Source organism: Nicotiana sylvestris, chromosome 11, assembly GCF_000393655.2.
Source record: "Nicotiana sylvestris chromosome 11, ASM39365v2, whole genome shotgun sequence".
NCBI classification, from domain to species: Eukaryota; Viridiplantae; Streptophyta; class Magnoliopsida; order Solanales; family Solanaceae; genus Nicotiana; species Nicotiana sylvestris.
This window is the reverse complement of record NC_091067.1, coordinates 49413808-49485896: the sequence shown is the minus strand read 5'-3', so window position 1 is coordinate 49485896 and position 72089 is coordinate 49413808. Positions and strand designations below refer to the sequence as shown.

The 72089-nt window shown below is 37.3% G+C and overlaps 2 protein-coding genes across 2 annotated transcripts; one reads left to right on the top strand and one right to left on the bottom strand.

The window, feature by feature from the left end:
- Positions 1-13185: 13185 nt before the first annotated feature.
- Positions 13186-58605, bottom strand: LOC104229591 (protein TRANSPARENT TESTA 9). Its single transcript, XM_009782246.2, has 21 exons — positions 58140-58605; positions 53435-53486; positions 53232-53308; positions 52978-53111; positions 52793-52889; positions 52627-52684; positions 46602-46710; positions 46381-46504; positions 46100-46292; positions 44367-44695; positions 43339-43427; positions 43194-43264; positions 40993-41100; positions 35744-35809; positions 30397-30534; positions 29958-30063; positions 29804-29875; positions 29595-29653; positions 29251-29410; positions 28870-29036; positions 13186-13825 (listed from the first exon to the last, which is right to left on the bottom strand). Exons 1-21 carry the CDS (start codon positions 58190-58192, stop codon positions 13550-13552), a joined length of 2538 nt encoding a protein of 845 aa, XP_009780548.1. The 5' UTR covers positions 58193-58605; the 3' UTR covers positions 13186-13549.
- A 4420-nt stretch (positions 58606-63025) lies between these two features.
- LOC138881016 (uncharacterized) lies at positions 63026-63367 on the top strand. The gene has a single exon (XM_070161207.1). The coding sequence runs from the start codon at positions 63026-63028 to the stop codon at positions 63365-63367; it is 342 nt and encodes a 113-aa protein (XP_070017308.1).
- Positions 63368-72089: the final 8722 nt, after the last annotated feature.

The window sequence follows — 72089 nt, the reverse complement described above, 5'->3', positions numbered from 1 at the left end:
TATAAATACTTGTTTTCCTTGTTTTGAAGGCTTTGTCGCTTCGTGCAACTACCTTTCTCTATAGAGTCCTTTTCTTGCGCTAGTTCTAGTACCGCATCAGATCAAAGCTTTCGCTTGAGTTTTCATCTTTCCTTTCTTGTGTTGAAGGAGCTATGGCTACCATGCCCAAATCCACTCACCAGGAAGAGGGAAATCCCACCTCTTCTTCCCACCCGGCTGGTGGTACACCACCGGTGTTTGGTGAGCTAACTTCGAACTACTTTGTTTCTAAGAGAGATTTTACGATAGAGAAACCTCTCGATGTTCTGGGCCATCGATAACATGCATCGAGGTTCATTTTATCAATAGAAGAGAGACACATCGAGGTTGTGAGGAGAGACTGCAGATGGGGCGAAAAGGTGAGGTTGCAGGTACCCTTTCGGGAAGAAGATATTATGGCCTACGTAGAGGGGTTTCTGAACGTGTACATATACCCTTTTACATTGAGTCCTCTCGACCGACTCGTGCTCGAATTATGTCAAAGATATTGAGTCACTTTGGCTCAGATCCATCCGTCTTTCTGGCGGATTGTGCTAATGATGAGATTTTTTGCTGAAAAGGTCGAGCTCGAGTTTACTCTTAGCCATCTCATCAGATTGTATCGGCCTTTACATCATCGGGGTCTAATTACACTGTGACACCGATATACCAAGCCCTTTATTTCCAGTGATGAGGAGGGCAAGGATCGGGGATGGATGAGTTAGTTTGTTCGAGTGAGGACTATTGATATTATTCCTGTAGAGTTCCTGCCATTTCCCAAGAAATAGAATTTCAAACGTAAGTGATACACTGTATTATATTATTTTGGTTCTCGATGGAGCCAGACAATGTAAGGGTATTTTCTTTCCCTTTTACTTAGAGATCCCGTGGATGCCAAATGAGGTCCCCTATCTTGCGGGCTGGGCCCGCAAACTGGCGACCTCTTCAACTTATGACGAGCGCAATTGGCGAGATTTGTCGAAAGGAAAATGGGAGGCTAAGCACCATGGTATGTGCTATGTGGTTTTTCTCTTGAGGAGTACTTTCCCTTTCGTACACTAATTTCTTTGTAGCAGGCATCAGTGAGTTCTCTGAGGTGAGACCGTCCCCTTTCGAGGAGAAGGAAGAACCTTCGATTTCTGAGACATGGAAGGATAACAAAAGGAAACGGTCCTCGAAGAACGAGGATTCCCATAGCCAAGCAGGATCCGCTCGGGGGTGGACGTTGCCGCTGACGAAGGCCTCATTTTTATCGGTCGCTCTATAGACATTAATGCACCCGGAGAGGATGACTCTATATTGATGGTTCGAACCAGGAGGCCTCCCGAGACTATTGAGCTTGCTGGACTCGAGGCCCCTAGTCTCGAGGGAGAGATTCCACAAGCGAGGAAAGGTGAAGGTCCTTCACTACCTGGTTTGGCAGTTGGTTCTCGTATGCCGAGAAGTACTCTGAGAGGAATGGGCTTCGACGCATCTCCGCCCAATTAGAGCACCTCGGGTTGTCCTACCAAGGCTGATAAGACTGAGCCGGGGGATGCGAAGTTGACCTTCGAGGAAGCTCAGCGGTTTTGCTCTATGGTGGGTTCTGAAGTTATTACAACTTTTCCAACTCCATGTTCTCTCCCTTTTAACTAAATTTTTCTTTCTTATAGGCCTTCGATAAGCTAAAGTCTGAGCTGCTTCGTTGTGAGTCTAAGTTGCGCAAAGCCTTGAATGGGGAGAAATCTCTCAAGCTTCTTTGTGATAAGAAGATAAGAGAGCTGACACATCTTCGATCGGAGTTAGACCAAAGTCGTGATTACAAAGGCATACTCGAGAAATAGGTAACTTCCATTTATAGGGAACACAAGCTTCTTCTCCCATCTTCGGAAACTAATGTTTCGGCATCCCAGTTGCAGAGAAAGACAGAGATGTTGGAGAGCGTTCACGGTGAAGCCAACCAGATCAATTCTGAGTGCAACGACTTGAAGGCATAGATAGATGCTCATGTTGTGGCCAAAAGGAATGCTTTGGCTAAGGCCTCCACCCTCTAGATATAGCTTCGTAATGCTCGAGAAGGCGACTCGGTCCAGGCGAGTAGGATTGCTAAGCTTGAAATAGATCTTTTGAAGATGAAGGCTGAAGTCGTGGATGCTCGACCCAAACCTGAAGAGGTTCGAGCAAAAGCTGATAAGAAGGTGGCCATCTATCTGAAAGATGCTGCTGAAGCTCATATGAAGTTGAGAGGGCTTCCGATCGAGAGAAGAGAGGTAATGAAATGCCCGATGCAAATCCCGGAGGGAAACTCTCGAGGAGATTCACGGCAAGGGCTTCGATCTCTCGGAGGAGATAGAGCAGGCCAAGGTAGATGAGTTCGACGCCAAGTTCCTCATTTCTGATGCTGAAGACAAAGAGGAGGGGGCCGGTGAGGGAGCTGGTTTCGAGGGAGAGAAGGCTAAGCTCCTGAAGGTAGACTAGGTTTTTTTTTCTTGCTATTTGCATTGGGCTCCCTGTGGGAATGTTGTAAATGTATCTTTGTACCATTATTTATAATTAAAAAGGAACCTTTCAGTTTTCCATTTATATGAATTTCCACTTGCTTGTGTCTTTGCTTATGTTTTGAGTTTAAGATAGGAACCCTTAGGTTGTGCTTGATGAGTAATTGATAATAGTTGACCGTTCAGGGCTCAGTCCTCGAATCAAGTTTTGACTCAGGCTCGTTGACCCTTAGGTTTTCAACATATTGGCCCTTAGGCTCTTACGTATTGGCCCTTAGGCTCTTTAGGCTGGCCCTTAGGCTCTTAGGCATTGGCCCTTAGGCACTTTTAGATTAGGTCAATACGACCTCTAATATGGCTATAGTTTTCCCTGTTTCGACTGAAGACTTTGAAGTTTTGATTATGCCTTGGCATGTTTTGTGTTCGTCCGACTCTTCAACGGCTCAAATAAGAACCTCGATTATGAGTCGATATGTGACAATAATTGAGTACCTTGGGAGGTTCTCTTGAAGGTTGATTTTTCGAAGCCTTTTGCTGAAGGTTGAATATCTCGAAGCCTTGTTATTGTTTGGAGCTGATATGATCGAAGCTCTTTTGCTTATGTCGGTGGTAGCCTGATTAACCAGTTCTTTTCAAAGTATTTTCGAAGTATTTGTAGGCCTTTAATTTTATGGCGGCGGTTGGACGTCTCCGAGCCGTGTTAATTTTGCCAAAGCCTTTTTATATGACCGTAGTCTTTATGTTCGGCCGTAGCATTTAGTCCCTAGGTGAGATGACCTCGGCGTCTATATCGAGGGTATGCATTTTTAGGGGTCTTACAAGTTCGATATACAACCTTGGTCTTAATATCGGGGTTATGCCTTTTTAAGGTCTTATAAGTTTAGGCATGCCTTGTTGAGGTCTTATAGATTTGGTGTTGCCTCACTGAGGTCTTACGAGCTCGGAATTGTCTAATCGAGGTTTTATGAATTCGAGTTTTTAATGGCTTAATGAGGTGACTATCGATGACAGTCCCCGAGTGTTCGAGAGTTTTTTGGACCTCGAGCCTTCTTATGAGAAAGTAGTGAACTTCTTCGAGACACAAAGTGTTTTGATAAGCAAAGAGGTTTCCTCAATCACCTGATATATGCGTGCATGTTTTTTTGCCTTTGGAGGCTCGATCATTCTACATGGACACAGTCCATTTGACCGTTTGGCCCAATACAACATTCTCCTATCAAGGTTCTTCTAGGCATAGTTCGATTTCTTCGAAGAGTTGACTCCTGGGGTGATGCCCCCAGTATTTGGGGTTGATCAAAGAGAAGCCTTGAATACTTGATGAGTTCTCCTTAGGTAGCATATGGATGTTTCCTCGTTAAAAACCTCTCTGGTAAAACCCATTTGGGATAAAACCCGGTCTAAGGGAAAAAGAGTGAAACGCATGCTTTAATACCCAAGGTCTTCGAGATGGAGGGTGCTTCGATTCCTCTTACTTGAATGCTTGCAATAAGTTAGTATAAAACATAAGTGAAAAGGGAGAAGGTTTTACCTTAGTATTGATAGCGTTAGAGCCTTGATCCGTTTTAATTGCTTGCTCCGAGGACGCGGAACGGTCCTTTATTCACTCTTGTCTTTTGGCTTTTTTGATATGGAGGGAATTGATGTCAGTGCTATGTCGTGCACCGTGAACATCTCTCCTACTGTGTGCTGCTTCTTGTACATTGCTTTTACTCCATCCTTGGTTAGGAACTTTATCATTTGATGAATGGTTGATGGTACAGCCCTCATACTATGTATCCACGGCCTTCCAAGTAAGGCATTGTATCTCGTGTCACCTTCGATGACATGAAACTTAGTATCTTGGATTATACCAGCCACGTTGACCAGGAGGGTGACCTCTCCTTTCGTTGTCTCGCTTTCCATGTTAAATCCATCGAGGACTTGAGAGGCGGGTATGATCTGGTCGAGTAGTCCGAGCTGCTCCACCACCCTCGACCTGATTATGTTGGCCGAGTTACATGGATTCACGAGTACACATCTAATTTGAGGCTTATTTAAAAAAAAAAAATCACCAGTGCGTCATTATGAGGCTGAGACAAGGTCTCGATGTCCTCTTCGTTGAATGTGAGAGTATCCTCTAGTATGTAACTCCGAGTTCGCTTTTCCCTGGTGATAGATATTTTCATTCGCTTGACGACGGGACCCTATGGAGCATCGACCCCTCCAATTATAATGTGGATGACGTGTTGTGGTTCTTCTAGTTCGTTCTTCATGTTCGCCTCTCTTTCCCGAAATTGATTTTTAGCTCGGTCGCTGAGGAACTCTTGAAGGTGCCTTTCACTGATCAGTCCGGCTACCTCCTCTCGAAGCTGCCAGTAAGTGCCGTGATATTTGCATACTAAGTTAGGGTTCCTTTGTGAAGTATCCGACAGTATGGGTTTTGGCCACCTGGTATCTTTGATTTTACCTATGGCCGATACAATGTCCGAGACATCGATGTTGAAGTTGTACTTAGATAACCAAGGTGCCTCTACCGGCCCAGCGTGCCTATCGAACCCGACTTTACTCATGAGTTCCCGAGAATTTTGCCCTCTACCTATATTTTGATCTCCTTGAGGTGTGTTACGCCTCGGGGTGTTTCTTCGATCTTCTACATACGGCTGATATCTTTCCTTGTTTGGCCTCGATTCTCTTTCTGTAAACCTTTGTTCCTTTGTTAAGAGCCTTCTAGGATATACTGAGCCAGAGGGGGCTCCTAGTTGGTCGTCCTCGACCCTTATCTTTGATTGATATCTATTGTGTACATCTGCCTAAGTCACGGCGGGATACTCAACCAAGTTCTGCTTCGAAGCTATCGAGCTTCGCTCATCCACACCCTGAGTGAAAGCCTGCACTTCCCAGTCATCAGAGGTGGCAATTCCATTCGTTCCATCTGGAAATGAGACACAAATTTCGTCAGCATCTCGTTCTCCCTTTGTTTTATCTTGAAGACGTCGGATTTCCTTGTAGCAACCTTGATTGCACCCGCATGCGCCTTCACAAAAGAATCTGCCAACATGGCAAACGAATCCATCGAGTTCAGGGGTAGGTTGTGATACCACATCATGGATCCCTTCAATAGTGTTTCTCCTAATTTCTTCAGCAAGACGGATTCAATCTCGTCATCTTTTAAGCCATTCTCTTTTGCAGCACAAGTATAAGCGGTAATGTACTCATTGGGGTTCATGGTCCCGTTATACTTCAAGACATCGTCCATTCTACATTTCTTCAAGATGGGCTTTGGAACCGCACTTGATGGTAATGGTCTCTGCACGAACTTCTTTGAAGTTACACCCTTAAGAATCGGGGGTGCGCCCCAAATCTGATCAACCCTCGAGTTATAAGTCTCCAATTTTTTATTGTTAGCCTCTATCTTCTTTTCCCCTGACTCGATTCTTTTTGTAAATTCCTCGAGCATTTTCTTGATTGAGGGGTCAGTCCCCGAGTCGCTTTCATTGGGTTTTTCCAGCACTGGTTCGTGTTGCATGTTTTTGGGTTCGACGGTGCTAGGGGTTCGACTTTGAAGTTGAGTGATGGCGACTTGCTAAGCTTGTAGCATCTCGAATATTACTTGGAGGCTGACTCCCCCTTCTTCCATTCCTCATGCTTCCTGGCCTCCAGCCTGGGCTTCCCTGCGTTCATTCCTTGCGGGGTCTGCGCCTGCTTCCGTATTTAGAGCGTTGTGGGAGCTGATATGAACTGGCTCCACATTTGGTACCCCCTTAGGGTTTACAGGTGGTATATTGAGCCCTATGCCGATGTTTTCTCCAAGTCCTTCACTGTCATGAGCAGGCACATTTTGTGTGCTAGACATGGTTGAGCCTGAAATCAAAGAATCTTTGGCAAGAAAAAGTGTAAAGAATAATGTGCGTTATTAGAAAACTAGAACCAAAACAATCACTATTATTTTTAGCCCCACTGTGGGCGCCAAACTGTTTACCTTGAAAATGGTATTAATAATTATATTTGATTTGTGGTTCTAAAAATAAGAGATTTATCTTAATACTAGTTATTATGTGAATAATGCTGAGTATAAATGAACAAGAAATGATAAGCAAATTGGCTTGGTCACAAGATCGAGGGCCTCGAGTTCGGCAGTATGGGATCTCGAGGGCAGCCTTTAAAAGCTGATGATGAGCAATAAATGAAGAACAATAAATGAACACAACAAATAAAAGGTGATAAATGAAGAACAATGCAATAAATTCGTAGAGTAATTGTTGAGAATGTTTAGGCAAGAAAAGCAGAATATGTTCTATTATATTCAATATCTTGTCCAGTGAAAAAAAGTCCTCCTACAAGAATGTTTGGGTCCCCTTTATATAGGAGGAGGAATTCCAACATAGTACATGTCTAATAACAGATAGGAAATTCTATTGGTACAGCTGTATAATTGCTTAGTACGGATTTGTACTATTCTAACAGACCTGGTCGGCTCTAACCATGTATGTTTGGGAATTTTCCTGCTTTTCCATGACGATCATCGATTGAAATGCTCTGAGGTTGACCATAATGGGCCTTTGAAGTGCTCCCTCGAGGGACACACCTCGGGGGTCGTACCTCACGCTCTGCTTCGGGCTTCTCGAGGTTGGACATGGAGCGGCATAATAACCCCAAAGTTGAACTCCTCAATTTTGGCCGTATACAATTTGAAACAACACTACTTGTGGAGAAGAATAAAGAAAGATATTTTGGAGTATGTGGCTCGGTGTTTGAACTGTCAGCAGTTTAAGTATGAGCATCAAAGATCAGGTGCTTTGCTTCAAATACTTGATATTCCGGAGTAGAATAGGAGCGTATCATTGTGGATTTTGTAGTTGGATTCCCATGGACCTTGAGGAGATTCGACGTTGTGTGGGTATTGTGGACAGACTGCACACTTCATTCTAGTCATGACTACCTACTCTTCTAAGAAGCTAGCTCAAATTTATATTCAGGAGATTGTTTTCTTTCATGGTGTGCTGATGTCTATTATCTTGGATCAAGGCACGCAATTCACATCACATTTTTGGAGAGCCGTGAAGCATGAGTTGGGCATATAGTTCGAGCTAAGTACGGAATTTCATCCTCAAAGAGACGGGCGGCCCAAGAGTACTATTCAAATCTTGGAGGACATGTTACATGCATGTGTTATTGATTTCGGCGATTCTTGGAATCAGTTTCTACCACTAGCAGAGTTCGCCTATAGCAACAGCTATCAGTCAATCATCAAGATGGCTCTTTATGAGGCCTTATAAGATGCAATGTCGTTCTCCTGTTGGTTAGTTTGATCCTAGGGAGGCTAGGTTGTTGGACACTGATTTGGTCGGTGATGCTTTGAAGAAGTTGAAGTTGATTCAGGAGCGACTTCGTATAGCATAGTCTAGGAAAAAAAGGCTGGTCGGAGGACTCGTGATGTGGCATTCATGGTGGGAAAGAGATTTTTACTCAAACTTTCACCCATGAAAAGTGTGATGAGCTTAGTGAAAAAGGGCAAGTTGAGCCCTCGGTATATTGTTCTTTTGAGATTATTGAGAGAGTGTGTGAGGTGGCCTACAAACTTGCAATGCCACCTAGCTTATCGAGAGTTCACCTGGTCTTTCATGCTCCCTGCTTTAGAAGTATCTTGGTGATTCGTCATATGTATTAGATTTTAGGTCAGTGCAACTGGATAAGGATTTGACTTATGTTGAGGAGTCGGTGGCTATTTTAGACAGGCAGGTCCGGAGGTTTAGGTCAAAGAGCATTACATCGGTGAAGGTTTAGTGGAGAGGTCAACCGTTCGAGAAGGTGACTTGCGAGATCGGGCATGATATGTGGAGCCGATATCCTTGCCTATTTGGAACTTCAAGTATATCTCTATACTCGTTCGAGGACAAACATTTATTTAAGAGGGGGAGAATGTAACAAATCGATCAATTATTTTGAGTATTTAGCCCCGTTTCCCCAATTTGTTTCTTTACATATGTGTAATTGTGGTTACGTGACTTGCAGAGTTGATTGGTTTGGTTTCAAGAGAGTTTTGGATTAATTTGGGGCACTTAGTCCCTTCGTTGGAGGCTTAAGTTGTAAGAGTTCATCGGAGTTCGACTTTTGTATAGACGACTCCAGAATAGTGTTTTGATGGATCCAATAGCTTCATATGGTGATTTTAGACTTAGGTGTATGTCCGAATTTGGATTCAGAGGTTCCTAGGTTGTTTTGGCTTGAATTGGAGAAAATTGAAAATTGAAGGTCTGGAAGGTTGATAATTTTAAACAAGGGTTGACTTTGTTGATATCGAGTTGAGATTGTGGTTCTAGAAGTTAGTATAGGTCCTTTGTGTCATTTAGGACTTGCATGCAAAACTTGAGGTCATTCCGAATTAATTTGATATGGTTCGACATGAGTTTTGGAAGTTAAAAGTTCATTAGTTCATTAGGCTTCAATTGAGGTGTGATTCGTAGTTTTGATATTGTTTGGTGTGATTTTAGGCCTCGAATAAATTCATATTATGTTTTGGAATTAGTTGGTGTGATTGGACGGAGTCCCGGGGGCCTCTGGTGAGTTTCGAATTGTTTATGACTGTTTGGGATGTTCAGATCTGGTGCTTTCACACATGCGACTTATTGATAGCAGGTTTGTGCACGCAAAAGCAGACATGGGTCTGCATATGCGATGCTAGTTGCAGTCTGGATCGTGTGCAGATGCGAGGTTATTTCCACATCTATGTGTCCGCAAATGCGGACAAGAGGGCACAGAAGCGGACTTTGGTTGGAGTTGGGTGTTTTGCATCTGCGAGGGGATTTACGTAGTGCGGCTCCACAGATGCGGGTAAGTGACTGCAGGTGCACGTGGTCGGTCTATTAGTGGTACCACAGGTGCGGATGATGGTCCGCAGAAGCAAAAAGGGTGGGCAAAATATATCTTGAGCGAGAGTTTAATTTCATATATCACATTTTGAGTTATAGCGCTCGAATTCGAGCGATTTTGGAGGGGATTTTCACGATTTGGATTGGGGTAATTCTTTTTTTACTTGAATTTTGTTTATAATTTATGATTCCAACCTCGATTTTAGTGTTTGATTGATGAATTGAATTGAAGAAACTGGGAATTTTAGTGAAACTTTTTCTAAAACATAAATTGATAATTTGAAGGCTGATTTGAGATCGGAATTGGATGAAATTGATATGGTTGGACTCGTATTAAAATGGGTATTCGAAATTTGTGAGTTTTTTCGGGTTTCTGGTGCGGGCCCGAGGTTGACATTTTGGGTTGACATTTTGATTTTTGTTATAGATCAAAGGTTTATTATTTGGAATCATTTCCTATGAATTTTATTTATGATATTAAGTTATTGTGGCTAGATTCGAGTCGTCCGAAGGTTGATTTGCACGAGAAGGGCCTATTAGCGGTTTGATTTAGAATTATTGAGGTAAGTATCTTGCCTAATTTTATGTGTGAAAAATATTTCTTAGGATTTGATCTAATTTACAACATTTGTGCTATGTGAAACGACGAGCACATAAGATGACGAGTGTGTACACGGGCATATGTGTTGGTTGTGACCGAATTTGACCGTAGGCTATTAATATGCCTTGATTTGGAGTTGTTTGTTATATGAAACATGCTATTTTTTTGTTGTCCACTCCCCGCACTCTTATATTATTATTATGATTCTTGTACGTATTGTTGTAGAGCCGTGGCTATATCTTGTTGTGGCATTAGTATGTATTCGTGGTGATGTTATGACATATGTGTATATGAAGTGCGGCTGATTATTATTGTTGTGTTGTGATTGAGATGTGCATGTGGCAGAATATATTGATGCGCATGCGACGAGATAAGGGAGCATATACACGTGTTGCTAGTAAGGAAAAATACTTCATTGTGAAGCACATATAGTGAGATAAGGGGACTTATGCACGTGAAGCTATATCAGAAAAAATATTTTTAAAATGTGAAGCTCATGCGGCGGTCATAAGGGAGACTTGTGATTCATGATTTTTGATTATGAGGTGTGGTACCTCAGGATGATTCTTGATGTTATTCTTGTATTGGAACTGCTTGAGGATCTAAACTTTCATTGTTTTCCTTATTTGATTCACTTGTATTTTAAGTGTGTTTGCGTTAATTCATTGTGTTATCACATGTTTACTCCTGGTTGTCTTTTTATAAATTTTTGCATTCTATTGTCAACTTTATATTGATATTATGCATAGGTTTTATGTCTAGTGAGTGTCTTGACTTGAACCTCCTCACGACTCCGTCGAGGTTAGTCTTCATACTTACTAGATGTAGTGTATGCATACTATGCTTCTGCATATATTTGTGCAGATTCATGTACCTATGAGCGTGCCGGTTGTTAGTGATCTGATTTGAGATTGTTGTGGAGACTTCAATGTATACCTGTCATTCCGCTCGCAGACCTCGGAGTCACTTTCTACTGATTTTCTTAGTATTATTTATTATATTTTCAAACAGTATTGTATTTATGAGATTTCACATGTACTCTCTGTAGAGCTTATGACTCAGTAGCACCAGTTTTGGGATTTATGTGACTTTGTATTTCAGCTTTTGGTTATGTTAAAGCAGTTTTCCGCTTTCATTGTTATTTAAGTTGGTGCTTGGTTCTATTGATCTTGCTATGTGGTAGGCTTACCTAATTCTAGGAACTAGGCACCATCACGGTCCTTAAGGTGTGATTTGGGTCATGACAGATTGTTCATGTTTTTAATCTACAAGACTTAAAGCAAAACGCATGCCATTTTATACGCATTGATTATAGACTCTCAATTTAGCCGCTTGTCAACCATTTGTCGAGTAGGCAAAAATATTTATGAGCAATGTTAAAATAACGAGTTTGAAACAAATAGGAGTTGTAATGATTATAGAATCTCAATTCAATCGATTGTCAACTATTTGTCGAGTGCACAAAAACTAATGAACAATGTTAAAATAACGAGTGTAAAACAAATGGGATGCAGATACATGAGATGGGGGAAAACGAACGCAAACTCCCAATTCAGTCAATTGTCAACTATTTGTCGAGTACGCAAAATTGTATGAGCAATGTGAAAATAACGAGCTTAAAACAAATAGTAATAGATACATGAAATGGGGCAATATGACGAATTTACAAGAGTCGATTACAAGATATACGAGTTTACAAAGCATACGAATTTGCAGAATATTCGCGTTTAGGGAAGATTAATCTTAAAATTATGTTTATTCTCTATCACTAGTCGCAATAAACTTCCTACGTTATATATAAACCCGAACTCTGAATCCTGAACCCTAATCAATAAACATCCTTGATAGCCGATCATAAAATGTCGGTATCGTACATAACCAAAGTTGGAGTCAAGCAGAAACTATTGCTCGTGTACTGATAAAATTAATGATTAACCTTAAATAATGGCGAAATTAATAAAATTATTATCTTGACCCACGTTATTAATCATTTTATAACGTCAATACTTATGGGAATGGACAAATTCATAATACCATTAAGGATCTAGTTATTGTAGATGTGCAATGACTTAACATTGTTTCATGAGAATAGAACAAATATCGAGGATATAATGAAAGTAGTGGCTAGTCATTTGATGTTGTACAATTTAGAGATGAAACGTTTCGTTATACCATTATATATTAAAGTCAATTTATAATATGCAATTATAGAACAATATGCTATCATGGAGGAAATTTTAGAGAAGGAATATCTCCATAGCACAATCAATGTCACGTTTTAGCTTATGTTCATACTTGTTTTGACTTGGCTTATGAACAACAAGCAATGAATGATCCAACCCCTTTAGAATATCACGGGAGTAGTTTTAATTTCTTAATTCACTAATTTTAAATAAATGTATTGAATCAAGTTCCTCTAACACTGCAACCATTGATAGAGAATAGACCTATATTGAAGTTGATTTTAGTTGAACCTCTCACATATTACACCTGCAATGGAGTTATAGGCGACGGATGGGGTAGAGTTTACACTATAAATTACTCTAATTTTAAATTATAGACCACATGTGGGATAGAATCCACACCATAGGTTACTCTAAATTGAAACACAAACTTCAGTCAAGGGCGAATATATATGGAGACATCTCTCTATTCAAACCATGAATCTTGTTAACTTTACCACTCTCTTCTTCTCCAACTAAACACAAAAGCATCACAAAAAATCCTTTGAAAGTATTACCTAAACTCCTCCAACTGACAATGCAGGGTAACTAAATGATTTCAACTAATATGCCTATGCAAACTTGTTTCGCTCCCCCCAGGTGTCAAACTTAGTTGCTTGCCAGATTAGTTTTATACACCACTGATCGCAACTACGCCTGACGTACTAGTAAACAGCCAAGGTCGTTATCCCATCTACCAGCACGTGTCATTTTGGTGTCTACTAGGACGTCAAGTCCGGTTAAACATCGCAATATTTTCCATTGGACTTGTTCTTCATCTTTTTTTTTCTCAATTCCTTTTCCAAACTCTTCTTCATAAAACAATAGAAAAGAAAATAGACATGCGAAGGGACGTGAAATATAGCACAAGTATCCATATCAGAAGGACCACTTGCTATGACAGAACGAAACACCGCTAGCAATGAAACTGCTAGCAGACAGTAATAAAAAAGTGCTCTTTAAACGTGCGCAACTCCAATCTGTAACATACTGTTTCTAAAAACTGAGCAAACTTGTGATAACAAAAGCGCGGTCACAACTTCATTTTGCACAAGTACAGAGTTGTTACATCTATACATATGTGAGGAACAAAAGGTTTGAAAGAACTAAAGAATTGACCATACATGATAGTGAGGTTAGCAAATCAGAAATGATAAAGGTGACCTAATATACAAGAATGGGCTCTATCACATTCTCTAATTTACAGACACCTGGGGCTTTCCTTTGAACATATACAAAAGGCTGGTAAAGCTTAATTATTATCTCCATCCCCTGCTGTAAAATGATATTGGGGGGGAGAGAATGAAATATCAAACTGGTGAAAATCTCAAAATCTCTATATGGTCATATTCTTGTAGGCGTACTCTCAGGAGACTTAAGAGTCTATGCCGTTTTAGTATTATTAGTTCTTTCAATGTCAAGCATAGGTTTTATTCTTCTCTCAACCTCATTGCTCAGTAACTTTAACTCTTCATAAATCATAGAAAAAGCAGCTTTGCAAGATTCCTCATCTCGAAAAGCCAGAGTCCACCTCCCATCGACCAAAGCTTTTGACTTAACTCTCGCATGGGCCACATGCTTTGCTACATCTATGCAAGGGAAAGATGATGGACGTATTCGAAGGTGTAACCATCTCAAGTGCTTCTCGTCAATTCGGGGCTGAAGTGGGAAAACAAAGAGAAACCTTTAGAAATAAGCCATAGACACTACTTACCAACAATTGGCCACTACCAAAACTAGCCAGAAAAAGCTACCAATGATATACAACATACAAAAAAAAAATAAGACAAAAAGAATCTTTTCTTCTCCCATTAGGTAAGGTTGAAATTCGTTGAAAACACATAGATGAGGCAATACATAATTTTTGAGGAAGACTGAAGATGATTTGGACTGGTTTGAAGTTAAAATTTGTTACCAATTATATGCAATACTCAACAATCCTAGGCAGAAAAGGTTTTTTTCCCAATGGGTAAGGGTGAAATTCTTGGAAATACATAGATGAGATAATATACAAAATTTGAGAAAGATTGGCGATTTACACTAGTTTGGAGTCAAAATTCGTCGTTAAAATTGAGTTTAAAAATTTCTCAACGACACATGTATATCTCACATACAGACACAGGTATACAAGCATATACAGGAATACATAGGGGATACACATCTATATAGGAAGGCCAATGAGTGTTGACATGGCACCTCTTAGAGATTAAGATTCTTATTTATCTTTTTTCTTAAATTTTTGCCTTTTTCTTTATTAAGTACTCTATTTAAATCTGAAAAGTCACTTCTAAAGGTCACTTAACAGTCATTTAAAAAACAATATAAGATAGGAGTAGTCACAATTGCAGATACACTCGTTCCTACAAGCCATTTCTTCGTTTGGCAGTCTTTTCCTTACACAAAGGTTTTTCTTTCCTTGCCTTTACAAATTCCAAGTAACTAAAGAAGATGGAAACTCTTTGCTTCCCTCATCATTATATTTTATTATTCTCATCTTTAGATGAAGAAAATTACGATAGATTGGCGAAAGTGAGGAAGATTTCAATCTTCCTTATCGTCTTTTGTCTCCCTCATTTGTCTTTCTCCTCCTCTTTCTTCTTCTTCTCTTTTCTTCATTTTCACCTTCTCTCGAGCCGAGGGTCTATCGGAAAACAGCCTCTCTACCTCCCCAGGTAGGGGTAAGGTCTGCGTACACATTACTTTCCCCAAATCCCACTTGTGGGATTATACTGGGCATGTTGTTGTTGTTGTTGGCGAAAATGACTTGCCGCTTGGGTAATCAACTATCCTTAGTCTCCTAACCAAGTTGCTCTAACCTCAAATTAGTACTTATCATTTAGTGTTAAATTTGTATTATTATTGTACTGCCATACAAAGATGTAAATCGGCTGAAACATTTACGAAATAAGAGCCTTAAATAGCCCATGTTTTTTTTTGTTTTTTTAATTTTAATCTTCGTACCTTTGTGAGACTAGTCTGGTAGGGTTTTTGTCTAAGATAGTTAGTGGCAATGTTGTGTCTTACTATTTCACTTTTCAGTGCAGGACCTATTTACTATCTATCACTATTGTTTTGCATCTTTCTTCTGGATTTCATGTTTCTATTTTTCCTATGATTTCTGTGGTGATACTAATATTGTCTCCTTTTGTCTTTTTATTTTCTTGAGCCGATGGTCTTTTTGGAAACAGCCTCTCTACTCCTTCGGGATAAGGGTAAGGTCTGCGTACACACTATCCCCACTAATGGGATTTTACAGGGTTGTTATTGTTAATCTATTAGATAACATTAACAAAAATAGGCTATGTTGGCTCTTTCAACTTTTTTTTCCTCGACTAAGCAGGTTATATTCGTTGAGAAACTAAAGTCTAAAACTACAAATGTAAATGGAAGTGTATTTACTTTAAAAAAAATTACAGTATTTTGTTAAAAACTGAAAAAATAGTTACTTTCAGTTTTGGATAAGAACAAGAGGGCTTTCTTTCTATTTCTGAAGAATCAAACTTGAGAATTAAACCTAGAGGGACAATAATGGTGGATTACTATTTGAGTAGACATATGGTAGTAGGGCTGCATTTGTTTGTGATACATGCTTATTCACTTATCCTTGATATCAAATTGTTTGTTTTTTGGTCACTTATTGCTTTTTACAAACTAACCGAACAATCATCGACCATATGTATTTGGTAGTTTATCTATATATTACTGGAAATAGTTCAAGTTACAACATTATGTAATTATACTTTTAATCTCCAACTGAAATTCATTTTCATAATTTTGGTGATAGTAATTCCAAAATTGTATGTAAGTTGAACATTAATACTACTATAACTTTTGGGGTATGATCTATTCTGAAATTCTTATTTCTAATGAGCCTAAGTCCCCGACCCCGAATATTCTCGTATATTAGGTTCTATAACTTCACTAGCATTATTTGGTATCATAGCGTTCTTACTTTGGTTAATTGTTTGTCGTGAATATAGTAAATTTATCAAGATCAATCTCATTCTCTCAATGTAAGTGTCATTGGTAATTACATAATAAGGTGTGCCATTGTGTTATGTTGTACGTGCTTAACTTGATAATTCAACTTTATTGAGACCATTCATATGCTTCAAGGTGGAATTTGAAAGGAATAGATTGATAGACTTTAATTATCTTTAAGAAAATTGAATATAATTTTAAAAATTATTATCTTAATATTTTATATTTAGATATTATTTTGGGAACTTTATAAGAAACGAGATGAAGATGATATTAATTCTGGTAGAAGAATTTATATGAGATCTTGGATTCAAGGATGAATGACAAATACGGTTGTAGTTTTTTTTCCCTTCATATCGTGATGTTATTAACGATTTATGTGAAAGTGGTGATACTATATAAAGTGATGTACAAAATCTTCAACTTGACATGGTAATCGTTTTTTTTCGTGATGTTTATATATTATGTGACTTTTTTTATCACTTCATTTTGGGTCACACTTATGATACGCGTAAACTCACATTAGAAAAGTCTAATTTGAATAGAATTATTTATATTTGTAATTTAATCTATTTATATAATTAATTTTTGTATGCATATACATGAAAAAATTTATCTCTACTAATTGAATTTCTAAAAATATGTTTTATCAATACATTTGACGATTTTTATGACCGCGTGAAGCGCGAAAAATTCACTAGTTTGATATATATGTGAGATACAAAAATGATACACGAGACATACACAAGGGGATATACATATCATTTTCTTTCAAGTTTCATGTTCATCTTCTATTTCGAATTTTCAATTAAAACCACCTCAAAACATCAATCATCCCAAAATTGAAATTCAAACTTCTTAAAATGTACCCAATCTATTCCACCAGAACCCACTTGAAACAAACTCCAACTTCAGAAATCCCAGTGTTGTAAATAGCGCTCGCCTCAGCGCTAATAGCGTGAGGCAAGGCGAGGCGAGCATGTGTCGCTACAGATGGGCTGTTGCATTGCAATTCAATATAGTGTTCGCTCTCTCTATGTAGCGTGAGGCGACTGTGTAGCGTGAGGCGACTGTTGCGTCACTATATTTTTATAAAAAAACAAAGAGAAAGGGCAAGACTTAAGTCGGGGACTCGCGATTAGGGCTTTTTGACAAAAGTCTTCGAGTTTTCTCACCTACGAACAAAACAACAGACCCTTCGTCTTCGCGAACAAAACAACAAAGTCTTCGCGATTAGGGCTCAATCTTCTTCTTCATCCTTCGTCTTCTTCAAGTTTCACAGGTATGCTTCTTCTCCTTTCTCCTTTCTCCTTTCTCCTCTCTCTCCTTTCTCCTTTCTCCTTTCTCCTTTTCTATTTTTTTCCTCTGTTTTTCGAAAAGAAACAGACCCTTCCTTATTCTCTTAATTTTTTTTTTGCTCTGTTTGTCTTCTTCTTTATTTGCTGTTTTTCCAAAGGCAATTTCTTCAGTTTTGTTCTTATTTTGCTGTTTCCAGAGGCAGTAGCCTTTTATTTTTTTGCTCTGTTTTTTTTTCCTTCTTTCTTGCTGTTTTTTCAGAGGCAGTAGCGTTTTATTTTTTTGCTATGTTTTTTCAAGTATAGAATTATAGTATTATATAGCATATTGACTTGATAATTTTTGTCTATAAAACAGCTTTGAAATGGCGTCATCCGATAATACTAAACGAGATATAGCTTGGAATTATGCTATACAAGGCTCGTCAAGATTCGCAATTAAATGTGTGTTTCATCAAAAAAACATATAATGGTGGGATAACTCGTCACAAGCAACATTTGATAGGTGGATTTAAAAATGTAATGCAATGTCCCCTTTGTCCGCCCGAGGTTAGGGAGGAAGTAAAAGCGTTTGTTGAAAAGAAAAATATAGTAAGAACTCAAATGAATTATGAAGCATCGATGAATCTAATTGATGAAGATGATGAGATGGATGAAGAAGGTGAAATGGGACCTCCCTAAAAGGCCCTCTCAATCTAGTGGGTCATCCACGGCACGTACGGTGGCAAAAGGCCCTCTCAATCTTTATTTCTCGGCAAAACAACAAGAAAGGTGAAGAAGGTTCAGGTTTAGAAGCCAAGAAGATTTTGAGGGATCGCGCCGTCAGTGCCTTTGCATCATGGATGTACGATGCAGGGCTTCCTTTCAACTGTGTCAACTACAAAACTTTTGATAAATTCAATGAGTCCGTAGGACAATATGGCCCAGGAATGAAGTCTCCTAGCTATCATGAAGTTAGAGTAACTCATCTTAAAAAGGAGGTGAAGAAGATAGACCAAATTATTGAGGAGCATAAAGTGGAATGGAACAAGTTTGGATGTTCCATAATGATGGATAAATGGACAGCACGGAATGGAAAAATGATCATAAATGTGTTGGTGAACTCTCCAAGAGGGAGTGTTTTTCTTGAATCTCACGATGCTAGCAACTCTTCTACGGATGGAAGCAAAATGTACAGCTTGTTTAGAAATAATATTGATAAAATTGGAAAGGAAAATGTTGTACTAGTTGTTACAGATAATGCTAGTGAGAATGTTAGTGCGGGGAAGATGATGGAAGCTATCTATTCAAACATTTATTGGACTCTATGTGCTGCCCATTGTATCAACTTGATGTTTGGTGACATATTCAAGGAAAACTCATATGCTTCAGGTAACTTTAATATAGTTATCTTTAAAGCCTTTAAATTTATTTATACTTATGTCCTATCCTATTAAGTATTAACTATAAAATTGTTATTGTTACTTTTACAGTTTTCACTAAGGCCGTCAAGGTATATGCTTACATCAGTCAGAGGCCGTTGTTGTTGAATTTGATAAGGAAATTCACAAAAGAAAGAAATTTGGTGAGATCGGCCAAGACTAGATTTGCAACGGCTTTCTTAACTTTGCATAGTTTTTACTTGCAAAAGGCAAATTTGAGAAAGCTAGTTCTTTCGACTGAATGGAAAGATAATAAATATGCAAAGGAAGCTGCGAGGAAAGAAGCTGCCAAAGTTCTTATTGCTCCATCATTCTGGAATGATGTCGTTCGGGCTCTTAAAGTTGGTGGTCCTTTGATTAGGGTGCTTCGTATGGTGGATGGGGAGAAAAAACCACCAATGGGCTATCTTTATGAAGTTATGGATAGAGCCAAAGAGAGTATTGCAGCGTCATTTGATAGAGATGTTAGGAAATATGAGAAAGTTTTTGAGATAATTGATACCAGGTGGAACAATCAACTCCATCGACCTTTGCATGCAGCAAGCCATCTTCTGAACCCGGGATTATTGTACAAGAACACTAGAGATGAAACTTTGGATTCAGAGGTGTGGATTGGATACCATGAATGTCTTGAGAAGTTGATCCCTAATTCAGCGACGATAGATCTAATAGGGGAGGAGTTTGGTAAGTACTCACAAGCAAAGGGCCTATTTGGTTTACCGGCTGCCATTAGAGCCAGAGACAAAAGGTCGTCAGGTAACTAACTTTAATATAGATATCCTTATAACTTTAATTAATTTATTTGATTTATACTTATTAACTTTTAAAATATTTTTCTATAGTTGAATGGTGGAAGCAATTTGGACATCAAACTCCAAACTTGCAAAAGTTTGCCATCAAAGTATTAAGCCTAACTTGTAGTGCATCTAGATGCGAGAGAAATCGGAGCGTATTTGAGCATGTAAGAAGTAGATTTATTATATTAATATATTCTATGTTGTATTATTATTAGTATTTATTAATTAATCTAAATAACTTATGCGCAGATTCACTCCAAGAAAAGGAATAGGCTTGAGCTATCGCGTCTCAATGATCTAGTGTATATTAAATACAATAGAGCATTGAGGCGACGTTATGAAGCTCGTGATACCATTGATCCAATTATGTTGGACAACATTGATGAGGCAAATGAATGGTTAACTAGAGCCCCCCAAAATCATGAAGATGAACAAGTGTATGAAGGAGATGATCTTGATTGGGGTACTGTTTCTATGGCCGTTGGAGTTGAGGAGAATATCTATGGACTTAGAGCGAGTTCTTCAAGTTACAAGGGAAAGGGGGTAGCAAGTTCAAGCCGGTCCCTAATTGATGAAGAGTCCGAGGATAAAGAAGATAGCCAATATAATGCTAACATTCATGAAGTTGTAGAATTTGAAAATCTTGAAGAAGAATAGATGTTGCTTGTTTTAGAGTTTAGACTATTAGTCTTTAATTTATGAATCTACTATGAGTCTATGACTATCTATTGAGACTTTAATTTTTGAATGATATATTTATTAATATATTATTATTATTGTTATTGAGTTTTTAGTTATATGTATATAATATTTTATATTTTCGTATAAATTGTCGCTTCACATCAAAAAGGCGAGCGCTTCGTTGCGCGCCTCTTGCCTCAGTGAAGCGGGCCCTCGTCGCTATTTGTCGTCGTGCGCTATCCAAAACACTGGGAAATCCGAATTTTTGAATTCAAGCATAAGCAAGCTCCAATTGCTTCCAATGGAATTTTAACTCACCTTCTCTCTTCAAATTAATTTGCTAAGCAACTGTATCAAATACTTGCATTTATCTTAAAACTAATATTTCCACTGCTAGCATCCCATGTGCAATATTTCTTTGGCCGCTAGAAATTAATTTTTGATATATAAAATTATTCAACGGATTATAGAAACAACTAGTCAAGTGAAAGGACATGTATATAGCCCTAGTTGTCGGTCCCAATTTTCAGACCAAGTTGTTAGATCCATATCAAAGTTGTATACGAAGCTAAGTTATTCGGACTCGGGTGCGGGTGTCGGATACAGGTGCGAATCTAAAGGTCGAATTCTTCATGACCTAAATTTTAAAATTCGGAGGTATTGATCCAAGTATGGATAAGGAAGCGAGGATTCGGTTAAAAATAATTCAAATACATAAACATAGAGTTATAAAAATATACCTAAATTGTAGTGGACTATTTGGAAGAAAATGAATGCACGAATCCTTGAGAACAAGTCTAAATCTGTAACTATTATTAAGTACAGATGCATCTCCTTATCGTTTTTTTTGGTGCAACTTAGCTATTGCAAACGATATAGAGGCCATGATAGACTTCTTGAGTTCATTGCACATTCAACAGTGATGTTGACCTGTAAATATTTTTAAAGCACCTTCCGGTTGCTAACTTTTTAACATAAATATCTTTAACGATTAAAAAAAACATATGCCTAAATTATGATCACCCTAGCTTTTGTTTAGATTTTAGAAATTATTGTATCTGTCTTGAATTTCTCTGTCAATTTTGGTCAAAGTACCCAAAATCGATTGACCAGTTTGGGTACGGATCTGAAACCCACAACCCCACTCATGACATGTCGATACGGGTGCGGCACCGAAAGTGAAGAGTCCGAGCAACTTAGATTGGAGGAGCTTTAATTTGGCACTTACGTCCATTATACTATGGAGACACAATTTTATGTGGATTTAAGAATTGTTTTTATTTCTGCTAATTGACTACTTGAGATAGAAAGAGGGAAGAGGGGAAAAGGTAGACTAAAGAAAGTGAGAAGCACAAAAATAACCAATTATGCAAACTGAAGCAAGGGGGAACAGGCATCTTATGCAGCAAACTGGACATAGAGAAAGCTTTTGACCAACTAAATTGGTCTTATCTCATCTCCATTCTTAGGCAGATGGGATTTGGAGAAAGGTGGATCAAATGGATTAAATTTAACATGTCCACTGTGAAATACTCTATCTTGATTAATAGAAGTCCAGTTGGTTTCTTTTCTCCACAAAGGGGCTTGAGGCAGGGAGACCCCTTATCTCCATTCTTATTCATCCTAGGAATGGAAGGATTAAGTAGAATATTGGATAAAGCTAAGCAGATGCAGTGGATTAGTGGTTTTGATGTGGGGAGAAGCAATTCAGTAAACATCTCACATTTGTTCTGTGCAGATGACACTGTGATTTTATTTTTATTTTTTTGAAAAAGGTAGCATAGTTGTATATTGATATAAGATTTCACTAAACTTGTGAAGTCACCCATAATTACAGAAAAGGGTGCCCTAGCAAAAAGTAGGCACTCCTAGTCCTTCTTCTTCTTATAAGGACTCTAATACATCTAAAATGGATTCATGATCCTCCAAAAGTTGACCTTTACACCAAAAATAAAAAAGAGCTAAATATTTCATCTTAATCTTTTGAATGTTGCTAGACTTATCTTCAAAACATTTCTGATTCCTCTCTTCCTAAATTGTCCACCATATGCATGTTGGGACAATCCTCCATCTCTCTTTCTCTAGAAAGTGTGCCCATTTTACTCCAGCTTGCCAAAATATCAAGGACTCTTCCTGGCATTGCCCATTGAATTCCCCTCAGACTGATGAAAATTCTCCATATCTGAGTGGTAAACTTGCAATGCAGAAAAATATGGTGAATTGTCTCTGCCTCCTCTTCACATAGATAACATTTGGAACACAATTGGAATCCTCTTCTAGTTAGATTGTCATGAGTTAGAACTGCTTCTCTTGCCGGTAACCATGTGAAGCATGCCACCTTGTATGGGATTTTTACTTTCCAGGTCATCTTCCATGGCCAGCATTCCACCTATCATCTTCCATGGCCAGCATTCCACCTGATTATTGGACTGGTTAAACTCCTTGTAAGCATCTTTAACCGAGAACTTCCCTTGACTATTGCCTTGCCAATTGATCATGTCTTGATCTTGGTTTGAGCTGATGCCACTGAACTGTTGCAAAGAGCTATAGAATTCCACAACTATGTCAATCTCCCAATCATTTACCAGTCTTCTAAATGTGAGGTTCCAACCTTGGTCTGATCATACCTCTTCTATAGTTGCATTCTGTTGTTGACACAAATTGAAAATGTCAGGGAAGAGCCCCTTCAGAGATCCTTGTCCTAGACAATTGTCCTCCCATAGTGAGATCTTCCTACCATTTCCAACTTTGAACTTTGCCTTGTTGATTAATTTTGTCCATAGGTTCCTAATTGATTTCATAGACTGACTCAATATGGCCTCCTTACTGTTTTGGTTGTCCAACTTCCTTCCTTTCCATATTTTTCCCTAATCATTTCTGTCCACAATTTTGTTCATCTGCTGCAAACTTCTACAACCACTTCATCATCAGGCTCTGATTCTGTATTTTCAGACTTTTGATCCCCAAACCCCCTAATATTTTGCTTGTAATTAGATCACCCCACTTAACCAGATGGAACTTCTTTTTCTCACAATCACCTTCCCATAGAAAGTTTCTTCTAAGGGCATCGATTATGTTCACTATACTAGCTGGCATTGGGAATAAAGACATCATGTATGTAGGCATGGCATCCAGAATAGAATTAATCAAGATCGACCTCCCTCCCATTGACAGATATTGGTTCTTCCTATTTGTCAATTTCTTTTCACATTTCTCCAATACATTATTCCATATTCCTTTTGATTTACTCTTGGAGGGATAGTTTTCAAACTTGAAGTATGATTTGACTGGTTCCCAGCTTCCACATTTGAGCATCAATGGAAAGTGATCTGATTCCTCCCTTTGCATCACTTGTTGTTTAATACTTCTAAACTCTTCATTCCAGTTAGTGGAAATCAAAAATCTATCCAGTCTAGCTGCAATAACATGTATGTCCCCTTTCTTCCAAGCGTACTCCCCCCGCTAACTGAATATCTACCACCTCCATATCTTCAATGAAATTTGAGAAATCCATCATTCCTCTTGAGATTCTGGTGCAATTCTTTTTTTCCGAAGGGTATCTCACAGTGTTAAAATCCCCACACACCACCCATGGACCAGAAAAGAGACCCCTTGCCCCTGCCAACTCCCACCACACTTCTTCCCTTTCCTTTATATCATTGGGAGCATATACAGCTGATAAATGCCATATATAATCTTGTGTCTTGCCTACAAATTTACATGTAAGAGTATGAGCACCCACCCCACATACTTCCCCCTCCCAAGCTCTACCATCCCACATTACTATAATTCCCCCTCTAATCCCACTAACCTCCAATTGAGTATATTTCACCCACCTGTGACCCCAAAGTTCTCTAACAATGATATCCCCTTGAATTTTAGATTCTTGAAGACAAACTATATCTGTTTTCCATTCTAGTAGCAGACTTTTAATAACTCTCCTTTTCCTTACCCTATTCAGCCCCCTCACATTCCATGATAAAATGTTTACTAACATTAATTATGACTGATAATGATTCCCCCCTACTTCTTGTCCCATTGCTCTTGAAATTACTTCCTAATTCTAGGCCTTTTAACTTTTTGATTACCTTTTTCTGTGGTGTCTGGTTCACTGGTGATACTTCTTTCCCTTTATTCACTTGTCGTTTGATGTCAATTTTCATGAACAATTCCAAAGTTTCTCTTTCGCATCCATTGAAGTCCAGCCCAAATTCTTTACTGAGTTTTATGATGTTCTGGTGCACCCAAATAGATGCTTCAAAATCTAGGTCTTCTTCAGGCTCTAGAGACTGTTGGTTTGGAGGCACTGCTTCTTCTATTGCCCATGCATCACACCTATTTGTATCTGCTTCTTGTATATGCATGTTGCTGGGCTGTTTCTTCATTCTCTGCCTCGGTTACTCGGTTACTGTTTCATTATCCTTAATCAACACCATTTGATTTCTTCCTTCTTCCTCGTCTTCCTTCCCCTTTTCTTGCTCTCCTTCTTCTGTTGTTTCATTGCTAATTTTGTCTCTTAAATTCTCCGTCAGCAGTAGAATGTGGTCTTCCTTAAGAGGCTCGAACTGGATGGCTTTTTATTCTTCATTAAAGGGGTCAGTTCTGGACCTTGTTGTGGGCTTATTAAAAGCCTTCTCTTCAGAAATTGTTTGGGCCAAAAAATCAGGGGCCAATTTCTTTAAAGCAGCAGTCTATTTGGCCTTGTTATAAGAGTTTAAAAAATCACATAACATGTCACGTGAGGTACTAGGTTTAGACGAAGTACCCTCGTGTCCTGTCGTTACTTTATAACCTCGAGCCCTTCCCTCTATACTTTTGTTACACTCTATTACCCGCTGGTGCTTTACCCACTGGTTCGAGCTTTTATCCTCTCCATTCTCACCCGTGGTGGTTCTCGTCTGCGATTCGCACCAGATCTGCATTTCGAAGACCATTCCTTCAGATTCGACCTTCACCATTTTAGGGATTGAAGAACCATCTCCTTTAACCTTTATTCTTGTCCATTTCAAGTGGTTTTTTAATTCTGTTTTCTCCTCTGTTTCAACCCAACCGCCACAGACATCTCCGATTTCTTTGAACACTTTTTGAGACCAAACATGGAGGGGAAGGCCCACTATCCTTATCCATGCATGCGTTATTTTTGTCAAAGTTGAAATTGTTCCCACCGTTGGACACCACATTGAAGCTTCACTTTAAGTTTCTTCCAAAACCATTCTATTTTCAGAACTTGATCGGCTGTTGCTTTCAATGGGAATTCAAAGAGGAATTTGTGCTTGTCCATCTCATATATGTTGATTTCCTTTGTTTGCTTCCAAGAATTAGAAGCCCATTTTCGAACCTCCGATAAAGTCGCCATTTCTGTGCTACCTTCTGGAAAGAACCCTACCAAACACCTACCCAGCAGCTCATTGTGCTTATAATTTCCAGATATATGAATGATGCCTCCGTCTTCATTAACTCTTGCATCATTCTTTTCTCTACCTACCCACTTATGACTCCTGACAATGTTGGAATATTGGAGTCCTTCTTCAACCTCCTTATAAGCATTAAAGACATTTCTCCTCACCCCCAATTAATGAACATATCTATCTTCATTGCAATATCTAGCCATCCTGCATTGAATGATGCCTCTGGAACAATAATGACCGATCTTCCCCTACCTATTACCCTAATGATGGAAATATAACGACCATAACTGTTGAAATTCCTTGCACAGTATGTCTCTGATACTTGATCTTTACTTTTCCACCTTTTCACATAGATCCCTTTCACCTTTGACGCTTCTTTCATGTTTTCACATAACCACAACATCGTTTTTCTGCTAAATATAGTCCTTCTGATTAGGTTCCTTCCACGTTCTATCCATTCAAACCATTCTTCAGCATTTGTTGTACGTCTCTCTAACTCGTATGATTTGAACCCCACCGCAAAGTATACAATGTTTTCCTTCATACTATTGCTAATTTGGATAAAATAAAATGTAGTTTACTCAATGAGATAGTAGGATATATTTGGATTTTAGAAAGGAGAGGATGTTCCGGCAAGAACGATGCCGGAAAGTTACTCTACAATCCTAGAAAGTAGGAAAGAGAGACCTAGGGGACTGTGCATGGGAGCATTTCTTAAACAGTTCTCTCGTTATTTTACTGCATAGCAGCACAAGGTGATGACACTGTGATTTTTTGTGGGGCAGACAGAAATCAGGTGCTCTATTTAAACCTAACTCTACTTATTTTTGGAGCTCTTTCAGGTTTGCACATCAACATGCTCAAGAGTGTGGTTTACCCCGTAAATGAGGTGCATAACCTGGAAGAATTGGCAGGAATACTGGGCTGTAGCATAGGGACTTTCCCAACTACCTATCTGGGGCTTCCACTAGGGGCCAAATTTAAATCAGAAGCTATATGGAATGGGGTAATTGAAAAGTTTGAAAAAAGACTAGAATCATAGCAATTGCAGTATATATCAATGGGTGGAAGATTGACCCTAATTAATAGTGTCCTTGATAGCATCCCCACTTACTATATGTCATTATATCCGATGAGCAGTAGGGTCCTGAAACAACTTGACAAGATCAGAAGAAAGTTTCTGTGGGAAGGGAACAACAAGGATCACAAATTTCATCTGGTCAAGTGGTCTAAGGTTCAATTACCAAAGCACCAAGGCGGATTAGGCATAAAAAACTTAGCCCTTCATAACAAATGCTTGTTAATGAAATGGCTATGGAGGTACGCACAGGAGTAGCAATGTCTTTGGAAGGAAGTTGTCAACGCCGAACATGGAGTCTTGAATCATTGGTGCACTAAATTATCAAAAGCACCCCATGGAGTTGAAGTCTGGAAGAACATATGTAAGCTATGGGAAGAATTCTCAGTGAACAAACACTTTGTAGTAGGGAATGGTCAACATATCAAGTTTTGGAAGGACAAGTGGTTAGGAAGCAATGCTTTAATGAATGACTACCCTACAATATTTCAGGTAGTCAGAGATCTAGATTCGACAATCTTGCAGTGTAGGGAGGGCAACACATGGAACATACTATGCAGAAGGAACTTGCAAGATTGGGAATTTGAAGTGCTAGTCAGACTACTACCCACACTGAATGGCTACTCCAGTAACAACCTAGTACCAGACCAACTAACAACCTAGTACCAGACCAGTTCAGATGGAGGAATGCACATGTAGGGAGGTACTCCGTGAAAGCAGCTTACAAGTTATCAGAAGCTCAAAATGCAATCACCGACCACTGGAGTTGAAAGCTAATATAGAAAGTTAAATTGCCGCCTAAAGTTGCATGTTTCAACTGGACTGCTCTCCATGGATCATGTCTAACACAGGACAACTTCGTCAGATGAAATTTTCAGATAGTCAATAGATGCTACATGTGCCAGAGGGAGGCTGAATCACATAGCCATCTCTTCCTAGACTGCCCAGTTGCAGCAGATCTCTGGAATATGTTTATTTCTCTTTTTGGACTCAGACGGGTCATGCCACAAAACATCAAGGAGGCTTTTGATAGTTGGAGCTTTTGGAAAGCTGACAGCATCATCAAGAAAGTCTGGAAGATGGTTCCTGTTGCTATCTTTTGGAGTATCTGGAAGGAAAGGAATAGCAGATGTTTTGATGGACTATCAACTACTTTCCAATCTCTCAAAGCTAATTGTATTATGTTTTTATTCACTTGGGTTTATTTATCCCCCATAGATTCCCCTGATAGTTACTTGAATTTTGTTAGCTCCTTAATATTAGCCTGAACATCTGTATTGGAGCTGACATTATTCCTTTTTGCTATAACTCTTTTGTAACTATTATGCATCTTCTTGATGCCAGCAATGAAATTAATTACTTCATCAAAAAAAAAAATAGGCTAATATTGGTAGCATTTGGCTAATATTGATAGTATTTTATAAATTGGCTAATATTGGTAGCATTTTTGCTATGAAAAAGCTAAGTAGTTTTCCAACACGAACATGACAACCTTAGACAATATGGATTAATCCAAAACCATTTTTTTCTCCAAAGAATATACCTGTCTTAGCACAGATTGGAAAGTAACTAGTATGAATTCCAATTCAAAGATCACTGGGATTAGGGATCCCATTGTAGGGTAAATTTATCAGACTCAATCCTGAGTAGGTTGATTTTCTTTCTTTTTTGTAGTTTTCTTTTTTCTTTTTTTTTATGACCGAGAAATGTGTATGGGGCCAACCCTTAGGACCAACCGCAACCTTTGAAACTCGGGGATAATGACCCAGCCCCTCTGTCCTTCTCACGTAAGTATCAGGCGTAGTTAGGATGACACAGGGCTCGAACCTGTGACCTAAGTTACAAGTCCCTGAACCTTTGCCACTTGAACTAAAAACTAGTTGTTTTTCTCTCTTTTTGGTAGTTTTAAAGCTACTCAATGCAGGGTCTGTGTTTTCTAAAGTAGCCTAATCCTTGTTACAACAAAACATCTACGTAAAAGCAATTATGTAGCACAGGATATAACTTATTCAAGAAAAAGGAGAGCAGAAAGGTATACTCACGTTGCAACCTCCCAGAGGAGCAACAACACGAACCACACCATAGCTTGGCCTCAAAGGTAATTCATCTGCAAGGATAATCCATCCGGAAGATCCTACAGAGATGGCTAAAAAGTGGAAATGACGTTCTTTGCCCCTCTCAAATGCAATTCTACAAGGAACTGCATCAACTACAGAACAGCAGAGCAAAGAAGGTTTAGAATGTTGACTATAGGTTCCTTCATAGGCTAGATAATATCATACAATTTGGTCTAGTAGTAACACAAGAGTAAGATGTGGTTTAGACGTGCGGGGTTACGAATTCTTGTTTTTGTTTAAGCGAGGTTCAGAAATGCTGTATAAGAAGAATAGGATCCAGCAGGAAGAACAAAACCAGAAACTAACCAAGACTTAATTCAACACTTGGTTTTGGACCCAAACTGTCAACGCCAGCCCTTTTTGCTCGGAATGATTCCATGATATCAACTGTAGGATGTATAGGAGGTTGATCGGGCAACACTTTTCCTACTGAAAATATATGAAGCTGACGAAGTAGTACAAACACCTGTAGATTATTAAAACAAAGATTAGAAGGATATCAATCTTAAAGTTGAATTTATAATAGGCGGTTCCCAATCGACACTAGCTCTCCATCTCAAAGCATTAGGATGCCCCAAAATATTCAGTAAATGTCAAGATTCATGTTCATGTTTCACTTTTATCAAACAAGTGCTAAGATGGAGTACAACCTTAACCATCTCGCACAACCTTTCACCAGCAGTAAAAGATGATTCCCCAGAAGCAGGTTCTACCATAGGAAAAACAGTATAGCAAAATTAATAGCAGGAAAAGTCAGAAAACACCAATCAACATACAGTAGAGAAGTAGAAGTTACTTTTCATAACCTTTACGTAAATTAAAGCCAACGATCAAGATGGGAAGAGAGGAGCAATCATACCTTCAGAAAGGGACTTGTGTGATGGCAAAAGCATGGATTTGGGATCCTTTCTAGGAGAAGAAGCTTCAATTGCTGCAGTTGTCATTCTCTTCACATTAAGTCATCATCTAAAAGAAATTAACAGAACCATTTAATAAAGATGGACATAACATACTTCTTTTGCAGTTCCTCCACTCTTCACAAAGTACCACAATTAGCAAATCAGGCCAAGTTCCTTTTGATTCGTCAAGAATACAGCTAGTACAACTGTGGAATGAATCCTTCACACATTACAACAACCACCTCATTAACAGCAGCTATAACAGGTTAACCAAGAAGTGACTACTACAAATAAAGTTGAATTTGTTTTATTAGTTGGGAAAGAGAGAAAAAGAAGGAAGCAACCCCTATATGAAGATACTTTGGAAATTTGAAGTCCAACAAGATAATAATTCTTAGGTTGAAAGAGGCAGAATCCTCATAATCTGAAAAGACTTGCTTTCAGCAATCTTTTATGCCACACGCCTTTCTTGAAGCAACTACTGCTAACTTAATTAGATATGATACTCAACGAACATAGATAAAATAACGGGTTGTTTGCAAAAACAACTCACCTTCAATAATTTAAGATGATGACCGCTAAAATCCGCCTCACTGTATGGAAGCAACTGGCGCAAAAGCCAACCACCATCCCACAATGTTTCTGCAGAGATATTTGACCTGCAGAATAGACTGACCAATGCGTCCAGTACCTATAAAAGAAGATCACTTATTTGAGTTTATTTAAAGCTTAAACTAAAAATAAAAATTCAATTCGAATCACACAGGACCAAATACAAGGAGCTACTTAATAGAACTGTATTTAAACCTTCAAAAACAGAGGCTGAAAATTCTATCCTTGTAAAAATCTAACTTAATGAGTCTGAGCACTATAACAATTTAAGTCGCACCATTGAATTTCATCACATATAAAATAAAAATCTAACTTAATGAATCTGAGCACTATAACAATTTAAGTCGCACCATTGAATTTCATCACATATAAAATTGACTTTTTTTCCTTGCTATATGATTACAAGCTTAAAGTGGACCATAGAAATTATTAAATATCTGATGAGTTCACAAATCATCACAAAACCAGAGCAATTATCCAGCCTAAATCAACTGTACAGCCTTTTATTTTGATATCAAGTTAAACGTTCACAAACAAGGTTAATGATACAATAAGCAAATTCATGTTTGATCTTTATAGAAGATAGCTACATTATCCACAGATGGGTCCATAGCCTGTTGGAAGCTTGTTTCATATCTGACGATTGGTGATTAGTTCCAAAGGATAAACCAAGTTTTTACTTTGATTCTGCCTAGAGTTTTAGCGTGGATTCCACGTATTAAATGGCTGATTTCATTATGGAAGGGAACATAACAACCCCTCAACATTCATAATGTCAAATTATGGTGTCTGTTTGGAAAAAAAAAAACTTGAAATATTTTTCCAAAAATAATTGCAGTTTTTCAAACTTTGTTTATTAGCGAAGTACTTGGGAAAAAGTATAGATTTTTTCTCCGAACTTTGGAGAAAACTTTCAACTTCCTTAAAAAAACCAAAGAAGTTGATAAAAATTCTTCCGAAATTTCAAAGCAGCTACGAAAACTTGAAATTTTGTTTTTTGTCAGAAAACTGAAAAAGAAAATTTGTCTGCGTGTGGATCCAAATTTTAATTTGTCTAGTCTTACGTGATCAATCATGTATGCTAACATTCTCATTTTACCACTCTTCATGTGGATATGGTTGGCCTTATATGCCCAACATTTGATTCCATTATAACATTCATGGTGCAACAAATTATGTCTACTTTCTCTTAAATATTTAAAAAAACAATAAAACTTTTCTTTCCTCTGGCAAAATGCTTCCATGCACTCCTCCATTTCAGTCATCCTCCTTTAGTTTTACAAGTTACATTTTCATCTATTATGCTTTTCTCCTGAAAACTGAGCATCCATATCTTAATTGTCTCTATGATGGAACTGCAATAGCATCTAGTCTCACCACAATTTCATTCTTTTTATACTCATCCAAAAGAAGAAAGATTTCATTTTTCCTATACTAGCTAAACTAATGGTGCATATTCTTATCTTACTTTTACTTGTTTTAAAAATGTTACTTTCTCAAGTGTTCTCCATTTTTACCGTTTGATTCACTCGCTAGTTTCATCAATAAACACTGTTATCTGCAAATAGCATACAACTTAGATAATGCTGGATTATAAGTGATTGGAAAAATGGAAACACGGAAATCCGAAATGCACGGAAAATTTAATTGTCTAGAATCAAGCAAGGAAGAAAAGGACTGGATAAGAGAAGAGGAAAACCAGAGCTTCCTGGCAGAATTGGAAGAAATAGGAAATGCTTATGAGATTTCAAGAAGACAAAGGTCAATGTTTATGTGGATAGAGCAGGAAGACAAATAAGAAGTTCTTCCATAAGATGGCCAATATATAGAAGGTATCACTGTTCGAAACTAGAAGTTAATGGCAGGAAGACAGAAAATACAATATAGATAAAGAGGAATATTCTGCAATCTTATGAAAGTTCATTTCAAGAATGGAAAAGTGAAGGCTAGCCTGGAGATAAAAACAATTATGATTCCACAAGGGTAGGGGCAGATACCTTCCTCCGAGAAGGAGGTTGAGCTGGTAATCAAGAATACTGCAGAGACAAAGCCCAAACAATTCTATGGCATTTTATCAGAAATTTCGGCCAATTTGAAAATAATGTGATGGAGAGCCTTTCGACATTTTCATCAGAAAGAGAGCTTTGAAGGGAGCTTGAATGCTCCCTTTTACAACTTCAACAGCTGAATGGAAAAAAGCAAAGAAAGTAGATTACAGGCTAATTAGCAGCTAGGCAGCATCTACAACATTACTGTCAGAATACTAGCTGAAAGACCAATAGAACAATTGCTAAGCTGATTTCCGAGAAAAAACATGCTTTTCTTAAGAGAGACAAAATAACGGATGTAGTTCTATGAGCCAATCAGTGCGCATGGGTTCTAGGATGAGGCAGAAGGAAGCTTGAGTTATTGGATAATTGGAATTAGAAAGGCCTATGAACATGTCTAGTTTAAAAATTATGAAAGCTATGAGCTCTGTAGACAAACAGATCAATTGGATCAAAAATCTAGTCAACCCCTCAAACTCCGCAAGTAATTCGAGACCATTCAGAAGAATAAACTAAGCTAACGCAAAAAACATGAACGTCGACAATATAAAATTGAATACTACCACGGAATTTCCATTTAAAGGTCTATCTTTTTGGGGGGACTTAAAGGTTCTCAATCTTATAAATTCTGATCCAGAAAATTTTCTTTCATCCAAAGGACCAAGACACAGAAATCCCCTCAACTTTCTTACTTCGGCTTGTTACGGAGGCTTTGAGTAGAATGGTACATACAACTAATCTATGTTGCTCGGACTCTCCAAAAATGCCAACGAGTGCATGTCGGATCCTCCAAAAGTAGTGTATTTTTGGAGGATCTGACATGGGTGCGGCGGCCTTTTGGAGAGTACGCGCAATATGGCAACGAACAGAAAAGGATGGATTAAGGAAATATGGAATTCAAGCTCGTTAAAGATGGAAAGAAGCAGTGGTAATATATATGATATGCAGATGATACACAGAATTTGCTTGGGGTAGAGAAGCAACAAGTGATGTATCTGAAACTGGTGCTATTAGCTCCATATTTCATATGAATAGGGTTGGAACTGTGGAAGTATTCAATCTACAGACAACATATCAGAATATCAAAGTTGATGAATTTAGGACTTCTAGGCTAAGTACAAAGCCCTTTTTTAGGCAGGCAGCAAAATTGCAATTTGCTACATGGAAGAAACAATATCTATCTACGAGAGGAAGATTAACGCTAATTGGTAGCATTTTGGAGCATACCTACTTAGATAATGTTTTCGTGTATCGCCTGAAAGTTAAGCTGGAAAGCTATTAGATAAGATAAGGACAGATTTTCTCCGGCAAGGAGATCCGATGATAAGGAGAATACATTTAGTTAAGTTGCAACAGTAATCCATGCAAAGAAGAAAGGTGGGCCAGGAACTAACAATCTGATTGCAGAAATCTTACTTATCCAATGGCTGTGAATATTCAATGATGACCAGCAGGAAAATTCTACTGATAAAAGAAAATGCTGGAAATTCTGTACTAAACGAGCAGCCATATCACATGGACAGCAGTGCAGAAAATATCAAAAATCTAGGTAACTGCACCGATACAGTTTAGTAAAGTTGAAAATTGGAAATTGGAAGTGGAAAAGTAAATAAATTTGGCATGAGGTGAGGTTGAAATAGAAACCATTAAACAGCATAATCTCTAACCTAAACAACTTGACAACCTCAAGGATGCCTATATGGCAGGATTCTGCAGCAGACAGTGAGGCTCACTAGATTTTAAAGGGAATGCAAGGACTAGAAAGTGGACAAGGTCAGACAATTCTATTGAAAGTCGGAGACTGTTTAAGCAGAGAACCTGACTCTTCGAGTCTGTTCTATGGAAAGGCAGGAAAGAAGGCAAATTCAAAGTGAAATCTTGATATGAGGTTTTGAATACCATTTTACAAAAGGAAAAACAGTAGATATGGAAAATTAATGGTATGAAACAAAGCTCCTCCATAAGTTGCGCGTTTTGCTTGGATTAACTGCATATGATGCTTGCAGAATTTTAGTCATCTTTTTTTATAAAGTAATAAATTTCATTAAATGAAGGGCAAAAATGCACCCTAATACAAACAAGTATAACAAAAAGTAGAAAACCTTACATTAAGATATACCCTCTATACAAGAAGGAACCTTGTGGGTGCACCACAAGGTGATAAGGGAAAAGAGACTATTTCTTCTTCTTTTTTGAAAAGGTAACATATGAGACTTTCTCAAATGTACAAAATGGTTCTCTAATCCATCAAAAGCTCTCTTGCTCCTCTCTCTCCTTAGTGTCTACATAAGTACTACAGGAGCATCCATGCCCTATGTCTTCTCTTCCTTCTTCTAAAGTTCCAACTAAACATTGTTTCTTTCACAGTGCCCGGCATCACCGACTCAATTCCAAACCATCTCAGAATTGTGCACCATTAACAAGATACAATCCGCTCCGCCTAATTCTAGACATCTTATAAAGGTGAAGGCTGAATATAACACTAGATGCTTCTTACACTAACGCTCATTTGAAACTCCAACAAATTTGCCTCTGCACGGTAATTTCAGGTGGAAGATATGGGTTCATTCGTAAATCCTTTTGGAGTATAATGGGTTATGCCAAGAAAGCGAAAGACACTTTTGACAGCTGGAATGGGCAGACGTAAGCACACTGCAGGCCTTTCGGAAAACTATCCCAGCATGTTTTCTACTGAATATGTGGAAGGAATGTAACTGTAAATGTTCATTGACTCCTTGTGTTATTGAAGTAGTATCGGTCCTTTCATCTTTGCACCTTCTTGGCCATTATAAATAAGAAGCTTCATTTACATATCAAAAAAAAAGTTACCTAAGCAGGTTTCCTATGTGGCTGCAAATGAACTACAAGACACCATTGTATATGAAAGAGAAAAGGCACCATTTGCTATATAAGATCTAGTCTCCAGCTTCTGTTGCAGTTGCGCTCAAAGAACTAGCAAATGAAAACAATCCATATGCAAATAATATCAGAGCGCAACATCAAGAGCAGAATTATGTACAATTAACTGTTTCTTGCAGTACCCTTGAAAAAGCAAACGTTAACTTATTTGCATGCTTAAACTATAGTTGCCACATGTTACTCCATGATGTAATGATTCATGGAAGATAGGATATGTGGAATGTTGCTAAAACATATATTACAAACAAAGTACAAGGGAAAGACAGAAGAAAAAATGGACAACAAAAGAAAAGACGTGATAGTCCATGGCAAAGTACATACTTGAAGTCTATGTATGCGAGGGCTCACTGTAACCTCCTTGCACACGCATAACAATCCATACTGCTCCTGTCAGAATCAAGCTAAATACAATCAGACACGGGAGCATGAATGACATCACCAAGCCAGACAAACATTAGACCTTATTTTTTTTCTAATGCCGTCCTCCACAAGCAAGAAGGGGAAAAAGTAGCAAAGGCATTATGACATATACTTATGTTATTACTAAGTAATAAGATATCATGACGCATACTTATTTAGTCCCAATTTATGTAACAATGATTTATGGTTAATCTTTTTATTTTTACTTTTTGATAAGTCGATTTGTGGTAAATCTTCATAACTTTACAGTTGTAATAAAACATTTGAATCCCTGGTCTTGATCATGATAGAATTTTTAAAGTAATTTCTATATTCTCAAGTTTTAGTTTTACATTCGGAGTTAATGTCATCAATTCCAACTCAAAGTTTGAGAGTAATACCCACAAAAAATAAAGTACATCAAAAATGGCAGATGGAACATATTTTTTTGTTTTACATCAGTGCTTAAGTCAATAGTTCTTGTTGCTTTAAAAAATATTTGCACATGGATACTGCGAAGATAATAGAGCCACAAATTTTGATTGCTAACAGATCATGAGGGAAAACCTTCTAGAGATCTAAGCATCACTTATAGTCACAGATGAAACAAGCATAGTTTCAACATAGAACTACAGTCATTTTCTACTAGTGAAATTTTAATCCCTACAAAGCAAACATTTTGGTTATAAATGACAAGAATATATAGTCTAGAAACCCAAAGCACCCGTCTCTCGTGTTATTCTTTTCCTTTAAAGATTGAATATGGAATTCGGGATGTCATCTACTCAATATAGTTGCACATACTTTTTTGGGGGATGAAGTAAGATGTAATATTACTAGCATCAACAAGATGCCAAAAACATTGCAATAGATGTTGGTTCCATTTACAAAAAAATACAGTTCTAGTCAAGGAGCTAACCAAAAGCACCAAAAACCTAAGGCTGGCAATCAAGCCAAAGTCAAAAAGCTAATAAAATCTAGAAATGGAATTAACTCATTTACAAGGGAAAGGTTGCTCCAGCTGTATAGATTCCTGAGGCACTTTACTTTCAGGGAGCAGTTGGGTGTTGATATGCCCATCAAAGCATCTGCAATTCCTTTCTGCCAGATCTTCTTGATGGTTCTGTCAACTTTCCATCGATTCCAACTTTCAACTTCTTCTTTTATGCCTTGTGTGGGGTTGTCAAACTAATGCCAAAAACCGAAAGGAACATGTGTCACAGATCTGGAGTGCAATAGCAAATGGTTTATAGATTCTGAGTTGTCTAGACACATGTAACATCTATTCCCCAACGGGAAATTCCTTCTACATAAGTTGTCTTGGGTCAAGATAGCACCTTTAAGAGCTATCCAGGTGAAGCACATGATCTTTGTAGGGAGTTTTGTCTTCCATATAAGCTTCCATTGCCAGAGCTCAATTACTTTAATTCATTGCTAGCACACAATTTCTTGTGTCCTGCCTCCACTGAATAACAACCTCCATTGAGATTGCCCCACTTAGATTGTCTTGAGCTTGTATGTTAATTTGAAATCTCTACCGGAAAGGATCAAAGAGTTCACCAAGTTCCCATTCTTGCATGTGTCTTCTGAAGAGGGGATCCCATACGATTCCAGATCTACATTGGGCAATTTTAGAGCGTGGATCAACTGCTATCTGGTACTGGCTGGATAGGTGTCTTTTAATGGCAGATTATGAAGCCATCTATACTTCCAGAACCTAACTGACGTGTCATCTCCAACTTTAAATGATACATCCTGAAAGAATTCCTCTTTCATACTGTTAATAAATTTCCAAGGACCAACACCATGAGGGGCTCTACCCTATTTGGTACTCCAGTGGCCTAGCTTTCCGTACTTGGCATTCACTACTTCCTTCCATAAACATATTTCTTCCTGGCCATATCTCCCCGCCACTTCATAAGCAAACTCTTATTGTGCTTGGCCAAGTATCTAACATCCACTCCACCATGCTCCTTAGACTGAATTACCTTTGACCATTTCACCAGATGAAACTTTACCTTCACTGTTCCATTTCCATAGAAAGGATCTTCTGATTTTCTCCGATTGTCTTTGGATCTTGTTAGGCATAGGAAATAAGGACATGAAGTATGTTGGAAGGCTATCCAAGACACTAATTATTAGTGTCAATCTTCCTCCTATGGAGAGGTATTGCATTTGCCATGTTGCCAATGTTTTTTCCACCTTCTCAAGACCTCCATTCCAAACCCCTATTGCTTTGTATTTAGCTCCCAATGCAAGGCACTAAATATGTTGTTGGAAAGGAGCCAATTACCCAGCTCATAATTCTAGCCAACTTTTCCAAGTTAGGCACTGAATTCACAGTGTAAATCATACTTTATTGCATATTAATGTGCAGTCCTGAGATAGCTTCAAAAATTAGTAAAGTCAAATTTAGGTACTGTACTTGAAGCTTCTCAGCCCCACAGAAGATTAAAGTATCATCTACATAGAGTAAATGTGACACTGCAGCTGAATCAATTGTGTTGTTGCCCACCCAGAACCCTTCAATCTTCTGGATTTGTTTTGCCTTGTCTAACATTCTGCTCAAACCCTCCATTGCAAGGATAATAAAAAGAAAAGGAAAAAGTGGATCTCCATATCTAATTCCTTTATGCGGTGAAAAGAAACCAACTGGAACTCTATTGACCAAGATGGAATACTTAACAGTAGTCAGGTTGTACTTGATCCATCTTATCCATCTGTCACCAAACCTCATTCCTTTAAGAATACAAAGTAGGTATGACCAATTAACTTGATCAAAGGCTTTTTCTATGTCCAGCTTACAAAGGATACCGGGAACACCACTTCTCAACCTCCCATCTAGCAACTCATTACCTATCAATGATGTATCTGTGATCTGTCTATTTCTCAAAAAAGCATTTTGCTGTTTTGAATCAGCTTGTCAATAATTGTCTTGATCCTCTAGTTTAGTTATTATCTTATAGACACTTCCAATGAAACTTATGAGCTTGAAATCTCTGAGTTCTATAGTACCTTTTCTCTTGGGAACTAGAGCAATAAAAGAAGCATTATTGGACCTCGCCATATAACAGTGTTGGTGGAAAAGATTAAGAGCTCCCATTAAATCCAGTTTAATAAATCCCCATAACCTCGGAACCGTCCAGGCCTAGGCTTTTGTCTTGTGCACAAGAGTTGACTGCAGCCAACACCTCGTCTGCCTCAAATTCTCTCTCTAACCATGCCTTGTCTGTGAGAGATAAACTTGGCAAATTTGCACAGTTATGTTTAGGCCTCCATTATTCATTCTCAGTGTAAAGGCCTTGATAGAAACTCAAAATTTCTGCTTTGATGACTTCATGCCTTCACATAGCTCGTCTCCTATCATTAGCTTATGTATGTTGTTATTTTTTCTTTTGGAGTTTGCCATTCTTTGGAAGAACTCGGTGTTCTTCTCCCCTTCTTTAAGCCATAGGTCTGAAGAACTTGGTGTTTGACATCTGGACTTTTGTCTCCATGAGACTTCCTAAGCCTTTGACATTCTTTTAAGGTCTAATTCCACTGCATGGATTTCTCCTTTTCTGCTTGGGTCATAGGTCTTGTTTTAGTTGCTTGTTCTAATAATGTGAGGTCCTCAAGTAGTTTGTTCCTATGTGCTTCCACTCTGCCAAAGACTCATTATTCCAAACTGAGAGTCCTTTTTCAAACTTGTCAGTTTTTGCATTAGGATGAAGTCTGGACCGGCCATAACTGTAGCTCTGTCACCATCCTTTGACCTTGTCCATAAAATCTTCCACTTGAAGCCATATATTTTCAAACTTGAAATAAGAGGGATTGGCTTCCCAATCACCACACTCCAACAATAAAGGCCTATGATCAGTAGTAACCCTTAGAAGAGCTAATTGCTTAATTGCCTTAAAGTTTTCATTCCACTTTGGAAATATTAAGAACCTATCAATTCTTGAGGCTTGCATGGAATCTTCTCCTATGTACCATGTGTAGTGAGCTCCTTGAAGAGGAAGATCAATGATATCTAAGTCTTGAATTGTATCTGTAAAGGATCTCATCGCCCTAAACGTGACAATTATATCTTTCACTCTCAAATCTGCAAACGTTAAAATCTCCCCCTAAGACCCATTGCTCCTCCCATATACCTCTGATAGTTGCTAGTTCATGCCATAGAATCTCTCTTTCTGGATTTGTATGGGACCATACACCCCCAGGGAAACACCATCTAAGATCCTCTTGTGTGCTTTCCAACATGCATGATATAGTGTAGAGGCCTTGATGCACTCCCCTATTAAGCCACTGTCTCTTATCTCATAAGACTATGATGCCACCACTACGCCCTTAAAGATTGAATGTTGTTAATCCCTACAAAGCAAACACTTAGACTGTTTATTTCCTTGCCATAGAAAATCCCTTCTCAATTTCTCCACTTGCTTTAAGACTGAAGCAGGGGCAGAAAATAATGACATTGTGTAAGTGGGAATAGCATCCAGGACGCTATTGATTAGAGTAACTCTTCCACCCAAGGAAAAGTACTGTCATTTCCAGTTTGATAGTCTTTTCATCTTTTTGAGAACCTCATTCCAAATGGTCACTAACTTGTGTTTCTCCCCCAAAGGAAGTCCCAAATACTTTGTGGGAAGAGAGCCAATAACGCACTGGGATGCCTGCCAAACTGTGAATATTGGCGACATTGTTGACTGGGAAAATGGAGCTTTTTGCAAAATCAATACGAAGACCAGAAACAGCCAAAAAATAGTCAGAATCATCCTCAAGAACAGAAGTTGTTCCTAAGCTTCAAAGTGTCATCATCGTAAAGAATATGAGAGGTTTTTAAACCTTCAGGACCCCTGAAGTTCGCGGCAAAACCAGCAATCCACTTTGCATGAACAGCGTTGTGTATCATCTTACTAAGTCCCTCCCCATCACTATAATAAAGAGGAAAGGAGATAAAGGGTCTCCTTGTCTCAAACCTTTTTGGCTAGAAAAAGAAACTATGTGGTGCACCATTTATGAGTATAATTCAGATTGTTAAATATCTTCATTTCCTGCAGGTTGGGATGAATTGGAATTCACCATTGGGTACTATCTCGTTTGTTACTCTCTATATTTACAGGAAAGCACCAAATACAAGAATGTAAAAATGAGTGAAGATAAGAAAAGAACTGGTACTGCAATGGTACCTTCAACTTTTGGAGGTAGCAATCCATTTCACTACATATTCCATCCTTTACCATATTTTCTGAGGAAAAAAGTTGCTCTTCAGCAGATCCTTCACCGACCAAAGCTTGCTGCAGTTGCAAAAAACAAGGCAAGAACTATGTTTACAAATAATCAATCAAGTCATCAAGCAATACATTCTTTACCCTAAGAAGTACATGCCATATTGCTTGGAACCAATAAGGATGAACTAGCTAAAGAAGGCACATACAAAATGCAGACACTGGACGAACTCCTAAGCAAAAAAGTTAGGCCAGCTGTTATAGCAGGACTCTTGTTAGCTCTATCTCCTTTTTGCTTTATAACTGAGCAATCTCTGTGTACCAATGGCGCACAGTTCAAAACTCAGTGGACAATGGATCCTCCCCTCCACCCTTCTCCCCTTAAATACCAGGCTTTTGTGCAGCATGGTTCGAACCCGTGATGTGCCCTTAACCCACACATCATGCATTGCATTCTTACCACTAGACCAAAGCCTTGGGGCTTATTGGCTCTATCTCCTCAAGATGGATACTAGATAGATATGAGGAATAGAGATTTCAGGAATGCTAAATTAGAAGATCTCATCCTGATCACTGCCAATCCAGAGAAATAACTGCCAGTGGAGGCGTCTTTTCATCACAGATGCTCAATAGTCTCAGCTAGAACATTGTAAATGCCCTATTCTCCAGTTGATGTTATGAAGGTTCAAGCTATGGCTGAACCATGGGATGCTCATTTGAAACCTTTGTCCGGTCAATGCGAGAAAGAGTTTCACATCAACGAAAACGGAACTTAATTTTACATGAAACACTGTTGACAGTTTACCTCCCACAACGCACATAGATAGCAAATCATCAGAAAATTTGTTTCCATAACAAGTCGTGATAGCAGCTATGTCTCTGTTTTCATTTGGCAAAGCTTAAGCTACAAATTTAATCAGTTTATCGATAGGAGGGAGATATCTTACCGTAAGGGTGTCTCGTTTCCAAGAGACATGCACGATGATTGGCCCCGTTTGGAGAATATTTGGTTAAAGTTGAAACGGCGAGTATTTGAAGTGGAAATTGAAAAAAAGTACTTGGAGAAAAAGGCCTAACTAGAAAAAGCACCTGATTGGAATACAGGCACATTCACATAAATTCTAAATTTCTAATATTGGATCAACAATATAACTGACGAAGACTGATCAGGGCCAAACAACTTGTGGAAAATCAATGGGACTAAAGCTCTGTTCTCTCGCCAATTTTCCCCAAAATTTTAGGAAGATGAAACTCATGCACTTACTAAACTATAAGAGTTTATCCATGACTGTCCAGAGTATCTTGCTTTCAGCATGCAATTGCACTCCAATCAAGAGATCTAAACTTGCTGGTCTTTCTTAGTAAATCTCTAGAAACTTAGTTAAAGATAAGAAAGCTTTCTTCATGAATAAAAGTTATCAATGTTTATGCATATGGGGTAAATTCAGAAGTAACAATGACAATTAATCGGTACCATTAAAAAGGATAGTGAAGTCAAAAGTTACTGGCATCAAGAATTTATTCTGTATTACAGGAAACGGGCTATGATAGGACAAAGGGGTCATTTAAAATATTTATTAACATCTCAATAAAGTATACCGGGCACCTCCTAGACACCAAAGTTTGGTGCAAGATTCACGATAATTGAGTTCAAACTTCACGGATTCTAATGCTCCCGCTATTAAAACTTGGGGACAGGTTTTCCTCAAGAACAAAAATAGGATATTCCATAAAGCTCATCAACGAGCAGGAATTGAAAAGGTTCAGAGTGGAATCATGTCAACGTAGTTCTAGTTAAACATTATCCTTAATCAATGTAGCTCGACCCAATCTACAATTCAAAAACAATTTGAAAATGTTAGCTTCACATGTACTTAACTCCCTATTGTTCCAACAAAAAAAAAGGTAATCAGTTTTATGGATGATTTTGTTAGTCGGGTAATAGAACATTCATATATAGGTAATAATGATTATCTAACACCATATGCTATAGAACTTAACCTACGCTATTGTAGGATAGGCTTTTCATATTTGCACCTTTCACATTTCAGAAGCTATAGCACAGGACGTACTTCAATAGCAACTAGTTGAATAACAAATCTCAGCTTAATTTCAAAAAAGGACATTTTCCTTATAATGGTTACTTTACAGCTTCGACATACCAGCAAGAGTTTCTTCTGTTGTTTTCTTTGTGGAAGGATTCCAAGAGCATCGAGCATTGATTCTTCCAGCTCTGCAGTCATAAAGATTCTTATAAGTGGGGGGCAAAGCATCTGAAGGAAAAGAATAACAAACCACTTATATAACCTTTAGTCTGCAATAGTGTAGCCAGCACACTTAAAGAACCCGAAACTTGAACATCATCACCAGTAGTAATATAAGAAAGTAAGGCCTCCCTACAGAACAGAAAATTAGCAGGAAAAGCAATAAGTTGAAGTGATTTGGCTGCTCACTTAAAATGTAATGGTTTATTTTATAATATTCTACTTTTAGGTGTAAGACACGATGAAAGCACCAAAGCATACAAGCAAACACTGCCTACTGCTACACCATCTAAACAAGAGTAGTAGATAGAAAAAAACAAAAGCAGGAAAAGAATGAGAAAAGGAAGAGACTACATCTATTTTTCACTCGACTCATGCTGAGCTGGTGCTAGTGAAAAGCATTTTGAACAATAATATCTAGAATCCTATAATTGTTGCAAAAAAGAATAGAGGAACAGAGAAGGAGAAATATACAGAACAAACTGATCAAGAAATTCTACAGACAAACATGAAAATAAGGAGTAATCGAGATATGTAAACTAGTAACTTAATGATTACCTATAATCAAGATATCTAAACTAGTACTTAATGATTACTCATCAAGAAAAAACTGGAAGCTTAATGATGTAGGAAACCCTAGAAAAAGTGAAATGGAAAACTAAGACGATGAATGAGTTAAGGTCAACTGTCTCAGAAGTTCACAAAATTTGATAATCAGACAGGTTTCAACTCTTTATTTAAAAAATTATTGTTTTACCCATGAGAAAGATGAGAGGAGGTTCCAACATCTTGCCAAAAGTTCTTAAAGCTCAGGTGTCACTAAGAAACTTAGAGATTTTTCTTGAAGCAATTTTCTTAAGTTTATTCTTCAATAAACATTACATCCCTGTGGTTACCGATTACTGTTCGTTCAAGACAATAGTATTTGAACGCAATATGTTTTAATGATAGTTCCACCTAGAGCAGAGTGTTACAAGTAAACTTTGGTTCGCCTCATGCATCTAACAAAGTGATAGCATCTCCTTAATAAAACAACAAATAATAAAGAATAAGAAGTGGAATGTGAAATACCATAATGCAGAATGTGAACTCCCATGATCTGGTTGCGGAACATCATCTTCTGGGTGACCATTTAAAGAGCTGGATATGTTTGGAATTAAAACCCGTAAAGTTTGACCATCAGAATCCGATCTGAAGCCACCATTTTCTGAATCTTGATCTTCATGTGACATACCATGGTTATCCATGAAACCATTCAGTTTAGCTTCAGACGTTGGGACGAATGTTTCTATATCACAAAGAAGAGCAACAGCAACAATATTCGCCAAATCTTTTATCTTGACAATGCGTAAGATGCAACAAAGTAAATATAAAGAAGTTGCGGTTCCAATTCCTGTATCCTACATAAAAAAAACCATGAAAGTTAATAATTGGACGTGCATAAGAAACAAAAGACAATATCTGCAGATAAAATGCCAGCAACCAGTTACCAGCATAAAGTGCAAACAACAAATGCTGAGGGCGAAAAAGTTCACTCAACATACTATTTCCTTATCACTTCAACTTATGTCACTTAGCCCATTGATCTTGTGCTCTTGCCTAAGTACAGCCACTTCAATTAGGCTCCGTTAAAAGAACTACAGAAGCTTTACATTTTAACCCCCAGTCCCGAACCTGTTTCACATCTTAGAGTCACATTTAATGCTCGGAGCAAAACCTGTATAATTAGTTAAGGATGAACGGGAAACAAACCAAAAAAGGACATATTTCTTTGTTGCTATCCTTTCCTCATCTTCTATTTTTCTACTTACCAGAACTGTAATAATAAAAGAAATATAAGACTTGATTTCCACCCTTAAGATACTACTTTTTTTTTGTTTCATATCGGTGGTGTCGGGGCCAACATGCGCGCACCTTAAATGTTCCACCAGATACCTACTACCTCCCACCAGTATAGGCATCCAATAATTATTTGCCAAGAAAGTGAGAAGCGAACATCTATTTGATTTACTCAATTATTGAACATGCTTGATCATAGAAAATACACATATGTGAAAAGTAGAAACACTTGATGGTTTGCTAAGGGAAGCAAAAAAAGTGGCTAAGGAAAAAGTGTTAATGTTTGAAATATATGACCATTTGTCCATCTCTTCTAAAAGATCACACACTTCAACATGATATCAATGTAGGCAGAGGTCATAGATTCAAATCTCACTATCACATATTATCAAAAAGAATTTTCACGTGCATGGCCATGAAAAGAAGCAGGCTCACATGTGAGGTGGCATGGCATGTCGAAAACATAAGTAGATGAGATGGTCACACATTAAAATATGGTATCATAGCACATTTTTATCCATTCATTATGACTTCAACGTGCAAGCTGATTATCTTTTATGGGCCAAGCACGTGGAAATTCTCTTTGATAATGGATGACGGTGAGACTCGAAACCAGGACCTCTACCTACTCTGATACTATATTGAAGTGTGTGACCATCTCATCTAAAAGCTCTTCTTTTTTTAATCCTGTAAACTCCACCCCTCCATATCACCCTGCCCAGGAGCTCAACAATGGCCTACCCAGGAACTCAGCAATGGGCCTTTCCCTAGTGGCCCTTTACCACTTTTCTCGAATCGCTATCTTACGATTGGAGGGGAGGGTCCTTACCACTAGGCAAAAGTGGTAATGTAGAAGCCTAAGTGAGGTAATATCTGGTTAAGGTAAGGACCTTAAGTAAACTTTCAAATGTTGGGGCTTCTTTTTCACGAAACATGTCAAGAGAGAGAAAGGTTTAGATCATTACACTGTCTTTAACTACTTCCATCCGTAATGAAGGAAGTATTGATGGAAATATCAGCACCTTCAACATGAGGTCTGTTATGAGCCTCCCAATGTCAGGAATCCCTGCTGAAATAACATCACTAAAGTAATATAGGTTGTCCTCAATCTCATCAACAGAGGAAATTATAGAACCACTAGTATCTGGACCCAGACACCTGCATAATAAATCACTTGAGCTGTACAGCAAATAGGTGATGCATAACCAGTTTCATGGGACAAAAATTAAAAATAAAAACTACGTACTTTGAAGCATTAACAACCAACTTGTCCAAGCTGATGCATTGCTCCCCAAAAAATTTGACCAAATTTGAGAAATAATCAGCATGAGGAGCACTGGCAACAAACTTGTTAACCGCCTCATCGCCAACTGTCAACACGTTGAAGTTTATTGAATATACTACTGAAAACACTGGGAATGAGGGAAAATATAGATAAACGTAGAAGAAGTATAAAAAGGAGCTCACCATGATATACATTCAGGGTTAGCGCACGTACCGCAGTTCGAATCATGCTTTCTTCATGAAAGGCAAATCGTATCGCCTCAACATAGAGTGGGAATGAGACTACTTCCTCCTATTCAAAGATGTAGAGCAAAATAAGGATGAGAAATACAGAAGATATAACAGCAAAGTGGGATGGATATTTTTTATTATTTTTGATAAGGTAAATTGTATTAATCAAAAGGGAGAGAACTCTCGTATACAAGAAGTATACCAAAAAGTAGAGAATTTACATCAGAACATGATTCTCTACAAAAGACGCCCAATCTTTATACAAATAGGCTCTCCTATTTCTCTCCCCCCAAACTATCCACATGAGAGCTAACAGGGCGAACTTCCACGCCTTTTGCTTTCTTCTTCTACGGAAACCGGCCCAGCTATATAGCATTTCCTTTACAGTGCTTGGCATCACCCACTGAACACCAAAAAGTTTTAGGATCGCCCTCCACAAAGCCGAGGACACAGGGCAATGCAACAAAAGATGATCAACTTCTTCCCCTGAGTTTTTACACATATAGCACCAACTAACAAGTGTAATTCCCCTCTTTCGCAGATTCTCAGCAATCAAAATCACTCCCCTCGCCGCTAGCCATGCAAAAAAGCACACCTTCGTGGGCACCTTAGGAATCCAGATCGAGGAGTATGGAAAAGAGGCATCCTCTCTCACCAACATACTCTGGTAAAAGGACTTTACTGAGTATGGATATTTTTTATAAAAAGAAGATACGTGAAAATGGTTGAATTCCAAGTTCATAATCGGATTGGCAGAATATATATTAAGCAATTGAACTGAGTTAACAAGCACCAGAACAAATGCAAGTCCAGATTTTTTGCCCCGAAAAAGGAGAACAATGCACCTATTCTATAGTTCAAACTCCAGCTTGTAAGCAGTGGAAAATCAAAGATGCAAGAGAGACCTCCCCTCCTCTTCCCTCAGTTTAGCTCCCCGTCTATCATAGTTGACAATGTTCTTCACTCCTAAAGCTTACAGCTTTTAACTACGGATCTCTAGTTTTTTGTTTTTTGTTTTTTTTTTAGATGGTAACAACAAGGATCTCTAGTTTTTTAATGCGGTAAATGATTTTATCCAACAAAAGAGAACCAATCCTCTCTACAAATAGGGATCTCATGAGTAAACCAAAAAGAAACAAGAAACAGAAGACTGTTTTGTAATTTTACAAAATCTTGTTCCACCCCTTCAAATGTGCTCTTATTTCTCTCATTCCAAATGACCCACATGATTGCTAATGGGGCAATACATCATTCCCTTAATATCGTTCCCCTCTAGCGAGCCCAGCTATGCAACGCCTCCTTCATTGTGCCTGGCATCACTCATTGCGTCCCAAACAAATTAAGAACGACCTTCTACAATTGATTAGCCACCCGACAATGTAATAAGAGATTATCTACGTTTTCGCCCGAGCTTTTGGACATGAAACACCAACTAACATAGGTGATCCTCCTCTTGCTTAGATCTTTCGCTTCAAAATCGCTCCCCTCGCCACCAGCCATGCAAAGAAGCACAGCTTTCTCGGTGCTCTAGGAATCAAAATAGAGCAATGAGGAAAAATTTGTTACTCCCTCCCTAATAACCTCTTATATAAGATTTAATAGTGAATATTCCGTCTTTACTCTCAAGCCACCTCTATACATCCGATGTATTTATCGGCGTATACAACCCATACAATAACTCAACCCAATTTGTGAAATTCTTCCATCTCCCAATCTTGTAGGTTCCTCCTAAATCTCAAATCCCAATGAACTACCCCCTCATGGGACCTACAAATTTTTTGCATTGTCATCCCTCTTTGGCACAATACACTATGTAAGTTAGGGAATGCTACCCTCAACTCGTTCTCCAAGAGATAATGTCCACTAAAAGCTTCTCACCTCTTTGTAATACTCCTTCATAATTCACACCAAAATGGTATTGTGATGTTTCCGATTCTCCATCCCCCTTCCGTAACACCATATTTTTCCAATACTAGAGGAGAGGACTTCTAGGGCTCGATCTACGACTGCGTCCCGTGGTTTGGTAGAACAGACACTTCCTAGGATAGTCTACACACAAACCCAATGTCGTTTTCTTAGGGTTATGGTGGCACTATGTTTAAATTGACTTCCCCTCCCATTCAACCTGCCCAAAATCCTAGATATATTATCAAATAGAAGAGTCAAATATAAGAAATGTAGCAATCCTCATTGTGAGAGGCATCTTCCACTTTGTGATTGAAGCGTTCCAAACCTCGCTTCGTCGCTCAGTCCCTTGCTTCTTTTTTTTTATTTGCACCGGGTGTCCGAGTCTCTTCGAGCCCCGACTAATCCCGGGGGTGCACAGGCCCTCGGCAAGGAGTTTCCCGCAAGTGCACCACGGTTAATTCAGGTTTTACCCAGTCCGATGGCCCTCAGAAATTATTTGCACCCAGTGGGTTTCGAACTTGAGACCTTGAAAGGGAGCAAACCCCAAGGCTCAAGTCAATTGCCACCAGGCCAACCCCTGAGGGTTCTCAGTCCCTTGCTTCTTTCCTCCTCTTTTTCCTTTCCGTCTCTTTATACCAATGTGATTTAATTCTAAGTGCATATTTCAATTACGTCTTCCATTGATTCTTAGATCAAGAGGTAGCACCGGTCCATCAATAGCAGCATCCCTTCCTCTCGCACCTAGTCTAATATCTCTTAGGTCGATATCCAGTAACTCCAGCAGCAGCAGAGGGAGAAGATCGGTAGTAGAAGGTAACGAACTAGACTCAGAGAGAGATCAGAAGCAAAACTCGGCAAGGCAAGGAGAAGGCGAAACCCAGGTGCTACACTAAACTAGGCGTTACCTAAGGCCGCACGACTCAAGCAGACTCTCTACCCCCGTACGTGCCTATTTCGCTTTAGGAGGTATAAGAGCTTAGTGTTGGGTAAAAACCTTTCGATTTCTGCTAATTCTCTTCTTGTTGTACCATGTACATGACGATAGCAGTGGGTGTTGTCAACGGCGGTTGTTGTTAAGGAAACAGTCAAGCATCAAGTAACCCAACTTGATGGCAAGGTCGACCAATTGGGCGGACAACCCTCCTCCAAAATGCATTCTCTTCCACCCTACATCGCCTTATCCACTTCCCTAACAAAGCTTTATTAAACACCTTGAGATCTTTCACTCTGAGTCCTCCCCATTCCTTGGGAGATGTGACAGCTCTCCCATTCACAAGGGGTCATTTTGTAGGGTGTATAAGAATAGTACTGAATATGGTGTATTAGTAATGCTGAGATTAGTTATGCTGGAATTAGTTATGCTACAATTATATCTTATCAACTGTTTGATTTGGTTTATTAAAAATAACATGCATTGCATAATTTTTTGAAAAAATTATTTGTTTACAAAAATACCCTCCAGATCCTTCGAAAAGAATTTGGAAAAGGTTTTGAAAGGACATTTGTCTTTATACATGTTTATCCATGCATTGACAACCATGGTATTGATAATGCCATCGTTTGCTATGTATAAGAATAGTACTGTTTAGGATGTATAACTAATACATATATTAGTTATAGCCGAGGGTCTATCGGAAACAACCTCTCTATCTCTATTATGTAGGGGTAAGGTCTGCGTACACACTACCCTCCCCAGACCCCATTTATGGGATCAAATTGGGTTTGTTGTTGTTGTAGTCATACATAAGTTGAAAAACACTACCAAATAATAATACCAAAGCTAATACATGTATTATTTTTCCTAATACATCCTACCAAACGACCCCTAAGTGATACTTCCTTGCTCCTTCCGCTTAGTCCCATAAAAAGTTTAGCTGAAGTCTTTCCCACCTTTCGGTCACTTTATCAGGAGCCTGCGAGAGTGACATGAAATAGGTGGGTGTGCTAGAGAGAGTGCTTTTGATCAGTATTTCCTTCCCTACTTTCGACAAGTACCTTTTCTACCAACCCGCTAACCGCTTCTCTACTCTCTTAATCACCGGATTCCACACTAAAAGGTATTTGCTCGAAGCACCCAATGGTAGCCCAAGATAGGTAGTAGGTATAGTACCCACCTTCCAATTCAACACATGCGTGAACTCTTCAATATTATCCACTTCTCCCACCAGTGTGATCTCACATTTTCTGAGGTTTATCTTAAGCCCTAACACAACCTGGAATCAAATCAAAATCTATCTCAAGCAAACTAGCCGGGACACGTCTGCATTACAAAAAATATGGTATTATCATCTACAAATAATATATATAACTATATATATATATATAACTATATATATATATATATAACTGTCACATTACTATGGCCACTGAACTGAACGAAGCATCAAAACCCTTAGATAACCCTCCAATGACCGTTTTATCCATCATTTTGCTCGATGCTTCCATCACCAAAATAAAAGCATAAGGGATACTCGATCCCCTCAAACCCCTCGAACTCCCCAAAAAACTACATGGACTCCCATTCACCAAAATAGGAATCTCGTTGTAGAAATGCAAAACTTGATCCATCTCCTCCATTTATCCCCAAATCCATCTTTAACATAATGAAATCTAGGAAATCCCAGTTCACATGATCATAAGCTTTCTCAAGGTCTAGGTTACATAAGAAATGACCTCCAATACGATTCTCTCCTTAATAACTTTGTTCTTCTAAGGATCAACAACATGAGAAAGCAAACCAGCAAATTGTAGCACAAAATTCTCTTGGGGTCAACAAATAGGGTTGTGAACAGTCAACCAGAGGTAAAAACTTTTGTAGCTGCTTTACCAACCCCTAATTGTCGCCCCGGCATGGGCATGTACCATGGGAAGAGGCTTAATCTACCATAATCATCTCGGAATAAGTCGCTTCTTCAACCCTTAAAAAGATCTATGTCGATATTCTCCTCATCCACATTCAGGTGTGGTTTCTGTTGACCCAAACCCGAATTTTGAAGGTGATTCTAAGTTTGCAACGGTTGGTGGTGGATTGACAATAACAACGGAAAGAAAAAAAGAAATTGGCTTCCAGGATTTAGGATATAACAATGGGTTTGAAGTTTCAGTCAAGCAGAGGAGAGAAAGGAAAAGTAGAAAACTATCAGGGGTTAAGTCCTCATTAGGTACTTCAAGAAAAGCTATATTTACCCATTCAAGATACAGAATGATCATCCATCTTTATGACTATGAAATGTCAACTACTTTATACTTAACTAAACACTGAAAAATGATCTAGAAAAATGATTTTTCTACATAAAAGATTTTCCACGGAAAGCTTTTTACATAGAACATTTACGCCATATTAAACACAACTAAAATTGATAGGTTTTCCACCTTAACATGTTGCAAGACATTTCACATTACAACTAAATTGATTTTTACGCGCTACACAGATTCAACAATTCAAGTAACTTTTCCTAACCAACTTTATATGCAGATCTGAAGATATAATCTATCTAGGACCGGAAAAATAACGTTTAACTCAAACTGACTCCTTAGCATGTATTTATATTTTTCTTAATGAAAGTAATACTGACTTATTGTACCCATCTCCATGGATGGAAGGAGCATTTAGCATATTCAAACTCTTTAAACATTTTAAATTTAAGGTTACCAGCCCATGCTTGTAAAATAATATGGACATTCACTTTCCCTGGTCTTGTAATTAACTAGTATATCAAGAAGCATACATACCTTATCATGTTAATGAATTTGTCGCTTGTAAATTGCAAGGGATGTCCAAACGATAAAAAAGAACCAAGATTCATAGATTTTTCATACTCGGGGTACCACTGGTGTTTTTGTTCAACTTTCCACATTTCACAAACAGGTTTTGTAGGCACAGACGTTTCCCTAAGAGGGGGGGGGGGACCTAATGACTGTTTCCAAAAAAATTCCTCCAAAAAATGAAATTTCTTAAAATCTTAAGGTCAACAGATCTAATATTGGTATACTATTACAATTAAACAAACAGAATAGTAACCTTAAAACTTATTAGAAAACTATTAATAACTTTACTAATCCAACTTACATTAAGAGTCTTCACAAGAAGGGAAATGGTGTTTTTGTTCAACTTTCCACTTATTGCTCTTTGTATACACATGCATCCAAAAACGAGAGTCAACAAGAAACATTAAGTAAAATATATTCCAAAGTAATGAAATTCCTGTATAGCTGCTGAGTTTTAGGAAACACACCTTAGAAAGGATATGTAATAAGACAAAAGCTCTTCATTACGAAAGTCAAAAGAATATGTTATAAGGTGGTTAATGTGCTCATTACTAAACATGTAATCTGCAAAATTTGGGGAAAAGGTGTCAGAATAACAAAATCCGTAAAGACACGAATATTTCAATACACCACATTTCAACAGTTTACTTACAAATAGAGTGCTCATTTTTTAAGTTCTGGATCACAATACTCATAGTCTGCAACAACTGAAGCGAAACAATAACAGTTCGACTAATTCTTAATATACGTACAAGCTCACCCATCACCTGCTTCTCCATGAAAAACCTGCAGAAATACCAACATACTTGTAAGGACAAATATCACGTCACAGAAAACTTCATTGGTCTACTTCTGGCTAAAATAAATGGTATTCACCAAAAGGGAAGGTCCTTAGCGGAGACATACTCAAAATAGGCCACATCATGTTGATCACCATATGTTATCAACTCTGCAATTGATCTTAGTGCCTCAATCACAAAATCCTTCATGTCACAAGAAAAGATTCAAATATATGAAGAATAATCATACCTGATGGCAGGAAAGCATAAAATATAGGTAGTCACAGAAAGCAGAGATAAAGGGTGAGATCAGAAAGGTATAGCAATTACCTTGTTGACCTCATTAACAACCTGAACCTTCATCAACTGATCCGTCAAAAATCTGCAGCAGGCAGGAACACAACTTAAAACTCACAATGATCAGGAATCATTACAGAAGGATGGCCAATCATCTGAGCATCATGTACTACAATTCTACAGATTAATTGTCCACTAACACTTACGCAGCACCGATTGTCCATACGAATTATCAAAAACGTTTTACCTAAACTTCATTATATTAGAGGAAGGATAGATTACCCCAGTCTTTTCTTTGTTTAAGAAACTGCCTTTGGCAATATTTACAATTCAAAAAGCAAAAACATTGTATCCTTGATTCTTCTTACAAAGATTCTAAAACTTCTAAAATTGACCCCGAGTCATCTGCAAATTCTTCTTACACCAAAAGTGAAAAAGAAGAATACAACCCATCTTCGAACATTCGCATCTACTCTCTTAGAGGATGAACACCTTCACTATAGCAAGAACATAGCGATCGAAGAGCTATGGCTCAGCTGCTTCGCATATTACACTGTATTGCCTGAAAAGGGCATTTCTTGCATAGGTGAGTGATAAGCATAGGAGGCGTGCCTGAAGGGCAGCGAGAGCAGTTTGGTTACATATGTCGTCGCTAGGTTGAGATTTGCAAGGTGGCAGGCACTTGTATAGTTTTCGAAGTGGTTTTGATTGATCAAAAGACTACTATAACTTGTATGTCCTTAGGCACGGCCAGATTTTTTTGTTTCTATAAAGTAATAAATTTTATTGATTTTGAGCAAAAATGTGCTCATATACAACAAGTATACCAAATAGTAGTAAACTTACCAAAAAAGATGATTTTCTACGAGCGACACGCAATCTTCTATACATAAGGGAGTACTACGGGTGCACCAAAAAGAAATGAGGGATAAAGCACTATTCATTAATTGAACAAAGTTCACCTCTAACACCCTCAAAACTCTCCTATTTTGTTCACTCCAAAATACTCACATAAGAGCTAATGGGGCAAACTTCCATGCTTTGCGTCTTCTCCTACTACCATAACTCCAACTGGCCAATAGCTCCTTTATCATCTGGCATCACCCAAAATATACCAAACCATGCAAGAATTTCGCAACATAATCTCGATGTTATCACATAACGAATAAGGAGAGGGTCAACATGTTCACCCAAACCCTTGCATATAAAGCACGGCTGACAAAAGTTACCTTCCTCTTCCTTAGATTCTAAGCGGTCAAGATCACTCCTCTAACTGCTAACCAAGTGAAAACACACATCTTTCTCGGTAGTTTCAGGATCCAAATCCACTTATACAAAAAGTTTGCCTCCTCCCTATTCAGAAGCTTTTCATAATCGAACTTGACAGGGAACACTCTATTATCACCCAGCCCTACCTCCCTACATCATGAACATCGTGTGTAATGCTTTGGTTTGTGGAGTAAGCCAATTAAGTTTTAAAAGTGTTGACAAAGGCTCACTTAAGGTGCACTTAAGCCCTGAAGCTCAGAGAAGCTCAAAGTAGGTGCCTCTTCACTTAGGTTGCGTCAGCGTAGGCAACGGACTAAGGATGGGATTCATTGCGCATAAGTTCTATCTTGAATAGAGCCCTAATTCGCAAAAAGATGTATTAATCGTTAAGAAATTTTGAATGAAAATTGTTACTTTTTCCTGCATTAGATAAATATTTTTATTTTTTCTTTATTGCGTCTTTTTAACTAAAGCCCATACTTTAATTGTGTTCTGTATTTAAAGAACTGATAGAACTGGAGCGCTTTTTTAACGCTTTTCGCCTTTGACAACCCCGCTACCACCTCTCAATCCTGAAAGTTCCACTTGAATTTCAAATCCCAAAAACACATCACCATCTTGCAATCTTCGGACTCGCTGGACTATCGCTTCCTTCTGGCATGAGATTCTGGATGTGTTTGGAAAAGTAATATTCTATGTGTTTTACCAACACCACTTGTACCTCCAAAAACTAACCCTTCTCTCATCCCCAATCTCAATCTGGACGACACATTGGCGCTAAATTCTTCCTATCTTTTCATAATATTTCTCCACATACCACATCCATAATGCAAATTGATATTTTTTGTCCTCCAACCCCCTTCAAAAATCCAATATATACATAGAAATCACACTGGAAAGGATGGACAATTAGCAAAAGCATTGAATTCTGTTTTGCTCTTTTTAGGGGAACATAATCTATCTTCAAAACATCTTAAGTTTCTTTCCTCCCAAATAATCCATTAAATGCAATAAGGGCAGCATGGTTCTCTAAAACTCAATCAAACCGAACCTTGTCAAATCTTTTTAGGTTTTTAAAAATAGAACTCTAGGTTTTGATGTAAATCTATAACCATACCGAATAATTATGGTAGGTTTTTAATTTTATAAAAGAAACCGAGACTATACCGGATCGAATTAGTTAAATATACGGAAAATGTCCAAATACTCCCCTGAACTTTACGATAAGGTCTATAAATAACCCTCGTTAAAAGTTTGGCTTATCCCCCACCTTGTCGTTACACTATTGGCCTGGATACCTCCTTTGTTTTAAACGGCTGCCACAGTGGATAAGTTATCCACTCAAAATATGGCATGTAGAAATTAATATACACATAAATATTTTATTTTAATGCCCAACCCTACCCATTAACCCGACCCGTTACCCGACCCGTAAACATAACCCTTCTCTTAATACCCTCCCGAATTTCACTACACTTATCAATTGCGAACAGTCTCCTCATCGGAAAATTCTCCGGCTAAATTCATCGGATCTTCACCAGCAGGCAAGCTAAATCACAACCCAAGAAAACTAGATAAGTTCAGATGGAAACGTGCTCTCCGTAGTCCACTCTCAGACAATTTGGTTCTAATTACAAGAAGATAACAAATTTTAAAACTGAGGGAGTTTACGAGCAATTTTCTTCAATGAATTAGAATTGTATAACAACCATAAGGTACTTTTGTTGAGTCCAAAATGAATTAGAATGATGTAGACCCAATTTTAGAAATTGCATGACCATCTAAATTACTACACTCATTCGAAGATCTTGGATTTCATACCATCTGAAACTTGATTCCCTTTGTTTTCAATTTGGCTGAGGGAGGGGGAACGGTTTAGAAGAGAGTAAGAGAGGGTAGAGAAAAGTGTAGGGTTATGTTTACGGGTCGGGTAACGGGTAGGGTTGGGCATTAAAATAAAATGTTTATGTGTATATTAATTTCCGCGTGTCATATTTTGAGTGGATAACTTATCAACTGTGGCAGCCGTTTAAAACAAAGAGGGTATCCAGGCCAATAGTGTAACGGCAAGGTGGGGGATGGGCCAAACTTTTAACGAGGGTTATTTATAGACCTTATCGTAAAGTTCAGGGGGTATTTGGACCTTTTCCGGTAAATACATGATACATTTTATATATAAACTTAACAAAGCAATAAAATTATTGATTTCAAGTGTGGGGTTGATACAGATAAAAACAACTAAAATTACCATTCAAACCCAGTCTACTACTGTTAAAAATAAACTGACATTGACTCCAGCAATCTTCGCCAACAAGCCACTGAGGTATATTTTCTCTTTTATCTTTTTAAATTTTCTCCCCCCCCCCCCATTTATCTTTGTGGTATTTAAGTATCAAGTCTATTCTTTTTTCAAAAAAATTGTACTGATGCTAAACATTAGTTTTGCAGATTTTGTGCCTTTTGAACTACACATTTACTCGTTAGCAACTCAGTAATCATTCTAAGTAAAACAACATTTTTCTTGATAAAAAGCGTGTTGGGAGTGCATAGCCCGTGTTATTGTAAATTGTTCCATGTGAATCCAAATCAGAAAAATATCTTTCTTGGTAAAGAGTGTGTTGGAGTGCAAAGTATAAACTCTCTCTTGAGTAGCACAACACTAAGCAACAAATATGCTAGTAAATTGACATATTAATTGTTAAGATATTAGATCGATATGTTATTTTCTAGGAATAGAATCTAGAAACTTAGTTAAAAACTAGTCATTATACAGAAGCTCAACCAACCCGAGAGATAATAGGAAAACATCAAATTGACCAAATATTGTGGCCAATTCACTTATCCTCTTCTTCATTAAAGAAAAACATCTAAATTTGATTCAATTTTTCAGTCAAAATGGGGCCACATGTAGACGAAAAAAGCAAAGCGCCTCGATTATATTACTCATCTGTAATAAAATGAATAAAATCCAATAAAGCCTTGGCTAGCACTACCATGTCAAGGTGAAGTTCGCACAACTAGAAGATCTCCAAGTTCAACTTACATTTAAGTATTTATGCTTCCAACACATATATTAGTGCTCTTCTTACTTGTGACTACATAAAGGGCAGTTTCCACTCACTAGTGGTGAGTAAATATTTTAAATTTTTTTTTTTATAATAGTGGCGTCCGGGCCAACTTGGGAGCATCTGGACTATTCCCTCCATAAATATTTAAATATATTCTCCTTGAAGAAAATAAAGTAAATTGACTATAACTCCACACTCTAAAACCACTTTTACTTTTATATAACCATAATCCATTAGTAATTACCTTTAAAAACACTTTTAAAATCATTGCTTTTGAATTCTATACATTAATCTAAGCATCATGATTGTACACCCTTCCAAATATCAAAATATATCCACGAGTATACCTAACTCAATCAACTACACTCAATTTCAGTTTATAAGGAAAAAAAGCGAGTTACCTGAATTCATCCAAGGAGAACCGATCTCTGGATCTCCAAAAGGAGAACCACATGGCGTTTGCTAGCAATTTCAATAGCAACAAATCGTTGTCGCGATTTCACCACAGCTCATTCTCCGTGACTTCAATTCAGAAGTCACCGCGTCTTTTGATCATTGATTTTGTTGTTGAATTCAAATTCTTCTTCACTGTAACACAGGGGTATGTATGGGTATAGAGATCGCAAGAGAGGATTTAGGGTTTGACAGAAGGAGAGTTTGAGGAAATCTAGGTACACGCAGAAGTGCGTGTCTGTGTGTGCGTGCGAGATCGAAGAAGATTGATTGCCCTCTCCGGTGAATGGGAATGGAGGAGAATATGCCGATTAGAGATAATTCCCAAAGTGGAGCTTTCAGCTTTCTGGCTTCTCTCGCTGTTGCCTGAATCCCGATGTGTATTTTCTTAATTAAAATTTACTTCCCAATTATTTGGTGCATTCAGTGTTAGGGTCGGGTAGATAAGCAGAGAAAATGTGTTATGACACATCTATCCTTAATAGATAGAGAGATTCAAATTTACCCTCTAAACTAAAAGCTGCTTAGAAAGCCACCTAAGTATTGGGTTTGAGTGTATATAAATGTTTGGACATAACAAATTTTTCCTTTTTTTCAAAAAACAAATTCAGCATTTATTCATAAAAATTTTAATTTTCACTTGAAGATGCATTTTGAAAATTTTTGAAAATTTAAAAATTTCTAAAAAACTGTTTTTCAAAATTTTCACTCAAATCACTGAGAGCACCTAATTTTTGCCCTACATGAAAATGACTCCTAAAAATAAACCAAAAATAATTTTTAAGGGATTTTAGAAGTTTTTCTTTATTTAGTTGGATTTCATGCATTTTTAATATTTTAAAATCATAAAAAATATCACGTTTTAATTTCATATCATCTTAGGTCCAATTTGCATGTAGGAATTAATTTTGTTATGAAAAAATCACAAAAATGATCATTAATACATATTTAGCTTTTAGTCTTTAGAAAGTAGTGTTTTTATTTAGTTTTAAGTTAATTAGTTGTTTTAATAGATAAACAATTTTTATTTTTACAAATTAGATTGATTTAGGATTAATTTAGGATTTTATTAGATTTTAAAATCAAAGAAAAAGGAAAAATGGAAAAAAAAAAATTGATTTATAGCCCGTTTGGCCAAGCTGCAAAAATCAGCTTATTTTGAGAAGTGCTTTTTTTCAAAAGTGCTTTTCTCAAAAGTACTTTTGGTGAGAAGTAGTTTATGTTTGGCTAATTAGTTTGAAAGGCACTTCTGAGCAGCAATTAGTGTTTGGCCAAACTTTAAAAAACTGCTTCTAAGTGTATTTTTCTCAAAAAGTGCTTTTGGAGAGAAGCTACTTTTTTCTGCTTCTCCAAAACTGTTTTTGCTTCTCCTCAAAAACACTTTTTTTCCTTCCAGAAGCTTGGCCAAACACTTCAAATTGAGGCCAAAAGTGCTTTTGGCCAAAAATAAGCTTGGCCAAACAGGCTATTAATCTTCCTACCCCAAAGTTAATTAGCCCAAATTTATTACCCAAATCCCTGAAAGTCCAAAATATTGAGTCCATACTCATTCCCATTTGATCTAACCTAATTCCTACCCTTATAAAATAAAGCTAGACTCCAAGACCTAGGACCTAGCTAAGAATGGATCCCTCACCTCTCAAAAAATGAGCCGCAACCTCCCCCTATAATTCCTCTAAGCTTCAACACCACACACAGATTCGATAGAGAAAAACGGACAAAAGAAAAATGAAAGGCAAATAAGGAAATTCCCTAGTTGCAAAAGAAATAGAAAAGGAATGAGAATAGAAACTAAGGACCTAATCTCTAAGAGAAAGGAACGTTGTTGCCTTCTTGAAACAAAAACGGATCAAATTGAGGCATTGTTCAAGTACTCCAACTCATTATTTTTCTTCGATTCCTTGTGGCGCACCCACCCACCCACCCCTATACAAATTTGAGCTGCATAATTTAATTAACATAAGAATGAGGAGAGTAGCAGCCGTATTATTTCAAGCTCGTAAAGCTATTGGAGATTTAGATTTGCTCAAAATTGTGCAATTTGAAATCCACCACGAACTCTCCGCTAAACCTTTTCAGCAAAGCAGGTGAAACAAGTTCTCCTAATCCTTGGGTTCGCCGAGGTCGTCGTCTTGTGTCGAGGTCTAATCAAGCGCTCGTAATTTGTTGTTGTAGACGATTCACAGTGAAGCAATAAAAGGTCACATCTTTATATAGTTTTGATTTTTTATTTTTATTGATATATTGCTTGTGCTTAATTGTTGGTTGAGTTTATTTTGATAAAATCTTGTATGAAGTAACCTACTGTATGGTTGTTGGAATTATCCATGTGCTTGTTGTTTCTATTGGCTTTCATGTTCATTAATCCTATTAGTTGTTGGTTTAAGAACATTTGTAGAAATTGATGAATTATTAGCCAAGCTGATTGTTAAAGGGTGTTGCAGAATACCGATGCCTTATAATGGATTGTTGACTTTTGAATACCTTTTTTTATAAAAAGGAAACTTTTAGTTGAAGAAATATAAGCTAGTAAACTGAAAATAGAATGATAAATAAAAAGATTGCTCCTATTACTATTTCTCCAGAATTTGGTCAAAACTACATATGGATTTGGGCCTGTCCGAGGTTAGTCGTTTATAAATTATAAGCATGTTTCGACCTATCTGACAATTTAGCAAAATGGTCTTCATGTCCCGTAATTACATTTTCGAATATGTAACTTAAAATAATGATTGGGAAGAATTTATTTTCAACTAAATTAATTAGTTTGAATTGAAATTGGGTTTTATGTACATGTTCGCGTGACATATTTATTATTCCAAAACCTAAAACCAAGGTATGCGTTCGCGCAACTTTGGACGCAACAATCTTAATTAACAAAAGCGTGATTAATTGTAGACACGTACGCGTGACATGATTTTCGACGCGCCAAACGAAATGGGTACACGTACGCGTGACTCGTTTTAAAATATTTTCAAAATTACGAATAGTTAAGCAACTAAAAGCGGTTTAATAGATAAATGTATATAGGTCCTAAAAATGAGTAGTTAAACAATTTAAGCCAAGTATAAATCACTAAGCGACCGTGCTAGAACCACGGAATCCAGGAATGCCTAACACTTTCTCCCGGGTTAACAGAACTCCTTAGTAAGGAGTTCTGGTTTGCAGACTTTTAAAAGAAAGTCAAAATTTCCTCGATTTGGGATTTAAAATAAACTGGTGACTTGGGACACCAATTCAACTATTCCAAGTGGCGACTCTGATAAATTAAATAATCTCATTTCGAATAATGTCACTTTAATTGAAAAAACTCTCATATACCCCCGGGCGGTAAAAAAGGAGGTGTGACAATCACTCACAAAACTTCAAAAACAACCCAAAATTATATTCATGTCCAAACACAATTCTAAATTTCAAATACCATTTCTATTTTTTTTTAAAAATTCACCCTTTTTTGGAATCACATTTATTTGAAATTACTTGATCAGCATAAAATTTGGTGTAATTGAAGAGCAATTTTCAATTCTCAAAAGGGAGGTAAAAATTAACTGGAATTACACGGTGTAATTAGTATTATTCTTTAAGCTATTTCTCTTATCTCATTTTCTAGCTTATACATACTTTCATATAATGTTACGACTTTTCATATTTAAATTCTTTATATCTTTTTCTTTTTTTTCTTGTTTTAGTTGTTAAACATACTTTTATATTTTATTTTCTTTAAGTTCTATTCATCGGTATAAATAATTATTAAGAAACAATATCTTCTAAATTCATGTCTATCCATTTGTTATTTAAATAGTGAAACAAATCATAAGCTTCATATCATAATCATATGACTTGGTAAAAAAGTTAAATTAATAATTAGAATTGTTATTAATTATTTTAAATTAAGATATTAATTATTTGGAATATAGTCGGATATCGATTATTTTTTACAATATTATTTCCAAATTATAATTATTTAATATTTTTATTAAAAATAAATTCTATATACATAGTTATAAATAATATCCAATATTTATTATGTATGCATATATGTTTTACACGTTAAAATTTACTTGTTTTGCATTTTACTAATTTATTTTCTAGCCATTAGTATAAAAATTTGTTTAAAAAATACTATCTAAGCTTATAACTAATTTTCTTATATTCACATGAGTTGGTGAAAAGATTATATTCATTATTGAAATTTTAATTAAATAATTTGTGAAATAATATTATTTATTTATAATATGCAAATATTTTTATTATATTATTTATAAATTTATAATTATTTAATATATTTTTATATAACAATATCTAATTTAAATACCTCATAATAAAGTATTTTTTGATATTTATCATTTACATATATGTTTGTCATATAGTAAAACTTATTCACATGTTAATCAAAAAATTATTTAACTATGTAATTACACTTGTTCTGATTGATGAGTCGTGAGTCGGTGTTAACGAGAGGCTGGGAGTTTGGAGATAGACTCTTGAGTCTAAGGGTTTCAAGTTGAGTAGAACAAAGACGGAATACCTGGAGTGTAAGTTCCGCGTTGAGCCGGGGGAAGTGGGCGTGGATGTGAGGCTTGAATCACAGGCCATCCTAAGTAGAGGCAGCTTCAAGTACCTTGAGTCGGTTATCCAGGGGGAAGGGGAGATCGACGAGGATGTCACACATCGTATTGGGATAGGATGGATGAAATGGAGGTTAGCATCTGGAGTCCTGTGTGACAAGAGAGTGTCACTGATACTCAAAGGTAAGTTATATAAAGCGGTGGTTAGACCGGCCATGATGTATGGGGCTGAGTGTTGGCCTATTAAGAACTCACATATTCAAAAGATGAAAGTAGCAGAAATGAGTATGTTGATGTGGATGTGCATGCACGCTATGATTGATAAGATTAGGAATGATGATATTCGGGAGAAGGTGCTCGTGGCTCTCATTGATGACAAGATGCGGGAAGCGAGACTCAAATGGTTCGGGCATATTCAGAGGAGAATCCTAGATGCTCCGGTAAGGAGGTGTGAACGGTTAGTTGTGGAGGGCACGAGAAGAGGTAGAGGGTGTCCTAAGAAGTATTGGGGAGAGGTGATCATGCAGGATATGGCGAGGCTTAAGATTTCTGAGGATATGACACTTGATAGGAAGATGTGGAGGTTGAGTATTAGCGTTGTAGGTTAGGAGGTAGTTGAGTCTTGCCTTACTTTGTACCTTTTTGAGACTAATCTCGTAGGGTTTTGTCTAAGATAGCTAGTGGCAATATTGTGTCTACTCTATTGCTTTTCAGTGTAGAACATATTTACTAGCTATCACTTTTGCTTTGCATCTTTCTTCTGGATTTCATATTATTCCTATTTTTCCTATAATTTTTGTGGTGATACTTCTTTTGTCTTTTTGTTTTCTTGAGCCGAGGGTCTTTCGGAAACAACCTCTGTACTCCTTCGGGGTAGGGGTAAAGTCTACGTACACACTACTCTCCCAGACCCCACTAGTAGGATTTTTTTGGATTGTCATTGTTGTTATTGTTGTAATTACACTTGTCCAACCAAATATGACAGTTGAAATTATATTGTAATTATGTTGTAACAAACAAACACGTTATTGTAATTATTGTACTATATAATGATAAAGGTGTGTAATTACTATTCTAATAATTACACCATAAAATAATTACACATGGATGTGATGACCCAAAGGGTCATCTTGTGTTTTAGAATCTGAATCTGGGTTTTGAGGCCTTGAAAATCCTATTTTATTTCTCCTCGATTTGTTTGCACAGTCCGGACGCATTTCTGGAAAGTCTTTATGTGAAATTTAAGAAAAATATTAAAATTTGTCTTTAAAATTGATTAAAGTTGACTTCGGTCAACGTTTTTAGTAAACGAATCCGGACCCGTGATTTGACGGTCCTGTAAGGTCTGTAATAAAATATGGGACTTGGGCGTATGTCCGGAATCGAATTCCGAGGTCCCTAGCCTAAGAACTAAATTTTTAAAGAAAATTATGTGCTAGAAAATATAAAGATTTTTAGAAATTGAATATTGGTTGAACTCGTTGGTACCGGGCCCGTATTTTAGTTCCGGAGCCCGATACAGATCCATTATAATATTTAAACCTTATCTGTAGAATTTGGTGAGAAACAGAAGTAATTTGACGTGATTCAGACCTTTGGTTGAGAAAATAGGAGAATTGAACTATCTTGAAAATTTCATGAGTTTTGTTGTTAAATTCGTTGTTTAAGATGTTATTTAGGCAATTGATCGCACGAACAAGTCTGTATGATATTTTTAGACTTGTGTGCATGTTTAGTTTGGATCCCCGAGGGCTCGGGTGAGTTTTGGATAGGCCACGGAGTGGGTTTGGACTTAGAAAAATTTCTGTTGCATCTGGTATTTTGTTGCAGGCTCTGATCTCGCAATTGCGAATCAGACATCGCAATTGAGAGCCTCACAGACTTGGCAATTGTAAGGGCTTTATCACAATTGCGAAGAAGCCCTGGCCAACACAGTTCACATTTGCGAACATTCCTTCGCATTTGCGAAGTCAACAGGGAGGGTCAACCTTCGCAATTGTGACAAATTATTCGCAATTGCGACATAAGCAAACATTGCAGCAGGTTAGCATTTGCGAAGCCTGTCTCGCAATTGCAAGCTTCACAATTGCGAAGCTCCTGTCGCAAATGCGACATCTACAACTAATCAAAACATCACTTGGACGGGATTTTGAACTCATTTCTAAAATTTTCAAACCCTAAGCTCCCATAGGCGATTTTCCAAAGGAGAGTTCTTCCCCAAATCATAGGTAAACAACTTCTAACTCATTTACTTCAATCTATTTCATCTTTTTACATGATTTCATCTACATGGAAAATTGGGTATTTTTGGGTAGAATATAGGAATTTCGAAATTTGGGGATTTAGACCTCAAATTGAGGTGGATTTCAAAACCAATTGCATATTTGGGTTCGTGGGTGAATCGGTAGTCAGATTTTGGTTCGAACTTTGAGTTTTGACTGTCACACCTCCTTTTTTCCTACACTCCCGGAAAAGGGATGTATAAGGGAATTTTTTCCAAATTTAAAGTGACAATCGAAACGGGATTATTTTATTAATTCAGAGTCGCCACTTGGGATAATTTATGGTGTCCCAAGTCACCGGTTCAAATCCCGAATCGAGGAAAAGATTGACTCTATATTACAGTCCGCGAACTAGAAATTCGGGTAAGGAATTCTGTTAATCCGGGAGAAGGTGTTAGGCATTCCCGAGTTTCGTGGTTCTACCAGGGTTGCTCAACTGTTATAATTGGCCTATTATCTGATTTTAATACATGTTTTAGCCTATGGTTCAATTGTAACTTATCAACTGCTTTTATTCATTTTTAGAGAAAATTGCAACGTTATTAAAACACGTCTCAAACCACGTCACATAAATGCATCCGTGGTCTTTGACATATTTTAACATCATTGAGATTTGGATTTGGGTCACATAAATGCGCACCCGAGTTTAGGAAAGTAATTTTTAAAATAGCGCACCTAAAGCAACTACGATGTTCATAATTTATATCTTTGAAATTATTGCTGACAAACAACACGTGACCCATTATCACTAATCCCTTCATGACTCAATTAGAACCTTGCAATTTCCATGATCAATGAAGAAGATGCAGACAACTTTTACTAAAATGAACCTAAACTATAACAGAAACTTTCAATCTAACATGTACGCATGAGAAGGACTAACACATGAGAGCATGCAATTCATTTTCCTTTTAAAGAAAATAAGAAACTCTACAATAGATTAAAACTAACCAAAGATAACTTAATAAATATCAAGAAAATCTATGAAGAGAACTTAGGATAGAGATTTTAAAAACTAAATTCCATTATCAATGAGGGTCCTGAGAACTTTTAAAATTAAATCTCATTATCCAAGAGGGTCCTGAGAATTTAAAAACTAAATCCCATTATCCAGGAGGGTCCTGAAAACTTAAAAACTAAATCCCATTATCCAGGAGGGTCCTGAGAATTTACAAACTAAATCCCATTATCCAGGAGGGTCCTAAATATTTTAAATTAAATCCCATTATCCAGGAGGGTCCTGAGAATTTAAAAACTAAATCCCATTATCCAGGAGGGTCCTAAAAACTTAAAAACTAAATCCCATTATCCAGGAGGGTCAGGGTCCTGAGAATTTAAAAACTAAATCCCATTATTTAGGAGAGTCCTGAGAATTTAAAAACTAAATCCCATTATCCAGGAGGGTCCTGGGAACTTTTAAAATTAAATACCATTATCCAGTAGGGTCCTCAGAATTTAAAAACTAAATCACATTACCCAGGAGGGTCCTGAGAACTTTTAAAATTAAATCCCATTATCCAGGAGGGTCCTGAGAATTTTGAATTAAATCCCATTATCTAGGAGGATCCTGAGAATTTAAAAACTAAATCCCATTATCCAGTAGGGTCCTGAAAACTTAAAACTAAATCCCATTATCCAACAGGGTCCTGAGAATTTAAAAACTAAATTCTATTATCCATGAGGGGTCCTGAGAACTTTTAAAATTAAATCCCATTATCTATGAGAGTCCTGAGAACTTTTAAAATTAAATCTCATTATCCAGGAGGATCCTGAAAACATAAAAACTAAATCCCATTATCCAGGAGGGTCATGAGAATTTATAAACTAAATCCCATTATCCATGAGAGTTCTGAGAACTTTTAAAATTAAATCCCATTATCCAGTAGGGTCCTGAAAATTTTAAATAAAATCTCATTATCCATGAGGGTCCTGAGAATTTATAAACTAAATCCCATTATCCAGGAGGGTCCTGAAAACTTAAAAACTAAATCCCATTATCCAGGAAAGTCCTGAGAATTTTAAATTAAATCCCATTATCCAAGAGGGTCCTAAGAATTTAATAACTAAATCCCATTATCCAGGAGGGTCCTGAAAACTTAAAAACTAAATCCCATTATCCAGGAGGGTCCTGAAAACTTAAAAACTAAATCCCATTATCCAGGAGGATCCTGAGAATTTACAAACTAAATCCCATTATCCAGGAGGGTGCTGAGAACTTTTAAAATTAAATCCCAATATCCAGTAGGGTCCTGAAAATTTTAAATTAAATCCCATTATCCAGGAGGGTCCTGAGAATTTAAATACTAAATCCCATTATCCAGGAGGGTCCTGAAAACTTAAAAACTAAATCCCATTATCCAGGAGGTCCTGAAAACTTAAAAACTAAATCTCATTATCTAGGAGGATCCTGAGAATTTACAAACTAAATCCCATTATCTCGGAGGGTGCTGAGAACTTTTAAAATTAAATCCCAATATCCAGTAGGGTCCTGAAAATTTTAAATTAAATCCCATTATCCAGGAGGGTCCTGAGAATTTAAAAACTAAATCCCATTATCCAGGAGGGTCCTGAAAACTTAAAAACTAAATCCCATTATCCAGGAGGTCCTGAGAATTTTTAATTAAATCCCATTATTCAGGAGGGTCCAGAGAATTTAATAACTAAATCTCATTATCCAGGAGGGTCCTGAAAACTTAAAAACTAAATCCCATTATCCATGAGGGTCCTGAGAATTTAAAAACCAAATCCCATTATCCAGGAGGGTTCTGATAATTTACAAACTAAATTCCATTATTCAGGAGGGTTCTGAGAACTTTTAAAATTAAATTCCATTATCCAAGTAGGGTCCTGAAAATTTTAAATTAAATCTCATTATCCAGGAGGGTTATGAGAAATATTAAAAACTAAATCCCATTATCCAGGAGGGTTCTAAAGACTTAAAAACTAAATCACATTATCCAGGAGGACCTTGAGAATTTTAAATTAAATCCCATTATCTAGGAGGGTTCTGAGAATTTAAAAACTAAATTCCATTATCCAAGAGGGTCCTGAGAATTTAAAAACTAAATTTCATTATCCAGGAGGGTCCTGAAAATTTAAAAACTAAATCACATTATCCAAGAGGGTCCTGAGAACTTTTAAAATTAAATCCCATTATCCAGAAGAGTCGTGAGAATTTAAAAACTAAATCCCATTATCCAGGAGGGTCCCGAGAACTTTTAAAATTAAATCCCATTATCCAGGAGGGTCTTGAAAACACAAAAACTAAATCTCATTATCCAGGAGGGTCCTGAGAACTTTTAAAATTAAATCCCATTATCCAGGAGGATCCTGAGAATTTACAAACTAAATCCCATTATCCAGGAGGGTTCTGAGAACTTTTAAAATTAAATCCCAATATCCAGTAGGGTCCTGAAAATTTTAAATTAAATCCCATTATCCAGGAAGGTCCAAAGAATTTAAAAACTAAATCCCATTATCCAGGAGGGTCCTAAAAACTGAAAAACTAAATCCCATTATCCGGGAGGGTCCTGAGAATTTTAAATTAAATCCCATTATCCAGGAGGGTCCTGAAAATTTAATAACTAAATCTCATTATCCAGGAGGGTCCTGAAAATTTAAAAACTAAATCCCATTATCCAGGAGGGTCCTGAGAATTTAAAAACTAAATTCCATTATCCAGGAGGGTCCTGAGAATTTACAAACTAAATTCCATTATTCAGGAGGGTTCTGAGAACTTTTAAAATTAAATTCCATTATCTAGTAGGGTCCTGAAAATTTTAAATTAAATTCCATTATCCAGGAGGGTCCTGAGAAATATTAAAAACTAAATCTCATTATCCAGGAGGGTCCGGAAAACTTAAAAACTAAATCTCATTATCCAGGAGGATCCTGAGAATTTTAAATTAAATTCCATTATCTAGGAGGGTTCTGAGAATTTAAAAACTAAATGCCATTATCCAGGAGGGTCCTAAGAATTTAAAAACTAAATTCCATTATCCAGGAGGGTTCTGAGAATTTAAAAACTAAATCCCATTATCCAAGAGGGTCCTGAGAACTTTTAAAATTAAATCCCATTATCTAGGAGGGTCCTGAAAAATTAAAAACTAAATCCCATTATCTAGGAGGGCCGTGAGAACTTTTAAAATTAAATCTCATTATCCAGGAGGGTTTTGAAAACTTATAAACTAAATATCATTATCTAGGAGGGTCCTGAGAACTTTTAAAATTAAATCCCATTATCCAGGAGGGTCCGGAAAACTTTTAAAATTAAATCACATTGTCTAGGAGGGTCCTGAGAGCTTAAAAACTAAATCCCATTATCTAGGAGGGCCGTGAGAACTTTTAAAATTAAATCCCATTATCCAGGAGGGTGTTGAAAACTTAAAAATTAAATCTCATTATCCAGGAGGGTCCTGAGAACTTTTAAAATTAAATCCCATTATACAGGAGGGTCCGGAATACTTTTAAAATTAAATCTCATTATCCAGGAGGTTCCAGAGAGCTTAAAAACTAAATCCCATTATCTAGGAGGGTCCTGAGAGCTTTTAAAATTAAATCCCATTATTCAGGAGGGTCCTGAAAACTTAAAAACTAAATCTCATTATCCATGAGGGTCCTGAGAAATTTTAAAATTAAATCCCATTATCCAAGAGGGTCTTGAGAATTTAAAAACTAAATCCCATTATCCAGGAGGGCCCTGATAATTTAAAAACTAAATCCCATTTTCCAGGAGGGTTCTAAGAACTTTTTATATTAAATCCCATTATCCAGTAGGGTCTTGGAAATTTTAAATTAAATCCCATTATCCAAGAGAGTCCTAAGATTTTAAAAACTAAATCTCAATATCTATGAGGGTCCTAAAAACTTAAAAACTAAATCCCATTATCCAGGAGAGTCCTGGGAATTTTAAATTTAATCCCATTATCCAAGAGTGTCCTGAGAATTTATTAACTAAATCCCATTATCCAGGAGGATCCTGAAAACTTAAAAACTAAATCCCATTATCAAGGAGGGTATTGAGAATTTAAAAACTAAATCCCATTTTCCAGGAGTGTCCTGAGAATTTACAAACTAAATCCCATTATCCATGAGGGTTCTGAGAATTTTTATAATTAAATCTCATTATCCAGTAGGGTCCTGAAAATTTTAAATAAAATCCCATTATCTAGGAGGGTCCTGAGAATTTATAAACTAAATTCCATTATCCAGGAGGGTCCTGAAAACTTAAAAACTAAATCCCATTATCCAGGAAAGTCCTGAGAAGTTTAAATTAAATCCCATTATCCAAGAGGGTTCTGAGAATTTAATAACTAAATCCCATTATCCAGGAGGGTCCTGAAAACTTAAAAACTAAATCCCATTATCCAGGAGGGTCCTGAAAACTTAAAAACTAAATCCCATTATCCAGGAGGATCCTGAGAATTTACAAACTAAATCCCATTATCCAGGAGGGTGCTGAGAACTTTTAAAATTAAATCCCAATATCCAGTAGGTCCTGAAAATTTTAAATTAAATCCCATTATCCAGGAGGGTCCTGAGAATTTAAAAACTAAATCTCATTATCCATGAGGGTCCTGAAAACTTAAAAACTAAATCTCATTATCCAGGAGGTCCTGAGAATTTTTAATTAAATCTCATTATCCAGGAGGGTTCTGAGAATTTAATTACTAAATCTCATTATCCAAGAGGGTCCTGAAAACTTAAAAACAAAATCTCATTATCTAGGAGGGTCCTGAGAATTTAAAAACCAAATCTCATTATCTAGGAGGGTCCTGAGAATTTACAAACTAAATTCCATTATTCAGGAGGGTTCTGAGAACTTTTAAAATTAAATTCCATTATCCAAGTAGGGTTCTGAAAATTTTAAATTAAATCACATTATCCAGGAGGGTCCTGAGAAATATTAAAAACTAAATCCCATTATCCAGGAGGGTCCTTAAAACTTACAAACTAAATCCCATTATCCAGGAGGATCCTGAGAATTTTAAAACTAAATTCCATTATCCAAGAGGGTTCTGAGAATTTAAAAACTAAATTCCATTATCAAGGAGGGTCCTGAGAATTTAAAAACTAAATCCCATTATCCAGGAGGGTCCTGAGAACTTTTAAAATTAAATCCCATTATCCAGGAAGGTCCTGAAAACTTAAAAACTAAATCACATTATCCAGGAGGGTCCTGAGAACTTTTAAAATTAAATCCCATTATCCAGTAGGGTCCTGACAATTTAAAAACTAAATCCCATTATCTAAGAGGGTCCTGAGAACTTTTAAAATTAAATCCCATTATCCAGGAGGGTCTTGAAAACATAAAAACTAAATCTCATTATCCAGGAGGGTCCTGAGAATTTTTAAAATTAAATCTCATTATCCAGTAGGGTCCGGAAAACTTTTAAAATTAAATCACATTATCTAGGAGGGTCCTGAGAGCTTAAAAACTAAATCCCATTATCTAGGAGGGCCGTGAGAACTTTTAAAATTAAATATCATTATCCAGGAGGGTGTTGAAAATTTAAAAACTAAATCTCATTATCTAGGAGGGTCCTGATAACTTTTAAAATTAAATTCCATTATCTAGGAGGGTCCTGAAAACTTTTAAAATTAAATCTCATTATCCAGGAGGGTCCTGAGAGCTTAAAAACTAAATCCCATTATCCAGGAGGGTCCTGAGAACTTTTAAAATTAAATCCCATTATCAAAAATTTAAAAACTAAATCCCATTATCCAGGAGGGTCCTGAGAATTTTTAAAATTAAATCCCATTATCCAGGAGGGTCCTGAAAATTTTAAATTAAAGCTCATTATCCAGGAGGGTCCTGAGAATTTAAAAACTAAATCCCATTATCCAGGAGGGTCCTGAAAACTTAAAAACTAAATCCATTATCCAGGAGGGTCCTGAGAATTTTGAATTAAATCCCATTATCCAGGAGGGTCCTGAGAATTTAAAAACTAAATCCCATTATCTAGTAGGGTCCTGAAAACTTAAAACTAAATCCCATTATCCAGCAGGGTCCTGGGAATTTAAAAACTAAATCCCATTATCCATGAGG

Coding starts and splice junctions, on each gene's coding strand:
- LOC104229591 (XM_009782246.2), bottom strand. CDS start 58,192: ATGTGGTTCTCCTTTTGGAGATCCAGAGATCGGTTCTCCTTGGATGAA. Junction 52,685..52,792: donor TATTACATATCCTTTCTAAG/GTGTGTTTCCTA, acceptor GTGTATACAAAG/AGCAATAAGTGGAAAGTTGA. Junction 29,876..29,957: donor GTGGAGGAACTGCAAAAGAA/GTATGTTATGTC, acceptor TGACAACTGCAG/CAATTGAAGCTTCTTCTCCT.
- LOC138881016 (XM_070161207.1), top strand. CDS start 63,026: ATGAAAGTAGCAGAAATGAGTATGTTGATGTGGATGTGCATGCACGCT.